General features: G+C 44.2%; 1 protein-coding gene across 2 annotated transcripts; it reads right to left on the bottom strand.

The window, feature by feature from the left end:
• Positions 1-24,457: 24,457 nt before the first annotated feature.
• Positions 24,458-62,144, bottom strand: KATNAL1 (katanin catalytic subunit A1 like 1). 2 transcript variants are annotated; one of them, XM_084226902.1, is made up of 11 exons: positions 62,095-62,144; positions 53,202-53,377; positions 45,677-45,837; positions 43,574-43,742; positions 36,838-36,962; positions 36,229-36,334; positions 31,548-31,706; positions 30,559-30,685; positions 29,458-29,592; positions 26,997-27,123; positions 24,458-25,509 (listed from the first exon to the last, which is right to left on the bottom strand). In XM_084226902.1, exons 2-11 carry the CDS (start codon positions 53,361-53,363, stop codon positions 25,311-25,313), a joined length of 1,470 nt encoding a protein of 489 aa, XP_084083028.1. In that variant the 5' UTR covers positions 53,364-53,377; positions 62,095-62,144; the 3' UTR covers positions 24,458-25,310. The 2 variants fall into 2 exon arrangements, with proteins under 2 accessions (XP_084083028.1, XP_084083029.1); XM_084226903.1 differs by lacking the exons at positions 53,202-53,377; positions 62,095-62,144 and adding an exon at positions 49,039-49,128.
• Positions 62,145-72,089: the final 9,945 nt, after the last annotated feature.

The raw sequence follows: 72,089 nt of genomic DNA, 5'->3' as shown, positions 1-72,089 counted from the left end.
GATCTTCTAACGTACAACAAGGGAAAACTGCCTTGGCCATGGAAATCCTGGTTCTGCAGCATCTCTCTAAATTCCCAGACTGGAACATCCTGGTCTCAAAGCCCAGGAACTGGAGCGGGGACATCATTCTCTTCCAAGCTCCATGCTCATTGCTGTCTTGTCTTGGGAAAAACAATAATCCATCCCATGACTTTTTGCCACTTCAGACCCAGAACAGCAACTTAAATTCTTCAGAAAAAAAGAGATCATCCTTTCACAGTGTCCTGCTTTACAAAAGGGTGAGAACCTCATTTTTAGCTCCTGTTTGAATTGCTAAAATAATTACTTCTAAGCACTTTTAATTAAAACTCTGCAGTATTGCTAGTTATATTTCAGTTAATATTGAATCACTCCATCTACAATTTCCTGAAAGCAGCAACCACTGCTGCATTTATTATTCCAGACCCAAGCCATCCTGTAAGAGTTATTTTTATTTGTACACTTCAGTGACCACTGGTAATTCTGCAGCTCAAATCAACATAATGCTTTTTCCATTCCCCAAAATGACACCAAAGCATTTGTGAGAATTGTAGTTGTCCAACCAAATTATCATCAATCACATTAAATTAGAAAGTATGAGAGGGACTGTTCCACTCTAAATCATCTTTTTTGTTCCAAGTAGAGCAAGAGAAATACAGTTCCTATTCTTCCCTGCTAACTTTCCCTGACCTCACTTCCCATTCTCTCTATTCCTGCTGCTGATGCTCTGCAGGCACCACCAGGTGTGGGGGCTTTCCTTCGAGGATGACAAGAATTTGGAGATGTCATGGCATTGCCCAGCCAGCACCCAGTGGAGCAGGCTGGGACGCCCAGGACTGCAATGGAGAGAAAACAGAAGGAAAACAATGTTCAGTAGAAGAAAGTTGCCTGCACAGAGGTGCTGCCACACGCTGCAGTGGACCTGAGATCTCCATGGGATGCTGTGGTCAAACATTTCACCCAGGCATCCTGGCCCAGCAGTGCTTCTCCCCCTCTGCCTTTCCACAGCCCACAGGCACTGTGGCACGGGCTGCCTTTTTCTGTGCCTGCCTTCCTGGTTCAACTCATATTTATCATAAGTGAAAACTGCATTTCCAGAGCTCTCCCTGTATAGCCATTGCCTGGAATTGTGCACAGCTGGAGATCATACCCGTCTGGGCACTAAAAAGCCTGTTATTTCTCACATGGTATCTCATTCCAGCCTCTCTTTGACATTTGCATGGAAAGAGGCTTTACAGAAAATCTGGGGTAACACTGCATCCTTGTGCCAGGTGAAGCTAAACAGCAATGCAACTTCAAAACTCAGTTTTAGTCACAGCCATCCCCTCCTCACACCTTGGGATGGATGGATGGATGGATGGATGGATGGATGGATGGATGGATGGATGGATGGATGGATGGATGGATGGATGGATGGATGGGTGGATGGGTGGGTGGATGGGTGGATGGATGGATGGATGGATGGATGGATGGATGGATGGATGGATGGATGGATGGATGGATGGATGGATGGATACAGCATCACTCACAGCATCCTTGAGAAAATCCCTTGGGAAGACCTAACAGGAAAAAAAATAGAGCTGGGACTTAATCCTTCTGCTTCTTGGCCAGAGGGAGTAAACAAACCCAGATTCTGGAGCACCCAGGTAGCCCAGGTGAGAGCTATCAGGACCAGCTCTGCCAACTCAGCCAGCTGCCTTCAGTGTTGACCACAGGAGACAGCAGCATTGTCACCTGCATGGTCACACCCAGGCTGGGTGCTCTGCTTCCTGCCTGCAGCTGATGTAGCTCTGCAGCACTGAGCCTCCAGACCCCAAAATGCCACCAGTGACGTGGGGTAAGTGTGAAGGAATTCATCACCTCTGCTTTCTCTGGTGCTCACCAGCAATGAAACACTGACTGCTGAATGCACCAGCATGACAGCCCCAGTTCTCCTCTGGACAAAGGATGAGATTTGCTTTCAAAACTAGGATTTAAATAAGCTTTTAAAATTCTATTTCAGGGACTTGCGACTTAGATCCGACTAAGCCATATCTCCTGTGCCGGGAGCAGAAATGGCTGGGGATGACACAGACGTACCAGAAAACCCAGAAGTGTAAGCACCATCCAGGGACACTGAAGCATCTGACAACCAGCACCAAGCACCTCCGTTCTCCCGCCCTCTCCATGCACTGCGGGCGCTCCAGCACCGATGGCCACAGTTTAAATTTGAGTTTTGCGCTCATCGCACAAAGGACGACCGAGCCTGGGGAAAGCCAGGCAGAGATCCCAGCCCCGCACACTTCCCGCACGGGAGGGAGCCCGGCCGGTTCCCAAGGAGTCCGCCGGGCGCGGAGCAGGGCCCGCACGCTGTTTTCCGAGGGATGCCGGCAGAGGGCAGCTGAGCCCTGCCGAACGCCGGGAATGCCGCGCCGGGAGCGGCGGCCGCGCTCTCGCCGCCGCGCCGGGGCACGGGGGTCGCTCCGGCAGCGGCAAAGGCACACGGAGGATGCGGCTCCCACTGCTGCCCCCGATCCCCACCCTCTGCGCCTCCGGGCAGCGCGGAGCCAGCCCGCCCTCTGTGCCGGGAATCTCGGGATATGAGCGGCAAAAACGCTGCAGCCCATCGCGTCTTTCGGGGCTGCTGGAGCTCCGGCGTGGTCCGGCTGCCCGGCGAGGGCTCGCTTTGGTCCTTGAGACGCTCCCGCTGAAGCCGCTGCCTTTGTGCAGGGAAGGATGGGTTGGGCAGATGTCAGAGCCTGTGCCCGTGGGGGTCCCAGACCTAAGGGGGAGTGACGGGGCGACAGGCATGCCGTCCTCATCCTGGCCGACCTGGATGGTTTGAACGTTTCCTGGAAAAAGCCCCTGCAGCCCAGTGTAGAAATGGGGCGAATGCCTTTCACCCTCCGGGCAGGGGAGGCTGCCCCACTGCTCCCTTTCCAAGCACTCACTGCCACGTGTGAGTGCGGGACTCAGCTGGGACAGGAACATGCCAGGCATCACAGAGCCGTAAGGAAGGGCACAACCTTGCTAGAGATGCATTTTCTGCAAATCATTCCTCAGTAAATAGATCAGAGGAGCCCCAGCTCTTACATAAACATCATCGAAGAGGGTGAGTGAAAGAAATTTTGTCCCAGAAATAATTTATAGCCATTCTTTCCCAATAGCTATGGCCCAGGCAATTGGGTGATCCACATCCATGTGTGGCAAACAAACTTGGACTGGAAATGCTTGCTGGCTTTATCAGTAATTTTGTTATCTTCCCAAAGGCTAAGGTGTACTGCCAGGCCCATCTTCTGTCATAAGCATTTTCTTCCTCCTCTTTCCTAAAGTCCACTCTGGTATTTCTGTCCTGGCTTTTGCCACGCTTTATCTGTGTGTGGGATAAAAACAATCAAACAGCAAACAGCAGCCACAACCATAATGTTTCCATCTGCAGCACACAGTGCTGGTGAAGGCTGGTGGAGACAGCCCTTGCCTCCAAACCAAAAAGTCAGCAGGGAAGAGGTCCCTGGGAAAAATAATTAACTATAATAATTAATTAGGAAATCACTGTGGCAATTTTACACCTCCAGCATAGAAAAACACACCTGCAGCTCATTTATTTGATAGTTCACCATGTTCCTATGAAAATATGTGGGGAGGACACACCACTCATCCCAAAGGTGCTGTGCCCACCAGTGGGACCACATTCCTGGCCTGAGCTGTGCCTGAGCAGCACAGCCACAAGCAATTCCAGGTGCATCACAGCACGAGGAGCCTGGTGCACTCCCCTCTTCACCCAGAGAGCCAGAGACTCCCTAATCTGTACAAGGACAGCAACACTGAGTTAAGCAATCAAAAATGACACCAGGTCTTGGCACCAACCTAGCGGTGTGGTGGCTCTGCCAGAGCAGGCAGTTGTCTGATGCTGTCCCACACCATGGAATGAGTGTCTCCTGTGTGCCAGGGAGATGTGGGTCCCACAGCCTGGGCTGGCCAGCTGAGCCAAGGGGGCTGCTTCCTTTGGTTGCTGATATTATCTTGCGTTTTGAAACCACAAGCCCAGACAGGGATGTGCCCAGGCCATGGCACATTCCCGTGCTCGGCTGCACAGACAGATATTCACTGCCTTCTGCATGGACATGGACATGGACAGGAAGTTAAGGCTGACAAGAATCTGGCAGAGCCCTGGGCAGGGTGGTTTTTTGCTCTCCTGCCTTTGACAGCCACGGGCACAGACAGGGACAGGACCAGACCATGACATACTCCCATCGCCTCCCTCCACGGCCACTCAGCCAGAGATTTCTGCAGCTTTTGACAAAGCCTAAGGGCAAAAAGGTACACAGAGCCCCCGTCTGCATGGCACCATGCTCCCACAGGCAGCTGGAGGCTCCCCACAGCCACAGACAAGGGGGAACCAGCCTTTGCAGTGTTCAAAAATCGTGTGTTTGTGGCACTTGGGGAAATGGCTTTGTGGTGAAGGCAGCAGTGCTGGGTTAATGGCTGGACTCCATGGTCTCAGGCGTCTTTCCCAACCTTAACAGTGCTATGATACCATGATTCTACAGCACAACATGTTCAGTCTTCATTTACCTGACACTGCTCATTGACTGTGACACAAATGCATATTCACCTTGGGTTCTCGGAATGATTTTCAACAAATAAACTATTCATGAATAAAATGTAACCTATCATATGTACAATGAATTTTCCTTGCTTTCTGGTTTAAAAACCCTAACCCTAGGCAGAACCCTAACCCTGGGCAGTAAAAGCTGCCTTGGGCTGAGGTTTGCAGTTCTGTCTTAAGCGTGCATTTCCTCAAATGAAAACTTGGAATTATGTATAAAAGAATCCAAAATCTTACACTGCAAATCACTACTGTAGCTGTAATTATTTTTCACCATCACAGTAATGTTGTTAAATATGAAGCTTTCAGAATAAAGTGATGCTCAAGTTAGACTATATTACAAGATGATCTGGGCATTTTTAGCAAAGAAAGTAGGACAAGTCACATTCTGATTTCTTTTTTCACTTCAGCTTGTTCTCATTTTCTATGTTGTATTTAAAACTGTTTAACTTTTTGTGGTTTAAAATTAAATGGGTCTATTGTAATGTATTATTTTGTTACCTTGCATATTTTGGACTAACTTGAGAAATCATGGCTCTTCTCCTGTGTAGAGGATTGTAGCTAAATCAACCATTTACAAACTAATTCTTATCAGAAATACAGATTCTACAACTCTCAGGACAACCAATGCCAGTGCTTTGTCACCTCCATAGTGCAAAAGTGTTTCCTGATGTTCAGACAGAGCCTCCTGCTTCTGTTTATGCCCGTTGCCTCAAGTTCTGGGCAGGGATTTCATGTTTTGGCTGCTGCTGAGCAGGGCTGCTGGGATGTCTCACACACGGTATGACACACACGCTGCTTACTCAGAAAGGAAATCAGGAAGGGAAGCAGGAGCCCTCCCTGGCAGAGCAAGCCCCGGAGGGTGAAATGTTATAACCCCATCCCTGAGGCAAGGGGAGCTCTGCATCCTCTTGAGGACTTGTTACACACCCTTGAAGCAAAACCGAGGCAGGCGGGGATGCTCCTTTGGGCAGGGCACTGGGAGCGCCTTGCCTGAGCACCTGCCCGCTGTTGCCATCCAGCACACACCTCTGCCTCACTCTCCTTGAGCTCTTCTGCTCGTGCACTTGCCTCAGGGCCCCCAATCAAAAACCTCTGTGGTTTTGGAGGGATTCTACTCCACAGGAACCAAGCTGCTTCTGCATGGACATCACAGCCCACAGACTGAGCAAAGAGCGAATGTCCGTGAGTCATGGAGCTCTTCTCCCACGGAGAAGCAGCTTGCTCTGGGTTACATGCCAGAGGTGCCTGCGTCTCCAACAGGAGGTGGGAAAAGGAAGTTTTTAGCCCTCGAGTGTAAAACAAATGTTCAATAAACAGAATCGCTTTTCAGCCATGAAAGAGCAGTGTTCAAGTCACTGGTGCCCCGGAGCTATTTACTTGGCTACAAAACTGGTGGGTGTAGAACAAAGCAGCTCCTGAGTTTTGTCATGCACACTGCAGGATTTTGCTTGAGTACTTTGGGTGTCTGTCTGGATCACTTTAAAATAAGTGTGAGGTGCAGGTGGTGCTGTGGGGACACCATGAACAGGGCAGCTCAAACTCAGCCCTTCCCTTCTTTTTCAGAGAAAAAGATCTGCTTGTGAGGTAGGGCAGACAAATGGGTAAAGTTTGTTGGTTCTGTCACTTGGCTGGTGCTACCTCCCCCATTTCCCTAAATAATTTGCCACAAATTAATTAACACACTTGAAGCCTCAGCCCCCTCCAGTGCCCATCCCCTGCCACCCTCTGGACCAGTGTGCTGCTGAGAAGGCAGCAGTCAGTAGTGCTTTCTGAGATAAAAATTGCATGTCAAATCATAAGATTGTCTCTAGGGCTTATCATGGCTTTCACAGGGACAAGTCAAAATGCACCTACACTGGACAGAAATTTGGAATATTCTTTCACATATGCTGTCAGCTACATGCCTGTTAGCACTGTGAGCATGGTAGGCAGCATTCCATGGACCCAGACCTCAGTGTCCCACCATGCGTCATCCATGCTGAGCATGACTGATCCAAATCCTTCCAGGGGATGCCCCAGCACTTCCTCTGGATAGGCTGATGCCAGATCCTTGCCCAGAGATGCAGAGATGTGTGTTTGGGTAGCATTCACCCACAGGTCACCTCCCTTCCCTTCCCTTCCCTTCCCTTCCCTTCCCTTCCCTTCCCTTCCCTTCCCTTCCCTTCCCTTCCCTTCCCTTCCCTTCCCTTCCCTTCCCTTCCCAGGGAATTCCCCACTTGCCTTTGAGTCCCTGTAGGGTCTCTGCCCTAAGGCAGCAGAGCAACCACAACCCTTCCCACATCATCATCCCAGAGCAGGGGTTTGGGAGAAAATGACATGGCTGGGCCCTGGCAGGGACAGCTTGGCCTTATTCTGGATATAGCTCTGGTGCATTTGAGGGGCTGTTGGGTCTGCATCCCTCTCCACAGCTGAGCACAGCATACACCTTCTTCCTCCACTCCACTTCACGCTGTCAGGGCCTGTCTGGCCTGAAACCTCATTAGCTCAGTTAAAGAGGTTATTTGGTGAGAGTGACCCATGCCAAAACTAACACAGGAAAACCACCATCATCTGTTTCCTACTGCTATGCCAAAACCATGCCCCAAACCCCTAATGTTTGATCCAAGACACTGTCCAACAACAATAAAACCACTTATGGCTGCACTCCTACCCTAGTCCAGCCAGGAGGCAGGGAGCACCTAGTGCTTAAGAGGCATTTGATTGGAAGACACTACTTTGGGATGCCCCACATCTTGAATAAACCCAAATGTTCCAGAGGAGACCATTTTGTAGTGCCAGCATCATTATTCAGCAGATTGCACATGCATCCAGTATCTTCACAGAAAACCAGGCTGAAAAAACCACCTCTGAAGAAACCAGTACTGAGCAGTTGGCTGATTAAGTAAAGCAAAAATGGTTTTAGTCCTGAACTTATTTATTCAGAATTAAATTCTTTTGTTTCAGAATAGAGTCCATGTGGGAGCTGCTTGGGTATATGTACACCCAGCCCCCAGTGGGAGGGTGCCAAAAATTTCAGCATGGAATTAAAACACAAAATAAACACTAAAAAAATTAGCACAAAATTTTAAAAATTGAAAAATAAAAAAAAAAAGAAAACCAGAGGGAAAAAATCCCAAACAATAAATCCTGGAGCAGGTCCAGGAGCTGTGATATTGAACCAGGGTATCACAGCTGAGTGCCCAGCACCTTGTGCAAGATGCTGCCCAGTTTGGGGTGAGAACCCAGGGAAGGGATGGGGCACAGATTAGGGCTACGTGGCCTGGGTGCTCCTGGGGTTTGCTGCTTCTGACCACGCTCTTGCAAACAGGCAGGGTGGTACCTGCAAGGGAGAAAGGTGACACCTGCAATAAATTGTGACTCTGTCAAAGGCAGCCAGTGTCTGTGCATAATGCTGACCTGCCTGGGCTGTCCCACCCAAACCAGCCCCGCTCCGGTTTGCGGTCTCTGGCAAGGAGCAGGGACTCGCAGGCTGTGCTCCCACTGCCTTGGCAGGAGGCACCCAGCTGAGCAGGTGGGGCAGCTCCTTCAGCCAAGCCAAGGATATTGCTCCATCAGGGAACAGCCCCTGGATCCAGTCCGTGCCTGCCCAGCAGGGGCAAACAGGACAGTCACACCGGCCAAAGGAGCACGCTGCCCGCAGCACGCTGAGCTGCAGCAGGACTCGGGGGTGCTGCCTGCCTGGCAGAGGGGCTATCCAGCCCAGCCCCCAAAGGGCCACACCTGGCTGAGCCCTGAGCACTGCCTGCTGCCAAGAGTCACAGTGGAGTGGGAAGAGACAAAAGGGAAGTGGGCTCTGGGGTCAGCAGGGCACGGTGAGAAGGTTTATCCCTGAAGGCTTTGCTGCAGGCATCAGAGAGTCTTCCCTGGTTATGAGAAAGATGTGCTGGAGCAAAGGGATCAACTCTGAGCAGCCTGTGCCACGGGGTTGCAAAAAGTATCACTGCAAGGATGTCAAGGCTCATGGCTAATATCTGGATTTTTGAAATTCACAAATAAAAACAGAGTTCCTCTAATTTACTACATCATTAAATATATAAACCAACAACTTAATGTTCTATAATCTCTCCCAGGGGAGGTTTGGCTGTTGCAGGGTCCTGTGAGAGCTGCAGTGAATGTTAGAGGTTAGTCCAGCAATCTCATTGTGAGAGCTCTTTGTGAGATGGGACTGCAACAATCACTGCTCCCCAGGAAATGCAGCATCACACTGCCATGGCTATCTGAAGAAGAAATGGGGTGCTGGATGTAAAATGCTGTCCAGGAGGAACACACCCATGAAGCCTGCAGCTGTGCTGGTCCTGCAGTTTGCTGGGTCCCAGCAGAGCTCAAAGCCACTCTTCTGGGTTTCTTCCATGCCCATAGTGAACTCCTCTTGGACCTTCTTGGCATCTTTGTTCCCATGATTTTCATTCCAGAGAAATGCCTCCATTTCTCAAAAACCCTCCCTTTGCCCAGCAGCTTTCAAAGGACCTTTGGGACATTTTTCTTCTCTTTTGTTTTTCTGTTCAATCCCATTTCTTCAGCAGTTGTGTGATACTTAATGCAAATATCTTCATAGGTCAAGTCACTTCAGGTGTTGAGCTGTTGGAGATGAGAGAAGTAACAAGTTGTTCAGTCTGTTCAGTTTCTATGGCAGCAAGAAGAGAGCTTTTTTATTAAGCTTTCCTTTCAAGACACCACTTCCAGAGCAGTTCCCAGGCTCTGGCAATCAGCAGTCCCTGTGGGACCTGTGGCTTCAGCACCTGCCAGACCCACAGACACCTGTCCTCCCTCAGTCAGTCTCATGGGCAGAGGGCACTGCTCCTTCCCTAGGATCTAAAAGGATCTAGGGCACTGCTCCTTCCCTAGGATCTAAAGCCAAAAGACTGACTTTTTACACAGACCTGAGGTACTGAACAAGAGGTGAAATACTCTAATTCTTCGTGACCTTACACAGGGCTGAAGGTGCATAATCATGTGTTTAAAATCCAGCAAAGAGCTTTGCAATGGTGGAACAATTTCTGTAAGTAACATTTTGTTTACTGTACCTGTGGAACAAGCTCAAATCTGCTTTTCCATCAGTGCTGTTTACAATGAATGAAAGTGTGCTGGGTGTCAGGGTCCAGCAATGCTGCTTTGCGAGGAGTCCTGAAGGACACAGAGCCTTCCCTGGCAACTGCCTGCTCCTGCACAGTGCTTTGTCTGGACACTCGTAGGTATCCTCCAAAATGTTCTTTTGGGATTTCCACGGACAGAAAACATATTTTTCACATTTGTGCTGACTGAGCACAACATTTTAAGATGTGATTCAGCATTCCTGGCTTTATTCTCCATCTTATGGCACTGATAGGCCAGATCAGGTTTTCTCCTGACCAAAACACAGGCTGTCTTTAAGATTCAAAGAGCAATGTGCTCTTCTCTCTTTGAAGAGCAGGGAAAGCTTTTCTGAAGTCTCGTGAGGCAGTCTCTGCAGTACTTAGTGTGGTAGCAGGGCCCGGAGCAGGAGGAGGCACTGCTAGCACAGGAGGAAGAGTCAGCAAACAAAATGATGGATTACATCTAGGAGAAATGTGAGGGGCTTTGGGGAGGAAGCAAGAGGACTGTGAAGTGGAATCAGAGAATGGAAGAAAGAGCAGGGAGAAAATGACTCACACGGATGCCTTTGGTAGCCTGGCCGGGGCAAATCAAGCTGATGTGTTGCTTTTCCACCAAAGGCAAACATGTTTTTTCCCTATAGGAAGCATAACTCTTCAGCTCCCCAGCTGACTCTGAAAGAACAGAAGTTCAGGATAGTGGCACATGGCATCAGGAACTGGACCTCCCTCTCTAGCTTTAACCATATAAAACTCTGATTCCTGATCCCATGAAGGCAGTATATTGCCTCAGTGCTGAGCCTGGTGCTCACAGGGACTTGGTCCCTTCCCAGATATGTTGAGCCATGTGGAGTCATAAGGTACACCAGTAACCAAACCCCAAAATGGGTTGTTTTCACTGGCCAAGTCTAAGATGGCCATCCCTCTAATCTCCAGATTAGACTCCCACTCTGTAGCCAATGAAGAAAAAATAAACTCCAAATACCATCATCAACCCTATCAACTCACCAGCCTTAGACAGACACCTCAGGATGAGCTGAATCCTCCAAGGGGAGCACACCACCCTCCACAGATGAGAGCCCAGTGAGCCAGCTGAGCTCCAGCCCTGTCTCCCAGACCTGAAGTGAGGTGACACCACTGCCACCTCACACAACCTCTCACATCTCCCCCACCTGGCCAAACGATGCTCATTAGTCTTCTCCTTATCACTGTCTACAGCCTGAGCACTAATGAGGATCACAGGCCAGAGGTCACAACTGTCACCAGGTCTGTCTCCAGGGCCCTGGTGCAGCTGCTGCCTCTGTGATAGCTCCCAGCAGTGCTTGTAGGGCACCTGGAGCATCCCTGGTCAAAGAGCACAGCTCTCCCCCAGCCCCTTTGTGCACTGCCCCTGCCCAAGGTGAAATGCTGCTCCACGGACTAGGATTACACTGCTTTCTTTAATAAAAGTGGTGCTGCATGAAGATTAACTTTTATCCTATTCCTATGCCAATAAGCCATCTGCACAGCCTTCATTCCAAGGCATTGTGGCCGTGGTCTCCTTGCTGTCATTGCCCTGCAGGCTACCCCAAGTGTGTCAGAGAATGACAGAGTAACCCAGGTCAGAAGGGACCTCTGGAAGCCATCAGGTACCAGCCCAGCTCCAAGTAGGTCCAGTCACAGCAAGCTGATCAGGACCATGATGAATTTTAACACCTCCAAGGATGGAGACACTACCACCTCTCTGGGCAGCCTGTGCCAGTGTGTGACCACGCTCAGAGTGCCCTTCTGATGCCTTATATCTGCATAGGATTTCCTGTGCTGTCTCTCGTCCTTTCACCATGGATGTCCTGTAAAGGTCTGGATTCATACTATGCATTGCCTCCCACAGGGGAGCTGCAGGCAAAAACTGGATCTTTCCTTTGCCTTCTCCTCATACACCTGACTAAGCTCAGCTCTCTCACCATCTCCTGGTACCTCAATGTGCACCAGCCATCTTGTGACCTCCACCAGGCTCTCTCCAGTCCATCAATCCCCCAACAAGTGTCTCTGAACATCAGTGCTCCTGTCCCTGGCTTTGCTTTGCCCCCTGAGGTAAGGGCACCTCCCACACGTGTCCAACAAGAAGCACAGGACTGACAGTGCCCTCAGTGTCCAGGTTCCTGGAACACCCAAGCACCAGGGGTCAAAACCCCAAACCAGCAGGTCAACAAGGGAGGAGGATACGCCCTGTCACTCTCTTTCTGAGGACAGAAGCCGTGCAACAGGGTTTGCAGCAGCACAAACAAAAAAAAATCTTAGGATGGGATCTGAGCATCTTATCAAACCCCAATCTATATCTGTTAAATCTATTTTTCAGATATAGAAATGAGGAAATCTCACAGAAAGCCTTCAAAGACCGGGAGACCTGACCACTGGCACAGGGCACGTTACCCTTGAGATGCTGCAGGGAATCCCTCAAATATTTTAATTGGGGTCAGGTCACTGTCTCTAATGCAGGGAGATGAGGTTTATGCTGAGGATGTGTACTGAAAATGCATTTGCAAATGACACAGTGACTCTGCATTCAGCAAGTGTCACCAGGCATGGGAACTAAGGAAAAACCCTCCCGCCTGTGAGATATTTTCCATGCAGAAGACAGAGAGGACAAAGGGCTGTGGGTGCCTTCCTGTGTGAGGAGCCCTAAAAGTATCTCCCAGTTTGCAGGGCAGCTCTCTCCACAGCCAGCTGTGGGCTGAGCCTGGAAAAGATCAGAGCTTGCCTGGCATCTCAAAGAGCCTGGGGGCACAATTTAGCAAGGTCTCCCAGCACAGCCCTGCCATCCCGGAGTCACTCACCCTGCCCGGGGCTGCCTGGCACTTCGTGGCACCCGGAGCACAGCCTGCCCACCACACAGGAGCCTTCACAGCAGCACAGCCTTGCAATCGGCTCTGAAGTGGAAGAAACTGTTTTCTCAGCATTTTTTTCCAACTAATGTGTCCAGGCTAGTATCACAGTGTGCTATTAATCCTGCCCTGGTTTGTAATTCTGCTTTTATGTTGGCTCCATTTATCTCTTTTTAATACCACTATCTGGCCTTCTGGTTCTCAAATGTGGGGTCTATTTTTTTTTTTTTTTTGTCTGCTGCAGCAGAATGAGCTAATTTGGTCCTTCAGTGCATAAGCAACAGGACTGTGAAGTGGAATAGAAGGCGATTTTATCTCTATGTATGTCCTTGGTCAGGTTGACACTAGAACACTACATCCTGCTGAGGTGCCATATTTAAAAGAGCACATCAAAAAATTGGAGCGGGTAAAGAAAAGAGACATAAAAAATGGTTTGAGAGCTGAAGAAAATCACTTCCAGGGAGAGACTTCTAGAGGTCAGCCTCTATAACTTGTCAGAAAGAAAACTGATCTGATGATGTGTATAAGTACATGTGTGGAGAGAAAACATGGGATGCTAATAGGGCACTAAGAATCTAGTCTGAGAAAGGCCCACAGATAGACAGCCATGGGCACTGGAGAACATGCCGAGCTGAATTAGGAATCAGGCACTCTTTTTAACCACAAGGACATTAACCTCCTGGAGAAAATTGCACAGCCAGTGACAGATACTGCACTTCTTGAGGTGTTTGAAACAAGATTGGATGCTAATTCCACATGTCAGGATAGAGGCAGGGTTACCTAGCAGATGGAAATTGAGATGAGTTTGCCCGAACACCACCTGGGAGGCAGTAGAATCTCCTTTCACAAAAAACAGAATTCCACATTTTGTTTTATATGCCTTTTCTTCCTGTTGCCCATCAGGTTCTTGGACAAAATCCTTGTGGTGGGGGGGCAGCTCAGTCCCTTAAGTATTAATAAACCATAAACAGGCCAAGTGGTCACTTTTAAGGCTGGGGGGGGATATAGGGAGGGAGAGCTGGGGTGTGAGGATGAGTGCTGTGAGGCTGCTGCCATGTGAACACCTTTAGGACAGTGGAGCAGGGGGGTAAATGCCAGCAAAATGCCAGAACCCCAGCTGGCCCCAGTACTTCCACACTGGCCAGCGTGGAATGCCCATCCAGCTTGGTGAGAAAAAGTGTCATCAAATTCCTGAAACTGAATTTCTCCCTCTGCCTCTGCTGGTAGGCGCCAGCAGGAACTCCATGAAGCAGCACTTATAAACCCATGTCTTTGGTGTACAGGAGAAGGGGGGATGTCGCAGACATGTTCTATGAAAAATCCTTTCCTTAGGATTTTTCCTCCTGAGAAGCTGAGAGGCCTCAGGAATAAAAAGTAAGCAATGATTATCTGCTGCTGTGGAATGCAGCAGGTGGGTCTGTGATTGGTCTCATGTGGTTGTTTCTCATTAAGGGCCAGTCACAGTCCAGCTGCCCAGACTGTCTGGTCAGAGACAAACCTTTGTTATTCATTCCTTTTCTATTCTTAGCCAGCCTTCTGATGAAATCCTTTCTTCTATTCTTTTAGTGTAGTTTTAACATAATATATATCATAAAATAATAAACCAAGCTTTCTGAAACATGGAGTCAGATGCATCATTCTCTCTCCCCTTCATCGGAGTCGTCTTTGATTTACAATAGGGGGAAAGGCTGCAAGGCCCAAATTGTGGCAGAATTCACCAGAACTATGTCCAGAGGATCATTTAGTCCACTTTCCTGCTCATAGGCAGGAGGGCTGCTCCAGTGCTGTTTGTGGAGAACAGTTTTTAGTCCAGACACATTTTGCTGGAATGGTGTCTCCACAACTCTTCCAATTTTTGCTGTAGGGATGTTTTCATTTTTTCCCTTGATGTTCAACGCAAGTATCCCATATGTTAACTTGAGCCTGTTTCACTCTGCTTTCCTCACAGTGGACACCAAGAATGGTATACCCTCTCCCTCTTAAAAAAATTTTAGATTTTTAAAGATTTTTTGAAGCTAGATTTAAAAATAGACCTTTTAGAAAAACGTCAAGTTAACCTCTCTTAAAGTTTTCTTTTTAAAAATGTAGTGATCCTCATTCTGAGCACCTTCCTCCACAAACTATATTCCTTCTCACCTCTTCTATTCTTTACTGCCTTTCTGTGGACACACTCAGATCCCCCATGTTTTAATAACCACAGTGCCAGCACTGGGAACAGATACCCAGGGGATAAGGACTGGAAAGGCTTTCTTCCACCCAGAGAACAGGATGCTGGTCCCTCATACCCAGCTGGTGATGCCCCGAGACACCAAGACCCTTCCCTGCACTGCTGTGGCTGCTCAGGTCATTTCCCTATCCTGCACATACACAGTTCATAAATAAATCCCCAATTATGCAACTCCTCTTTAGTAAACATGGGCCTTTTAAAAGACTCCTACACGTCTGCATCAGAAAAATAACACGTCAGAAAGCCGCAAAGAGAAACTTCCAATTAAGCACACTTTGTAAATCATCTGCGGTTTCCAAACAAGCCTGGTGCATCACATTCCTCTTGGTTTTCCTCGTGATGGATGTTTGCAGTCAGCACTTTGTACACAAACCTTTGCAGTGGCTTTAAAGCTGAAGCTGCTCTGAGCAAGAGGCGCGTGCCTGAGCCCAGCCCCGAGGCCGGGAGCTGCATCCAGCCCCCAGCCACGGCTGCTAGATGCACAAACAGAAGGCTGCTGGGCATGTAAAGCAACTGCTGAGCTGTTCCAGCTCTTAAAACCTCCTCAAGGGGCTTATGAATCTTGAAAGCAGTTTGAACCCTTTCTTTCTTTGACAATTTCTTACTTTGTTAAAGGACACATTTCTGCAGATGTCTGCATTTGGGAGGTTTCTGTTGGATCAAGGAGTCAAGTGGTCTTCAAGAATTCAGAGCTCAGCAGGACTCTGAGTCCCTTCCAGCTGAGCTCTTATGCTGTGCAGCCTCTGTGCTTCTTAAGAAATTTCAGTATTTATCAATCCAGTGTGGGCACCACATCCCAAGAACCCTAAATCAAAGGGGTTACAAATTCCATGTACACGGCATATAAAACACTGAGGGATTTGTGCTGGATGAGCAAGTGGGTTCTGCACACTCAGGACCTGCACGTTCCTTTCTGTACAGGAGAATTACATGGAGAACACCAAGGCTTAAATGAAAAACAAGGCTTAAGTGTAAATTTGCAATGAGTCCCGAGAGACTGGAGGAGATACTGGAACATTTGTTACACGGCATGCTAAATCAATTCTTAAGGAAAAAATGAGTTTGTCTCAAGGTTAAAACCGAAGCTGAAGCTGAAGCTGAGGCTGAAGAGCAGAGCTTACTGGAGACACAAATGGTCCAGCTCTGTGCACTACAGCAACAGCAGCTGGAAAATCCTGGTGGGACTAGAAAGCCTTCAGGAAGCTGAGCCAGGAGATGTTGCACCATCTCTCTTTGGGAACAGATGGAAATGGTCCCAACCCCGACTCCACAAAGAGCAGGCTGCCTGTGCTCCCAGCTGCCCATGCCCTACAGTGCCCCAGCTGAGTCTGGGAGCTGCCCAGCCAAACTGCAAACCACCCCAAGGCTGTGGTCTGGAGAGCTTCCTCCTGCAAAGGCTGTGTTTGACCTCAGCCCTTGGAAGACACCATCTCCAGGGCTGCCAGCAAGCAGCAGGGACAGCAACAAGCTCAGCGCACCTGGCTGCACCCATGATGATGGATCTCCTACTGCTGCTCTTGCCTCTTCCTTTGCCCATCCTGGCTTGTCCCACTGGTGTCCCCAGTTTCCTGTTCAGGCTGGGGATGTCATTCCTGCCTGCCTGTCCAGCACCTTGCACAGCACAGGTCTCTGAAAAGATGCAGTGCCCACAGAAAAGTCAATGGCCTTGGCAATACCTCTGTCATGGTCCCTCTGTCCCCTGCCCTTCAGAAGAGTGTTAGCAAAGCTCACAGCTATGAGAAATCACAACTTAACCACCAAAGCCATGTAAACTATGAGTCTGTTCCAAACTCATACCCCTAAGGCATCCATGGATCTTCACTTGGGCAGCTGAATTGCCCCAGGACAAGCTTCAGCAGCAGGAATTCCTCCCCCCAACTCTTCCTCATCCTGTCCCATGGTCCCTCCCTGATCATGTTCAACAGCATCCCAAGTAAGTGTGACTCCCATTTGGGGAACTGTGTGGTGAGCTCTGTCAGGGCTCAGACACAACCTTGTTCCTGTGTTCCTGTCCTTTACCAAACCTGGCCAGGCAGTTTTTTTTAAGTGTGACAGGTTTTTTTTGTCTTCTTAAAACTACCCTGCACCATTAGAGGAAAAGACTGGCCAGGCGGCCTGCAGGTAACTTCTGTCAAAAGGACTGAGAGTTGAAACATGGTGCAAAATACCTCTGGCTGGAAGAAGTCTTTGAGATGTAGAGCTGCTGGGTCTCCAATGGGAGACAAAGCCTTTGCACTCCCAGGGTCACCAAGCAGCAAAGCTGTGGTTGTCTACACACAGCCACTGCAGGCTGCTGGCACACCCACAGAGTCCCAGCAGAGCAACACAACAGAAAAACCACAAACCAGCCCTGTCACTGAGGAGCAGAAGAGCAATGGTTTTATTCCCACCTTGGCTGTAAGAGCCACCAGCAGATAGGAAGGGAACCTCTTGAACAGACTCAGTCTAAGTGGGTTCACTTCTTGCATAGTAGGGTTTCTGGTGCCAAATGCTTAACAGCTCCCTTTGGGAGGCTGTAGTTTGGTTTTGCATCCGGACAGCTGAAGAACAAGGAGCATGCACTGGAGAATCCTGTACCAGCAGGGTCCTGCACAGAGTGACTGGGGACTCATGGCAGTGGGGACCTGAGTGTGAGTGCTGGGCTCCAAGAGCAAGGCAGAGCCAGCGAGACTGGCAGAAGGCAGTTGTTATCCGTCCTGTCCCTCCCCACTCACATTCATCCCTGGTTTCTGGTGGCTATGGACCCCTAGACTGTGTTAGCTGATCCCAAATATTTTGTTCCCCTTTGCCGGGGCAGCATCCAAACATCCACAAAAATGTGGTGGTCTCCAACCACACGGGTGCATGCAGCTGCATCCCCTGCAAACAGAATATCCACATCTTTTCTACTGCTGCTCTCTGGAGAGCTCCTACATCTTCAACCACTTCCCTGTGTATCCCATTGCCTATGAATGCCTCAGTTATCTAATGAGGCCTGTTTGCTGTGCAATGATAATATACCCAAGCCTCCTGCCCTCCTGCATGTCATAAAACCAAATACTTGGTTTATTTACATGATTACAGGAATGCACCATGACAGCATTTTCTGTTTTTTCTTTGCCTCACTCGGTAACTTGCTGTGTGTGGCTTATGGAGCCACCATGTATGCTCCTGATGATCTGTGTTAAAGAAAGAACAGGCTCAGACAGAAAGGAAGGGTGCTGAGGAGGATCCAGTTTATACAAGAGCCTGAAGGAGTTTGTGCAGTACAACAAAGCACAAGGTGCTGCTTTATATGGTGAGTCTGTGAAAGCATTCAGGGATGTACGGCAAATATCAGGGAGTGAGAAATATTTGTTAGACAGCGCTATCAGCACAAGATCAAATGGATACAAATCAAGTGAGAACTTAGATTGGAAGCAAGTTCCAAATCATCTGTGAGAAAACAAAACATCTGGATATGCCAAAGAGATGTAAAAGGTCTCCTGGGTTACAGGCTCCACTCCATCTTAAAACTGATTAGTTGGTCATTTGTTCCTTTGTTTAAAATAAGTTTCCTATTCTTCTCCCATCCACATCTATATTGCGTGCCCAAGGGAATGCTGTTCCCTCTCCTCACCACTGATTTCCCCTGCCTGGACTGGGCGGGCACACAGGGCTGCAGCCCAGCATCCCATCCTACCCCAACACTACCTGAGCTCCTCCCCAGCCCTCTGCACACAGTTTGCTCCCAGAGGCTTCACTCGGGGCTGTGTTTTGCAAAAGCACAGCTGCCTTGGCGGGTGAAGGAGGGGAGCTTGGACGGGCTGCCAAGAATTTGCTTAAGCTGGGCAATTCCCAGTTTAAATAAATCTGAATTTCCAGGGTCTAGGGAGGGAGGCTGACCTGGCAGTGCCACCAGCGTGTGGCTGGCAGCCCCAAAGGGAAGGGGACGATTTCCTGCCTCGTTCCCCTGAGCTGAGGCACACACATCCCTCAGGCAGGGGAAGAGCAGGCTCTTGGCTCCTCGGCAAGGGAGGAGACTGGTCCCCCCAGCAGCATGGCAGAAATGTCTAATTAGATACAACAGAGGGACAGATATGCACACCCAGGGACCTTTCTACACAAGCATAATTTAAGGAAAGCCAAATATTTATTTTAAATGGCTGTGCCATATGCTGATGAAATGCTAATCTGCACAGAAGAAAACACACCGTAAATAAACTCCCCAGAAGCACCTCGCATTCGCTGAGCTTCATCTTTCTGAGCAAACTAACAAGTAGAAAATAAAATCAACACCATCCATTATAGACTCTCTCCCATAAGAAATTCAGGCAAGATTAGGATGTCATGGGCCAGTGCTTTTCAGACCATCATCTGTGGCTCACAGGAGCACCAATTAAGGGTCTGCAAAAGGTATTTAAGAAAAACAAACCTGTTCTATTAAAGAAAAAAAAACCCAAAACTTGATCTGTTTAATTCACAATACAGAGATCTTCAGCCTCAGTGCAAAAAATGCTAGGGGGCTGCAAATCAAAAGCAACTGAGAAATACTACTGTCTGCCTTAGGGTTGGGAACTGGGAGTCAGAGGGACAGTTTTGTCTCCTCCACTGATCCCAGGACTTTCTACCTCCCTCCCCATCCTTCTACCATCTCAGCTCCCCATCAGCAGCTGGAATATCTGTTCTTGCACACCCAAATTGTACCCAGCACAACAAAGCCCCAGGACCCTACAGAAATACACCACTATTAACATTGCCTTATTCTTCTAGCCCTCCAAGCACAGCTCCAGTCCCACCACATGCCAAAGTCTGAAGACATTTCAAGACAGGCAGCAAGCTTTTGGAAAGTCCAATTTGATTATCTAAAAGGCAGCTTTTGTAGCAGCAGTGACAAATTGGCCCCTGGACACTGTCATGCTTTAAAGCAGCAAGGCTGGGCAATGAAAGCTGCTGGCAGTGCCTGGAATTGGTTTCCTTTGAGCCACTTCCACCCTCTTACGTAGGTTCTGCTTACTGGTGAAGACACAAAGACCCACTTTTATCAATATGCATATTGTGGTGTTGTCAGCATCTCCTTGAGGGTATTCCCCTTTTCTTCTTGCTTGTATTTATAAACCCTGTGCAGAGTTGCTATGGTTTCTGGTCCTGCCAGCCCAATTGGTATTCTGTGCTGTTCTTCTCACCTTCACCATTTGGGTGACCTTTCCTTCACAAGGAAGATGTCATGCCATCAGCCTGTTCAGTCAGATGTCACACAGCATGCTGTGCCAGAACATCAACAGCCAAGCAAAAGAGGGCTCTGTAGAACCAAATCATCTGCAAAGGCTGTCTGAGAGACGGATAAACAATGGTAATTATTTCTAAACAAATTGGAAACAGAAAGCATAGCCCAGCAGTGCAACAAAAAGGAAAGCCACAAAAAGAAGAAATTGCAAATCTCTATGTCTTGAGTGCTCTCGTATCCTCCTCTAGGCAAACATTTTTCTACCTTTCTTGCTCTCCAAAGTCAAGTTCAAAAAAAATCTTAATTCCAAGACATTTTCTTTTACCTCAGTTAAACAACGTATGCAAGGGGCTGCTTACAAATGAGAGCAATACAATTGCAAAGTGGCAGTAAAAATTTCTCTTTGTCAAACAAATATTCCAAATATTATACTTATGTGAGTTTGCACAAAGCTACAGTGCTTACTGTACAGCCAGACAGGCAGGATGCATGATGAGTTTCTCCAAAAGTAAGCATCCTGGGAATGGGTTCAGTTGTTTCATGTACCAACCAGATCATGGGATCTCCAAAGTCCTAATCCAGACACTGAACAAATACCCCATGGCTTCCCCCTCACTCTGAGAAAAATGTTCCTACTGCAACAAAGAAATCACAAATACACGAAAGCCAGGAAACAGAGCTTGGACATGATGCAACCCTAACTCTGCCTGTACAGTAGGAGTGGGGATAACCCCACATTTTGCCACTTCATAATAAAGCCAGAACTTTCCTTGTGGCACCTCCTTGGCTGCTGAGGTAAGTTTTCTTGCATTGGGCAACCAGGCTAGCCCAGATATTTCATCCCATCTGCTTTTAATGCTATCTGGGGCCTTCTAAAGAAGAGGAACATTGCCTGAATGTTTCCCAGACACCTTCATGCAGACGTGTAGAAGCATGGCACTTTAGCTGATCAGAAGACAGCTCTGTCCTGCACACAAACTCCTCTGTCATAGGTACTGAAGCACCATGTATGCACTGAGTGGGTCACAAGAACGGGTCACAAGCAGCACACAAACCAGGGAGGCCTGGAAGGCGGAGAGGGTCACATGTTCCTGTGCTGTGGGACACAGGAGCACACCTTGCTGCTGCAGCTCTGTCAGCTGTGCTCTGTGTGGCATCTGGGCTCTGAGCACGAGTGACTGAGGCATCCACAGTGATGGCCAAGCTTTCACACAGCTCCACTGAAACCCGTACCATGCACAGGGAAATGGCCGTGGGAGACATTCTCTGAACTGCACCAGCAGCCTGCTTTATTGCAGAGCACACTGAGCCTGCTCTTGTCCATCTCTGCACGGCAGTGCTGCCTGGTGGACAGCTCACCCTCACTGGGGGCTCACTGCTGCCGTGGTGCTGACACCCACTTTACACCAGCGCACAGCTCTAGGCTCCCTGCCTGCTCCCCCACAGCACAGTGTCACCTGAGTGTTCATCATGTATTTTTTGTCACTACGGCTCTGAAAAAACATCTCAATTCACAATCTGATTGAGGGTGGCTTATTCCAGTAACAGATAAAAAAAAAAAATCACTATTTCTTCATCTGCTTCCACGTCCTCATGCCTGGATTGTACCATGAAGTCTTTGCTCATTTGATGGAGGACTCCTTTACAGCACACAAGCTCTTTCATCTTTCCCATGATCAGAACAAGTCAGTGCACCTTTGCTATTTCAGTCCCTTTTAAACTGGGGTGAGCTGAACTTCCTATGCAAAGATTTGACCTCTCCTGAAATCCCCTGATCAGCATTTCCCTTGCTCGCTCTTTCATGTCTGAAGCATTATGAAACACTGGAAACTCCATTCTTTCATAAGGAAGTTAGTGAGAAAATTCAAATAATCAACTCAGTCCCAGGAGACACAGGGTCTCTTTCCAAGTTTGAAAGCTCCTTCCTAATAGAAGTTTTTCTCTTGAAAGTCTCCTGGTTAGCAGGCAGCTGATGATACAGCTTCTTTGGAGCCTGATTATACTTCCAGCCCAGGGGCAAGTAATAAAAAAGGCTGCCTGGTTCTGTGAGGTCTGAATCAGGTGCTAATAGTGAACATCTGCTGGGACCTCTGCTCTCCCCTACCCTCCCTTCCATGTGCTGGGCATTGGAGTATTCTCCATTTTATAGCTAGTGGCAACAAAAGGCCAATTTAGAGAGAAAGCATTGCTGACAGCTTTATCCAAAACCCCCAGATTTTAACTGCTCTCCACCCAGGACTTTGGTGAAAGGGCACCACGACATACTGAAGAGATCCACACTGTATGGCAGCCTTTGGAAGCAGTCAGCAGCAAAGCACTCCCAGCCCCGCTCGAGCAAGACGGACAGACTCTAGTGCACATTTATTACTTCATATAACCAGATCACATACTGTACAAAAACTAACAGTGCCACCCAAGAGGCCCTTCACAGATGTTGAGAAAACACATAAACACAGCTCTAAGGCATGTTTTTCATGTAATCTAGGCACAACTACTGAAGCACCACCTATTGTGTGTGTGCGTACCCCCACATGTGCGGATCATCTCCACACACAAACAGGCACAGGCTGAACAGTGTCGCAGCAGGCTGTGACAAGCTGGTACATCGCTCTCCAAGGAATCCAGTGTCCTTACACAAGGCTTTCCAGCACTGGGACATGAACTGCTCTCACTTTGAGCTGTAAGCTCATCCTTTGGGCCTTGAGCTGCTGCCGCTGTTGGCTGTCCCTCCTTCCTGGGCTGCTCCTTGCTGGGTGCACTGCTGGCTCCCCTGGCGTGAATAACCCAGGCTCCAAGCCCACTTAGTTAATAACCCAGTTCCCAAGCCAGCATGACTTGGTAAAGATGAGAGGGTCAGCACGCAAGGACAGCTCCATTCCCTCAAAGGTCTCAGCAAGGAAGGGATGGTTCCAGCCTTCTGGGATGCCTGATCTACCAGGGCCCAAGTCATGTCAGTAATTGTGGGGCACAACCATCATAAATATCTACTTCCTGACAACTTTCACTTTTCTGTTCTGCAGCTGTAAAGGATGAATGGACCTGTAAAGTAAAAACATGTCTGGGGTAGAAACCATGACCTTTAGAGAAAAAGACTGCAGCACCTGAATAATACCTACTAAAGGGAATGCCCAGTACAGTGAATTTTGCTTAACAGCCAAGAGGGAAGTTTAATGCCTTAAGGTAGAAGGTTCATCAAAGAGCTAAGGACTGACATTTTCACCAAGTGCTGCGCTTTCATCAGTAGGAAGGTCACTGCTGCTTGCAATGTGAAACTGAGCAAACTGGAAGTTAGACCCTACTAAGCAGCAACTGCTGAACCCCAGCACTGCTCTTGGGCAGCTGAGTAGGGTTGTTACTGGTATTCACATCAACTCCTTTCTACATCTTGGCTGTGTAAATTAAGCTCCTTGGGCATCAATGGCCTCTTTAGTGAGAGACCCCATAGTGCTAATCTGGTTGCCCATACAAGATTTGTGTAGCTTTACTAATGTCTTCTACAGTCAAACAAACAAACAAAGAACAACTGTGGCCACCTACAGATTCACAAGGAAAAAATGACAGTCCATAGCAATACTTTCAGAGCTTTCTCTCTATAAAGGTCCAGTTATTCCCTGGGAGGAATTATAGAATCATTAAGGTTGAAAAAGACCTCTCAGATCATCAAATCTGACCATTAACCCAGCACTGACATGTCAATATGTTCACATGTCCCTAAGTGCCACAGCTACACTTTTTTAAACACTTTCAGGGAGGGTGATTTTACCACTTCCCTAAGCAAACAAAGTATGTGATTTAAGGTTTTTTGTCTTAGTGTTAACATGTCATGGCCCAAGAGACCATTGTGCTGAATTACTGACATTATTGGGAACTTCTGAGCACTAACAAAAAGGAGCAAATAATGATATATTCCCATTCAATAAGGGGTGCTGTGTGCTTCTTGCTCCATCAGATCTGTCTGTGCCACTAGGAGTCTCCACAAAGAGGTGAAGGGTTGAGTATGTACCAAGCTGCAGGGCAATTCACATCCACCAAAATACTTAAGGCCTAGCTCACAGCATCACCAAAAACCTGAGAGCTTGCATGTTTCTCTGTAAATCTGTTTTTTGACCACTCCTTCACATTCCTACTACAGGAAAACTTCATGTGCCAGACTTGCAGCAGGCTAAGTCAGTGAAAAGCTCATACAGTCAGTGTGACAGGCATACTCTAGAGAGGATTTCTCATGTTAGACTTTAGAACCCTTCTCATCGCTGCATTTGTATGAGGGAAGGGAAGAAACAGTTAAGAACATAAATGAGATCATACAGATTGTTTTCTAAATATTACTAAATCAGTAATATTTATACATTTTTAAGAAACCTTCGCAAAAAAATTAAGCATGAACAGTTCTACAACATAAAAAGGTTGAAGTCCCATTGCCCAGTAATGCTAGGAAAAAGTTCATATCTAATCAGAAGTGGAGGTTCACAGCCATTTGTTCAAAAGACAGCATTGTGTTTTAAATACAGCCTTGAAATTAGTGTCTTTATTAAACTCTTAGTACTAAAATAATAATAATAGTAATAACAATCACATTTAGATAGCACAGACAAAGCACAAGATGATACATAAGCATAAAAGTGCAAGTTATAACCTAAGTCAAAGTGCCTACTGGTCAAACAGGTTCAAACTATGTTCAGAGAACAAGCATAAACCGGACTAAGAACAATCCATGCCTTTTTCTTTCCCTCTCGTTCCCATCAGAAGTCATTGCAGGTAACACTGATAACAGTCTGAAGCGACATCAATTCCAAATGGGAGTACATGAGAGGAGAGTCAGGCCCATGTCTTTATGGAAAACTGATCCTCATTTCCTCTGTGTAATGCCAATTAATCCACAGGCTTTGCTCTGAATACCCGAGCACAGAGAGAAAGAATAATAACTTGGATGCCACATTCAAGGGAGACAGAAGCAGCACTTAAGAGCGGGGGGGTACAGCAAGCCCTTGTCTGTTCCTCTGGAGTCACATCCCCCAGCTGATTTATTGACTCCAGCCATAAAAAATTACTAGGAGGAAGTTAAGTAACACTGCTCTTCATTTGAAAAATAAAAAGACTACCCTCAGAAGTATGATTTTTCCCTTCCTGTTTGTCTTATTTTTCTACTTCAGAGATAAAATATCTTTTACAGTATCAGCTCATTATTGTGTTCATTCCCTTTAAAGGCAAACAGCTTAAAAGATCCTGTCAGCAGAAAGGGGTGGGATGAGGGCAGAGGCAGACCTTTTATTAAACCTTTAAAAAGATTTCTAACTCATTTTGAAAGTGAGAACAACAAAAACCATAAAACTCCAGTGAAGGAAAGCTGTCACTGAGATTAGGCAGATCCAAACTCTGCCATCCATTTTTCATACTTCTCCAGGTCTGCAGCAGAAACAGATTTGGAGATTTTCTTCAGAGCCAGCTCAAAGTCCCCCTTGGTAACCGGCATCTGAAGCTCTTCTTTAGAAAGTGCACGAATCTCTTCTGGAGTTAAGCCATTAATACGTCTTCTCATTGCCATTAAAGATGCATCCCTGGAAATACAGGACAATGCATGGCAGCTAATTGCTAGCAGAATGTGCTGTAAGCCTATGAATTTTGATTGTACACTCTTGCTAGAAACCACTGGCAGGAACACTTAAGACAGCATTTATTTACCATGGAAGATGCAGTTCACATCTTTCGTAGCTTCCATGTTCCCAGATCACTACATTAATTCAACATAAAGAATGCGCTGGCACCAAAACCCATTTAAGCATATGGTAAATGTGCAGAGATAATTAAAACTATAAAACTGAAAACCTTTCACAATGATTCATGGAGATGAAATTTTACAACTTTAGAGCAGAAAAGGGCAGGGTCGGAGACAAACTCAAAGACTTTTTTTTTTTAAGTAATCTGGATTTTTACACTGCATTCCTTTTAGACTTCAACTTACTCCCTGCAGTGTAGCCCCAAAAGACAGTCAGCAAGGGTTAAGAGTACAGCCCAGCCTGGCTGCCTGCTTGTCCACAGCACCTGGGTGTGTGAAGGGCAGAGCAGGAGGCATCAGACACAGCATCACATGGCCCTGCAGCGCTGAGGCCACGGGTGCCTGTGGCTCCCCATGCTCTGCCGGATCTGTGACTCCTCCCCAGCTCAGATCCTGCCAGCCTGGCCCATCAGCTTGAAGAACACTGCTCATTTTCTCACACTGAGGCCCACAGGCAGTCTGAAATTACATTTTCTTTTTCCCCAGGTTTTTCCCAGCAAGGGATAACACAAGCCTTAGGGAGAAAGGTAATTTCACTACTACGTGACACACACTGAGTTTTCAAATCCATGGAGTGATTTCACATTTTCAGAAAGGCGGCAGGAGAAGAAGAAAAAAGATTCCCAAGCCATACTCTTACAGGATCAGTTTCTCTTGACAGGATGCTTAAGGGACATAGACTTCCTTCAGATAAGTTTCTTCAAATACCTATCCTTCACCAGAAAAGACTGATTTGTCAAAAATGAAACAAATTGTGGGGAAAGGCCAGAAATAAATTAAATACTAATATTATAATCTATATACCCCTTGGACCTAGAAGATTCAGGTAGACACCAAGATTCAGCTGCACTAGGGGCTGTCCAAACATGCAGCATATAGAAGTCCCAATGAAGTGTTCTGTGAAAGGAATTTTTTGGATTACAGAATTCTAGCTCTTAAACTAATGGGATTTTAAAAAAAACCCAACAATCTGCTTTGCACTACATTAACAAATGCAGATAACTACAATAAATGCAGCCAATTGTAACATGAGATTTGCTCAGATAATTTATTTCACTTCAGATCCAAGAAAAACATGTCACAGAAAGACTCCATGGTATTTGGACCACTCCATGTGACAGTAATACATGAACACAGTAAATAGATGTGGGCCTAATACACAGACACTGTGAGCATGGCTTCAGCTGTAGTGGGTATTGCCTTTTATCATATAATGCAAATGATGACTTCCCATGCAGTTCTATTTGCAAATTAAAGGCAATGAGATACCTGCAAACATTAGTGATGTCAGCACCAGAATAGCCTTCAATCTTCTCAGCAATTTCTTCAAGGCTGATATCAGGATCTAGTTCTACTTCCCGGAGATTAATCTTCAGTAGTTCTGCTCTGCCTTTTGCTAGAACGTAAAAATATTTGTTTGAAGACTGGCAAGAGTTACACTAAAGAAAGATATAAACATGACCTAGATTTTTCAGTGAAAAGTATGAACAAAAGAGTTCAATATTAAAAAAGAGAGAGAACGAGTCATAGTGAAGTGTGCAATCAAATACAGTAAAGTATTTGGTTAAATGCAGTATATCAAAACAGCATGGTAGAGAGATATTTGTCAAAGTGATCTGTCACTAAAAATGTCTGTTATGTCTCAGGTGATAAAGCATTTGGTCACATATTACCCAAGGGCACAAAAGCACAATCCTACAAATTTCTGTTTCTTCTCACATCCCTTTGGATCCACTCCCTATTCGAGGGCTTGACTGCATATTATTCATAGAGTTTCATTAGAACTACAATAAGGATTCTATTAAAAAAGCTTCAGACAGCACAAACCCCTTAACAACAGGCTGAACTTTAAGCATATGTTTAAGCAGTTTATCCAGTTTATTCAGTTGGGACCCAAGAAATCAGCTGAAACCTGATAGAAAATAAGACACATTAATACAATAAACCTATATTAATATATTTTTGATAGCAATGTCCTGGTATCCCACTCTCCTACCCAAATGCAGTGTGCACACAGTGATAACCAGCTGTGTAAATGAGCACTTATGCAGTCAATTAACCATTTCTCTTGCAGAGGGCACATGCATATGTGCATTTGGGTACACATGTTAAGCAGCCTAAGCTTGTAAGAGGGAATTCACATTTGACAGCTTAGGCCTCCCTGTTACTGTGCACAAGGGTGGGAAAGAAGAGGATGACTGGTTTCCTGACTTTCACTGTACAAGACAAATGCGCCAGCTCAGCATCTTTATTCCCCAAGTGATCAATTTTTATGACCTACAAAAAAGGACAACTGCAACAGCAGAAGTAGCAGTAGGAAAGGTTAAAAGTCTTAAAGAAATGTCCAATAAAACACGTTATGTTTTATTCATTGGTGTCCCTAATTCTTATTTTTTTAACTTTTGGGGAAGGAGAAATAAAAAAGAAAAAAGAAAGCTTCTCTAGAGCTGCTGGTTTTGTGTGCTTTGCAGAACTGTCAAGAACACAGAGTTATCTATCCCACACAACTGGCACTAGCTATAAAATGGGGATTTATTATTTAGAGGGCACAATGCACACACAGCATACCTGCAGAGAGTATCCTGCATCAGAGAACATTCTTCTAATTGTTGCTGTGGGGCTAAGCAAGTCTGTGCAGCATTTTGAAAATTAAACACTACAGAATATATGCTTGCATCAAATTCCACAATACACAGGTGCATATATGCTACCATATCACTTTTACAGTTAAAATGCCTGACTACATCAACTCACACAGCACAGTTATAAATGCATCACTCAGACTTGCCTGGACATTCTTACTTGCAGAATAGATACAACAGAAACTAAGACTAGAAATAAAACCAGATCACATCTCCTATGTTGTCCAGGGTGTAATACACTGTGTTAAAAAACAATCTGGTTTAATTAGGAACAAGAGGAAGAGCAGATAGGATTTTAAACTAATTGGTCATAAAGTCAGGCATCCTGTTAGGGGCTGTTACTGCCTGTAAGCTGCACAGACAAGCTGCAGAACGATTAAGTGTCCTTAGACCTGCTAAACTCAATCACAACCACTGTCACCATGGACATGCATCTTGTTATCTTGAGTGCTCATGCAGGGAGATGAGGCCTCCACTGTACCAAGAAGAAAGGGAGCTATGCAAACTTCAAGTGATAGGAATCTCAAAATTAATAGGACAGGTGAATGACAGTTAGGAAAGACAATACAAGCTGAGATGTCTTAGGGCAGGAAAGCAATCAGCCTGCTGCATTCTGAGTGACTGGAAGCACAGTAATAAAGGCAAGCAAGCAGTGATTTGCAATGAACTAAGCCAGTAAGTGAAAATTCATGGATCTACTTCTTTCCATTTGTCTGCAAGGGCATGGAGTGCATTTGCAATATTTGTGAACATGTCCAAAGGCTGCCTTTGATGATCACTCAAGGGCTGACTGTTAAACATTTAAAATAATTCCAGGCTCATTAAAACTAACTCTCTTTCAAAATATAAGAACCCATCAATGGCTTGCAATGAAATGCCACAGCTCTTTGTTTTTCAGCCCCCAAGCAAGCAGCATTTCTCTTTTTTTCACTCTCCTTAAAAATAAAGCGATCCAGACAAATGATTAACCCCTGCATTACACTGCTCATCACAAAGCCATCGGGATTTCTTACAAGCGCAACAGTCCTGCAGTTATCTTAAATTCATCTCGTAAAGAGGGGAAAGGAAAATGGTCTTATCAAACACACCTGTGGGCAAAGGTATATAAATCCTCTTCTCCAGTCTCCGTCGGAGAGCTTCGTCAATGTCCCAGGGAAAATTTGTAGCAGATAGTACCATAACCATCTTGGAAGGGTCATCGTTTTCCAGAGCACCACCTACCCCTGCAAGCACATCAGTTCAGAGCAATTTTACTCCAGAGCTCTTATTGATGGAGATACTTGCTGAGAAACACTGCACAGACAAACACAGCCTGGACAAAGCTCAGCAACAGCTCTCTATAGTCCTGTGTCCCTTTCCAAACTTCCCATAGCTAGGCATCACAAGACCATCATTATCACTGAGAGAGGGACAGCTCATTATGTTGCTGAGTAAGGGGAGGGCTTTCTTGGACAGTGCTAATACCACAGCAATATGTGAGTGTAGCCCTACTAGTCCCATTGACAGCGCTATCTCTGTCGAGTCTGGTCATAGAAGAAACAGGAGTCACTCAGCTTACCAAGTGAGGACTGCAAAGAGATCAAAAGCTTTCCTATCCTGAGCTTACCACAATGAACCTGCAAATTTGAGAACATTTAAAATAGTAGTTTATATACAATAGTTTATACAGCAGTTTCTGATAGCTGCAATATAAAGGTGGCTATCAAACCTCTACACCATACAATATTCCTTAGATGGTCATGCTTGTTGTGTGCAGCTGCACAAAACAGGTACTACATCTGACTTAAAGGGTAATACTAGCTTCCATCATAGAATACAGCAAAAGCAGACCTCACAATGGGGTTCCACAGTTGGAGAGTCTAGCAAGGGACAGAATTTTGTTTAAACTGAATACAAATTAAATACCTGCATTAAACTGCACAAATCTCCATTATCTGCTTCTTGTGGAGTCTGTGTCTCTTTAATATGAGCTTTCAAGTCACCCTAAAAATAACCATTTTAGAAAAAATAAAGCAGAACACCCTTTTCAGTTATCTGTTGTTGAACACTCCAAAAATACACTCATCTCAAGTTGTGCTTCATTTTTTTCTCATGCATAAAGCCAGGTTTTCCAGATGGCTTGAGTTCTTACATTCCACCTGTAAAGAAAGAGCATCCCAGCCCCAAAGCCAGATCTAAGCCCTTGTTACCATCCATTTGCACAAGCAGCTCTGACTTGACTCTGCGACTGGCCTCGTGTTCATCAGACGTGCCTCTGCGGCTGCAGATGGAATCTATCTCGTCAATGAAGATTGTTGTTGGCGCATAAAACCGTGCCTTTATTCAAATGAAAACATCACTATTAAGGCTGCTCAGCAAGCACAGGCCCTCATCAGACCACAACCCAGCCCTGCTGGACATACTGCATACATATCTTCCCTGACTGTCACAAGGGAGGAATTCAAGACCTTTTATAAACTGTCACATGCTGAGGTTTATACACTTTAAATTGTACTCCCTGGGTCAGTGTTGGTTGGCTTGCACCAGCAAATGACATTGAAAAGGAGAAAAGAAACACTACCACAATAGGAGAGCCTTCTTGACACAATACAGGCAGTTTTCATGCCCAGGTTTTGGGGTGGTGAAGGTTAGGCATAAGGGACAGAAGGAGCTCAGCAATCTCAAGAGACTCAGGTTTTAGCTGTGAATATTACAGGAGTGCAGGGAGGGTCCCAGAGGCGCAGCCTACATGGACACGTCCTTCACACACCCTGTATTATGGACTGCACCCACAGCTTCACTGAGAGGCTTGTGACCATCATTCAGAATAAAAACAGAACTAAAACTACAGCCACATGCATGGCTTCTAGAATACCTGTTCCAAACCCCTTCCAATTTCAAATCTACTTCACATGGGACTGTTACCCCATAACCAAACAAGTACTGAATTTCTGTTAAGGTCACAACTCTTGATTTAGTCTGGGAAATGCTATCCTAAACATGGGTGATGAAGCATTTCCTTCTTAATCCTCAATAACATACCATATGTGGAAACCCAGAAATTATGTTTTCTAATTGGTTGAGGGGGTGTCAGTTCAGTGAACTCCATGTTTCCAGCATGCTACTGGAAAGGCAGGAAACCAAGAGTGCTGTCCTTTCTCACCTCAACGAGCCCCAGACCACATCATCGAGGACATACCATTTCAAACAAGAGGCGGACCAGCTTCTCAGACTCGCCTCTGTATTTAGACGTCAGTGTAGAGGAAGACACGTTGAAGAATGTTGTCCCACATTCTGTAGCAACAGCTTTTGCTAGCATTGTTTTGCCAGTGCCAGGAGGACCAACCATCAGCACCCCCTGAAAGGTGAGAACAAAGGTAATGAACAACAAATGAAGAAAACTTTGTCATTGGTACTTTACACAACATCTCTATATGAGCCAAGATCTGGATTTAAATTAATTACATAATCCTCATCAGTGGGAAACAGAAGACAGTGTGGAAGTGTTCTGCCATTTCTTCTTACTACTCCACTGGAGTCAAAACTACAAAAGCCAGTCCCTGTTGCTTGTCCTAACACTTAGAAAATGGACAAGAGATTTACAGCCTTGCTCAGAATCAAACAGAGTTTAGACTTGAACTTAGGCCTTTCTAAACTCACAAGGAGCTGCATAGGCAGATGAAGATGGTAAACTCTTTCTTTGGAACAAAGGCCCCTTCACGAGAAACTTTCACAGAAACCAAAATACTTTCATAGTAAGTTGTGTTTCCTCAGTAGAGAAATTTTCTACAGAAAAACAATTTCCCAAAATATCCTGACAATATGTATGAATCTGGTTGATGTTTACATTTGCATGAGAGCATTCACTGAATACATCAGTTTGTTTTTTGCTTAATCTCCCGAACTCAATGTTCCTATGACCACACTACTGCATCATAGCAATTTCTGGATGAAACACCATCCTCATCATGCTGGATGACTGGACTGCACTGCTATTCCTATTTTACAGATAAGCAACTGTGGCTCATGTGGACTACTGCTTAGTCCCACAAAAGCCTAATCTGAATTTCAGTGATTATTCAGAAAACTTTAAACTAGAAACAATTCTTATATCCACATCATCAGACTATCTTTCCATCTGTGGTCTGTGAAAGAAAGAAGCACACGTCTGCAGATCAGCACATTTACCCATCATTACACAAACAGTTTTTTGCCTTTCCACACAGTGCTCTCAGAACCCATGTTAAGACTGTATCACTGAAACAGGTTAATCACTCCTGATACTACTACTAAATACAGCCATCTTTAAGGGTAGTCTTTCCAACCCTTTCAGCAGCAGCACTGGAGAAGGACAAAACACTGCTCCATGTTCTGCACAGTGCTAGTATAGGGGCCTGTGATTTTAAGTAAATCAGTGAAAATGTAGTGCTCAAGCAGCTTGTTTTTTTTTTTCCTCCTCCCAATTGCAAGATCTTATTACATGCTAACAAGAGTTTCCTAAAATTGTACTGTATTGCAAGGGTAATCAAATTAGCTAGTGTTAGAATTGCACATCATAATGTGCTTTGCAATTAATAACTTACATAAAATGCCACAGCAATAAAATATCTGTTAAATGCAAGCCATATAGCAAATTAGATTTCATCTGTTCCTCACAAAAATTTACTTCAAAAAGCACAAAGAATGACATGGAAGAGATCTATAAAAACAAATCAACCGGGAATGCAATTATTCAAAAATGTCCCATTCAAAAGCAATAGCCTCTCTGTATTCCATTTTCCATTAACTCTTAATACCTTTATTGCCATTTAATACTTAGCTAATGCAAGCTCAACATACATTCATCGGTAAATTAAATCAGAAATGTTCACACGCCATCTCTACAGCTAACAGTCCAAAGTCACTCCTCAGGCTGTCCAAGGTTTCCTAAGCTCCAGAGCAGGAAGCATAAAAAGCAAATGGACTCTCTTTACTCCCCGTGAACACTCAGACATTCTGATTTGAGATGCAGCACAGTTATACTGATATTACAACAATATTGCAAATACAGCCCTGGAGTGACTGGGTGAAAATTACTTAGCCTGTAATATGCAGGTCAGAGATGACTTACTGCTCTCTCTGAGCTTCAAATGTGCTCATTTAATATTTTTTTTAAAACTTCACCTCAATTCAAATCACATTCAAAGCATGTGTTTGATAAACTCTGTTTAGTGCAGGACCTGGTGATACAGGGAAGTAATGACATTTTTGGGATATTGGTTCAATTCTCCATTATTCTGGAAGGTCAAATCCTGGCTTCAGGTACACACCCAAAACCTGAAGCCCATCCGTTGCTTTGCACCTCCTGCTAAGTATTACAGGAAGCGTTACCTTGCACGTGATGCTGGTGGCATCATACATGTGCATAACACAGGTGCAAAGCAGCCACACCAGGTGTAAAGCCAGGGGGAAAGTAACGTCTCAGGGGATAGAGACAATAGAAATGTCAGTTAAAAAAAAAAAGAACAACAACAGAAAAAAAGAACCCAAGTTCTCAGCAAAACAAGACGCGCATGGCTGCAAACAGAAACACATAGGATCAAGTTGCTCTTTCTGCAAACTAAGAGGCTGCCACTTACTATTTAAAATCCTTGACAAACACAAAGACTTCTTTATTCTTCCTCTAAGGCTCTGTTAATCCAAAGTATTCCAATAAGAAGCTGAAATGCACCGCAGGGAGTAAGTGTTTTGATGAAATCACTGCAGGGTTACTTCTTGTTGTTGTAACAATCACTAGCAGAGCAGTGGGAAGCACAGTGAGCAACCAGGCTTTCTTGGCACAAAACATTTCAGAGAAACAGAAAGAGCAAACCCATGGACACTCAGAAACCCGTGGCTGCAACTACACAGCACCTGTGTTGAATCAGGGAAGACAGCTGGCTCCTTCAGACAAGGCACAGTTCTCTGAATACAAGCACAAACTGTGAGGGCTGTCTTGGGAATTGTTCTCAGGAGAGTCTGAGCATCCAAAACCAGCTTCGGCTGCCTTTTTCCCTGAATTATTGTCCTGAATTCCTAGGCTCAACAAATGCCTGCTGCTACACTGATTACTGCAAGAAACAGCCTTCCCTTCAATACTTTTCATCCTTATAGCACAGTCAGAGGTCAACAGTAGGGAAAATACATGCTGTTCTGTGTGAAAAATAAATTCATGAGAGTTACAGCTTCACAAGTCACCAGGGAAAAGGCTAACAATGAAGACTCTTCATAGCCTTGTCAGAAATCAATTTGCATTTCAGACTGAAGAGAGGAAATAATCTTAGAATCTTTTCCATGTTGACAACCACCTGGTTTTCAGAGGTGACACTGCTCAGTAGGAAAAGATAGTCTCGTGCAAAGACATGGAGATTGTAACTCTTTAAAGGACCAAGCTCTTGCTCCTTTATCCACTGCCACAGCACTTGGAGACAAGGTCAGTGGCATCTTTCACATTTCCTGCAGTCTGCTGAAGTACCTGCCTTAAAGACAGATGGCCACTGCCTCCTCTGTGCATGCTAACAGGCACAAAGAAAGCAGAGCAGATCTTTATTCCGTTAGAAGATTTTGAACACTAGACAGATAGGGCCCCCATAGCCTATAACAAGAGTATGGATCGACTTCCTCTCAGCCAAGAAGAGAAGAAAGAGATTCAGCTGTTCAAAATACACTAAAATCTCACCCTGCATATGTAACCCACAACCTCTAGGCTCTATCCTAGATGATAGCTCAGCTAACCCTAAGGTTAACCACAAGGCCACTGGTACTGACCACAAGCACTCTAACTCCAAAGGCTGGGGCTAGGTTTGCACTATGTATATAGGGTCCCTCCCTGCAACTCACTAAAACCTCTGTGAGCAGCTCTCAAGCAGCAGTCTCCCAGCTCCTGCTGAGTCTGACCTAGGCATAAGCCAGGGAAGCACAAGGACCAATCAGGAAAAGACAGAACAAGTGTTAGTGGAGCAAGATCCAACACACGCTGCTGACCCAGCATACTAAACAGGAAACTACTCACATACACAGCATTCCCTACACACGCCACTTCCTTCCACACTCAGAGCAACAGACAATTTTCAACAATCTCTTTCCTCCAGTAATGCTTCTCAGTGACCAAAAAGGCCTTGTGTTGTGACTTGGTATTCTCCAAACAAGGATCAATCCATTCCCCATTAGAAGCAAAATAATGCTGTACGCTGTTTACAGAAATGCTGGCCAAACTCCTCCCTCCTCCCCCTTCTTAGCTCTAAGCAAGGCCCAGATTGGGCTCACTTCTGGTCAATCAGCCTAGTTCCATCCTATATCCTTCCTGCTGCCCTGTTTGCAACTCCTTCTCCTATTCTGAATTTCTCACTCCAGCTGCAACTATGCCCAGCTGCAAATATAAGTGCAAAGCTAAGTCACCAGACTGGCCCCTCTTTCCTTGCTTCCTTGTACCATGCAGGCTGCAGTTTGCAGTCGGAGGGAGAGATAGTTGAAACATTTGGAGAAAAACAGTCCAAGGATTGCTTTCTTCTGGGAAGTGATAACAACTGGACACCATAAGCCCATGTAGATCTCTCTTTAAAGCATTCTGCTTCAGTCAATATAATCTGTTTGCTCACATCTACAGGTTGGCATATAAAAAGTATTATAATATCAACAAGCTATAAGTGAGTAAATAAACAGAAAATACTGTTTACTCTAAGGGACAGATACATTTCCAGCTGTTTCTTTCAGTGCCTTTTACATGAGTAATTATGAGAGGATTTAATAAACAAATTCATTATTTTTTCTTTTTAGCCTGTGCTACAGACATCCACATTTTACAGCAGGAATCTCACATAACTACAGCTTGCCATTTACTAAAACACCACATAAATTCTCACCTTCCAAGGTCTTCTGATCCCTTTGAAAAAATCAGGCATCCACATTGGAAGAACAACAGCTTCTCTTAATAATTTCTTGGCTTCTTCCAAATCCGCTATGTCATCCCTGTGCAAGATGAAGAAACTTGTATAAGATTCTCATACAAGTATATTTCTTCTATTTTTATACAAGAGAAATAGAAAAGCTTTTCACTTAGTACCATTTCTTTTAGTATGCAAGCATATGCCTCATGAGAGCACTCCTATCATACTGTGACCTAAAATTGAATCCACTTTTGGAAGACAGGGAAAAAATTATTTTCAACTCAAGTTCTCCAGAGCTGCTAATTAAAAATTGTTTTGGACAATGTGAACACCAAAGCAGTATCTTTAAAGATCTCTGGAGCCTATGTTCATTTCAGCAGTACCTGTAATGAATGTACTGCACTTAATATCAATTAGCAACAAAAGCTCAACTTTAATCAAATTAATAAACTGTTAGAGAAAAGATCTCATTTTTGCCTGTCTGTAGAAGATTATCTTGTCTCCCTGTTTTAGGAGTTTGAAGATGGGTAATTTCTCTCCTTTCTCACACTAGCAAAAACACTTGAATTGAGAAAATCCTCATACCAATGAATGCTTGGATTCCTTGACACAATGTCTCTTTCAAGAGCTTCGATCAGGTCTTTGTCGTAACCTGCTCCATCAAATTTTGGTATTTCCCCATCACCAAATTCCTGGGGTGTTTTCTTTCCCTAGAAGTGAAAATCATACAGACCCATAAGAACATTACACAACTAACACACTTTCTGGCCAACCAAAGGCATGAATGCAGGAACAGCCTCACATAGGTGGCTGGGTCACAACTAGCTGAACACCAGAGCATCCAAAGTACATACTGAAGATGCTGCACTAGCCACCTGTCAGAAGTAAACATCTGACACTATCATCATAGAAAAGGAACAGGGAAGTTGTCACACGCATTGTCTTTGATGAAGAAAACCAAGACTCTCTCCCCTTGTTTCATTAAAGCCTTCCTGCCCTGCAATACCTGCTTTCCTCAACTACAAACTATCCATGTCTCGCCTCTCATTCACACGCCAGCTTCATAAACAATGAAAATGCTTTTCAAATGCACCAAAAGCCCTAAAGAAGCTCCAAAGACACCCAGGTTTCAATAATTTTTGCAGCACACCAATGCTACATCAGTGATCAAGCCACACTCTGCCCCAAATGGACCAGAGCTTCTGGTTAATACTTCCACAGTGCCGTTCGGCTGATGGAGGTGAAGTAACATTTTCCCTTTGAAGCATCAGGGCTCACGCTCCTCCTCTCTCAGTTCTGAAGGAAATCGCTTCCCCTCCCACTATTCAGGGTGCCTGAAAAGCAGCTGCGCTGGTTTAACGGAGGGGGCTGAGCAGGGAGCTACTTTAGGACTCTTAACTCAGCTTCTAAACACTATCAGCAGCGAGTTAAAGAATCCCAGCTGGCGGGACAAAAGCATCCTAGACGAAGGCGGGTTGAGAGGCAGCTGGAGACACACAAATAACCTCGCAGTGGAAAAACAAAAAGGCAGCGATTACACCCCTCCCAGTTGCCGTTTGCCCACGACGACTTGTGAGGGAATAGTTTATCTTCCCACTACTTTTATCTCTTGCTTCCAAGCGAACTCTTGCGTTGTTTAGTACTCCTAACTCAGCTTTTTGCAATGGAAACGAAGCTCAGAGTTGTGTTAAAGCAGAAAGCGGGCGAAAAAAATGTAGTAAAAAATGGTGTAAAAAGGAAACGGTGAAAAGACACCCCGTGGAGTTTTCAAGATTTCAGGAGATATAAAATGGAATCCAAATGTAACCGTTAAAAAAATAGTAAGAGAAACAGGACAATGAAATGAAAGGTATTTGCTGTCTGCTACATACTCCTCTTGTTCTGCAATGGACTGGCATTCCTAGTAGAACAATTTTTCTGCACATGACAGAACAATTGGTTTATCTTGTTGCGGTTGGGTTTTGTTTTTTCCTGAGTGAAACCGAGTTAGGGCAGGAGTTGAAGAGCCGGAGCAGGGAGGGCGGCTGGCTGCAGCACGCCGGGGCACGGCCGGCCCCGAGAGGCCCCGAGCGCGGCGGGCAGAGGCGCGGCTCAGCCCAGCGGGGCGGAACACAAATCCGAAAAGGGGGAAGGAAGGAAGGCCCGGGGCCGGGAGGGCGCCGGCAGCCCCGGAGCGGCCGCGGGGCGGCAGCACGGCCCCGATGGCGGCCCCGATCCCGCGGGCCGTGCTGTGCCGGGGGCCGCTGCTTCTGCCCCTGCGGAACGTCTCGCCAGCGCAGCGATGGAGAAGGGCGGCCAGCGGGCAGACGCGCTCTCAGCATCACCTCGGCTGTCATTGTAGTGACACTGAATTATTCTCTTTTTTTTTCTTTTTCTTTTTTTTTTTTTTAACTCCCAGTTCCGTAATTAAACCAAGATTTAAACTAGTTGAAGTTTTTACAAGTAATAAGATTGTTAATGCTGGTCCCAAATTGGTCCAACCTGCAATTCTCAGTCAGCAGATAAGTGAGCATAGGCTAGAAATAATGATTTTTAAAAAATGTCACCTGAAACTAGGCAGCAGGAGTAAGCATAATTTTTCCAGTCATCTCTTTGGGTATTACTTTCACAAAATAGCTTTAAAAAAGTTGCTGTGATGGCTTCTCTCTAAGAAGGTAAGCCAACAGATAGGCATACAGGGCTGCAAAAATCTATTCCCATCCTTGGCAATCCTATCTGATAATTTCAGGCAACCAATATCTGTCTTAAACATTTAGAAATCAGCTGTCCTTTCCATCAGGGAGAGCTATTAGACCTGCACTAACACACTGGAACAAAAACGTTGTCTCCAAAATTGATGTTATTTCTACGCTTGTACTAAATTTCTGCAATAGTTTCAGCAGTTCGCTCCTCGGTGTGTCCACCACACTGACATACTTGCATCAGACTTGTGCTCTCCCTTCATTTACCAAACTAAGTCTCCTTCTGGAATGTAAGCTGAACATAATTACCCATTCATTTTGGCAATGCTTTTTTTTTCCTCTCCCTCCTAATGTTAACATATCTTTCTTGAGTGTGGTTGTACACAAAATACTCCAGCTGTTTTCTCAGCAGATCCCCTATAATGGCACAGGTATCTCTTCTCTCTGCTGGTAGCACCTTAACAATCTGGGATTTTGTTTACTGGGATTTTGTTTACATTTGCATTATCATACTGCCCCCATTTAAGGCAATCTCAGCAGATTAATCACAGAATAACCCTGAGGGCTGGAATGGCCAAAACTGGACTCTGAAGACACCTTGCCTTCCTGCAGGTTCTTCCCACTGCATACAAATGCCAAATAACCACTGTCACATGCAATCTCCACCCCTCACTGCCAAAGGCAAAGGTGGCACCTGACTGCAGCCAGCCCTTCCCACCACCACCAGGAAAAGGTAATGTGCCAATGGGAGTTCAGCCTGATCCAGTTTCTACTGATACATCCAAATCCATCTTCTCCTCTGCTGAGCTCCCAGCTTCTAGCAGAAATTCTTGTTACAGTTTCCAAGAACGCAGCCTGCTGCTCTGCACCTCTGAACGCTATCCCATTTCCATGCTCCAACACAGAGTCATCCAATTCTTCCTGTGCAACAGCCTCATTTGCCTTTTGTGGTGATGGTGCTTCCCAACTTGGTGTCATGAGCAAGTTCAGTCACTGCATGCCTCTTTTTTGTGGCAAGTTAAATTGGCACAAAAATATTAATTTAAATACAAAACAAGAGTCAGAAATTATTTGCCAGTTGACTGCCACTTCTCCTTTCAGTACTGCTTGCTTACTTTCCCCTTGCTGCCTAATCCCACTTAAAAATTCCTCTACACCACACACTAGATTAACAAATTGCTTCCCATGTGGTATCTGGGTAGATTGATTTCTTTCTATAAGAGATTAACTAGATCTCTAAAGAAATCCTGGCAGAGGCAACACCTTTGCTTAAGAAACCATATTCCACTCTATTCCACTTTTCAATTAGTTCCAAGTCTTCAGCTTTTCGCTTTTCATCCACTCTAAATTTGTTGTAAAACGTATAACAATTAACAACTCCGGTTGCCTGGATCGCTTTTCCTTTCCCCTTCTCAATAGAGGCACTGTCAACACAACTCACCATTCACATGAGACATTCACATCAGACTAAGTAAATTTTACTGTAAAAACATGCTCCCAGCCCTGTAATTTCACCAAACAGTTCTTTCAGTGTTTTCAGATGGAGATTATGCAGCCTCCCAGTGCATGGAGGTCTGTGCTTTCACCTAAATACAACTATCTCATCTCATGTCACAGTTGGTGATGCACAGGAGGATAATCAATCAAAAATAATTTCATTTTTTAAGTCATACCCTCATTGTTTTTAATATTCCTTTTACTGATATGGCTATGCAGCCCTTGGCTGTTTCATATCCTTCATAATATTTACTGTCTTCATCCACTGACAGTCTAAAATAAACTAAAGAGTACTCCTAGAAAAGTATTCCACTACTTAGATATGGTATTATGCAATTTCTAAAAGACATACTGGTAGCATTCATGCTGACTCTTTAAACTGAACTATTAAACAGAAGCTAAAACTCTTGGTAATGCTTCAGCAGAAGGTACTCTGAAAACAAGCCTAATAATTTCTAGTGGAACTAAGAAGGAAAAAAAACTTGAAAGCAGTATTTTAGGGAAAAAAAAAAGACACATAAGGATTTAGTGGATAGACACAATCTGGTGGGTTTAGTTCAAAATTATTTTATATAGCACTAAAAATGTAATTTTATTGGCATAGTTAGGTCAAAATTACCTATCCCAAGATGGTTACTGTCAGAATGAAAAGATGTTATGGTTTAGAGAGGAGAAACATTGAAAGATGGCATTTGTTTCAAGTGAGGCAGAACATTTCTAAAATATATGTACTATACTTACATTTACCTTGAAAAAAATATGCATTACATTGTGGTATTATAGCCAGGACAGCATGCAACCTATTACACTGCAGTCTTAAGAATGGAAACATCTTAGGAAACATCTTAGGAAATGGATAGTTCATTACATGTTCTAAGTAGTCCTATTCTAGCACCCAGACCCAAAAACTACAGAGCTGAAACATTTAGTAGGAGAAAAGATACCTGGTTACTTAATTTAAAGCTTCAGGTTTGCCCTGTTATTTTAAATTGAACATGATGAGTTACCAAATCTCTTTGATTTGACATAGCAGTCTACAGAGCAAAGCTGCTTGATGGTTCAAACTCAGAAACTGAAGAACAAACATGTGTAAACTAAGAAAGGATAAAATTGAAATATAAAACTATTTTCATGCCTATGTGCAAAATATAGGAAGTTGCATTAACTTCTTCCACTTCCCACACCTGACTATTTTTTCTTTCATTCAAAATCTTTCTCAAAGGCAAATCATGGATCCCTTACAAGAACCATTATATAGCACATGAGGATTTGTAACCTGGGGTGATTTTCAGTCACATATCCCAGACAAAGGACCTAGAACAAGCACCCAGGAGCTAGACAAAGGGGAATACAAGAGCACATGTATTGGAATTTTTTGAGGAGTAGACATATTTTCCTTCTGCCACCTAGTGACCAATTGATTTGGGTAAGAGCACTGTTTAAAATGTACCATATTAAATGGAACACCTTCATGACTTTTCCTGCACCTCACAGCAGTAGCACTGCTAATCACATTATTCCCAGAGACAAGTATTATACAAGTCATGTTGTTGTAGGCTCCTTATAGTAAAGCCCTATAATGCTCATCACCGGAAAGCTTGGAGAGCAGAGTTCACCCTCATTAGAGCTAAGACTTTGAAGGCTGCCTTACACAAGCACATCTGGTGAACCTGTCACACACCATGACTCCAATTCCCCATATAGCAGGCAAATCTTTCAATAATTTCACAGATCTTCACAAGATTTTTATAGCTTGCAGGAGGCACACTTGTTATTTTAAATCTTACTGATCCAGAGTAGAGAGATTTCTAAAATTCTTCATCTGTACAGTCCCTCAGTGGCACTGCTGAAAATGTGCCTGGCCCTTCTGATGGTCATAAGGGCTAGGATTACTTAATAGTTTTCCTGTGTATCAGAAAACAATCTATGATGGAAAAAGCATATCTTTGAGCTGTTCCTAAGCTGTCAGGAAGTGCAATAGAAAGGTCACAAAGGAACTAACCAAATTTTGGAAGAAAACTGGCCTAAATATTTTCTTATTCATCTCTCAAGATCTGTACGACACTGTGTGCCCCCATAGGAAGGCATGTCTTGTATCTTTGTCTGTCAGGAAAGTAATGCCACTTCAGTACAGTCTCAGCTTGTATAATTAACACCACAGAGTCCTTGGGTCCCTGGCACTAACTCCACAGTTAAATTTTAAAAAGCAAGTGTCTCAGAAACAGCCATTTGCACATTGACATTTTTCCAGCCACAAAACAGTCCTGGTTTTGACATCACCACTTTATACTGAATCACTGTTTCTCCTTTTCTTTCCCTTCAGCACTGCTTCCTTTTCATGGATCTTCAGAAGAAAGTATCTCCAGATTAGTCTAGTTTAATTCATTGCTTTTCCTTTTAAAACAAAACAGTTCCAAGAAGCTTCTTTCTAAACACTATGATAAATACAAAACCCCTTTCATAAACCAGAGAAAATGAATGTTGCTTAGAGTTTGGTTTTAATACTTCTCCCTCATATTATTTTCAAATATGTAACTTCAAATAATTTGGCACAGATTTACCTACCATCAATGCATTTATGGAACTGTTCTGAACTCCTAGGCATGCCTAAATTATACTATGGTATGGCAGAGGCAATGGTACTGTGGAATTCCATTCATAATGCTTCGAGTCTAGGTAAGGGCACTAATCTCATTTTTGCACTTTTTACATTAATATCTTAACAAAAGTCCTGTATTGGATTCCTTTAAGGAAAAAAAAAACCAACCAAACAAACCACCAAACATAGGGGGAAAGGAGGAGAAGGGACTTTATGCCTGAATGACATGTAGAGATTAGAGACAAGCCCATGGTCTTCACTCAAAGAATAAGAAACTCTCAGCAACAGGACACTACGCTTCCCTTCCTGAAAAAAATGTTACACCAAGACAGAGCAAACATGACAGAACTTTTCTTAATTCGGTGTAATTATTAATAAATATCACCACTATACATGCTTTGATCATGGGGAAAAAGAAAGCACTACGTTTTCCCACAAGTAATTGTTGTGAATTTTATTATCCGTGTTAAATGACTAAGAGTGCTTCCCTTTGCCACTTGCTGCACCACAACACCTCCCTGCCAAGTTCTTTCCCACTTCTTACCTTGTCATCCCTTCCCCTGGCTCTGGATTCCCTTTCACGGCTGCCGGAAGATTTCTCCCCCTTGGACACCAGGTGTGCTCTGCCCGCGGGCCCGCGCGGCTGCAGTCCTGGGGAGTCTTTCTTCAAAGATTTTCCATCTCGGTTGGGACGTTTTATCTGAGGTGGAGCCCTAACAACAGCAACCACAACAAAAACATGCTAAAAACAGCGAAAAAAAGAGCAACATTAAGAAGGAAGGATTCTAATTTGCCTTAGTACATTATTACTAAAGCTGCCATGACCCTAAGCCTTATTTCCCTACACCTACAAATAAAAAACCATATTCCTGGTTCTGTCTGATACCCAAAGTAAGAAGAAAAAACACAAAAGAAAAAATTAACAACATTATTAGATCTGTACTCCCAATCAGTCTTACAACAAACCAACATCCATGTAACAAAAGAGGAAACAATTTAGTATAAGTCTTCAAATCAAATACTCCTCTGACTCCAAACCAGGAGATTATATCAGGCTATATTCACATGCACAAATTCTACACAAACAGATGACATTCCTGGTAAAATAAAGATTTTAAAAAATAGAGGCATAAAAAAAAGGTGGCTAAAATCTTTGACAGGCCCCAAAACAAAACAGGGAGGATTTTAAACAATCCGCCTACCTCTGACTTCATTCCTCAGTGTGAAAATGTCAAAACATAAAAATTGCCTTGAAAGCAAAAGCAAACAGAGCTGAACTGCAATCACCTATATTTGTGTGCATCCCCCACAATGTCAAAGAGTACTCAGCAGTAGAATGAGGAGAAAGAATTTGGTTTTAAGACAAGAAGTCATTGTCATTTTTCTCTAGGGATTGAATTTGAAATACAGAACTAAAACAAACAGAATGTCACCCAAATTTAATAAGTATCCACTATTGAATCTTGTACTCATTCTTGTTTTGAGTAACTCAAAATTTGTTAACCCCAAAAATATTTTCCTGGAATATGTTTTAAATTAAGCACATTCTTAAACACATGGCTGGATACAATGGCAACATTTTGCTTTTCATGCATTTTCTTTAAACTGAACAGCAGAGAACAGTGCCTAAGTTTCCTTATTTGCACAAGATTTAAACTTCAGCTTAAAAGAAGCAGATGAACTGTTGGGGCTTTACCACTAAGGAAAACACAAGAATAAATACATCTTGAACTTTACATAACATTACCACAGAAAATCTGAGTTATTTCTACCACTCACAAAAGTAATCAGCATTAATATAATTTTACACTTATATTCTTAGGTGTTTGGTTTGTTGTTTTTTTTTTTTTTAAAGAAAAGATCTTTTTGATAATCATAAAGCACAGAAAATTATAAATAAACTTGACATTTCTTTCTGTTAATCGAGATCTCTCATTTTACTTTGCTCCTTAGCTTATGTGAGTATACACATGTTAAAATTCTGTGCTCTTATGTTAAAAAACTATTGGCATGCTATTTTTGTCTGTAAACTGAATCTGTTTCCAACCAGCTCTGTTAGGTTGAAAATAGGGATTTCAGAAAATGCACAAGCATCTATTTTAAGAAATCTATTAGCTAACTGAAGTTACCTTAAATATGGTTACAGTATAGATATACCATATGTAACAGAACATGTTTAGCAATTAACCTAACCAATGGATTAAACACAGTTTGAATTACCTGTAGCTAGGGAGTGATTTCTAACCACCATGTCCTACAAGACCCTTCAGTTCCAGCTCCTTACAGCTCAGTCATCAATTAATTCTTTTACTCAAATAAACTGAAATGGAAAAGTTTTCTCCTGGCACATGAGAACATGTCACCAAAAGCCTACTTACCTCTGCAGCAGACTCTAGTTCCAGGCACTTAGTTACTCCTACCAGAATAAAGGAGTGACTCTCTTTAGAAAGTCAGAAATAAATCTGACTGTAGTTTAAATATTTTTTTCTCAATGAATTATATTTACTCTTTATTACAAGTGACTAAACTAAATGTAATAAATGTGTAAATTAATTGTGATTTTCATGTTGCAGAAGCCTTCAAAAACAAATATAAAATTATGGTGACCCACCTTTATTCCACCCACTCTGCTTGAGCCTCTCCTTACCTGTGTTCAGCTGGAACAGGAGGAGGCCAAACAGCTGGATCTCTGAAAGGCTCATCTTGACAGGATACAGAGATATCTGGAGGTCTGTCCATTTTAAAACTCTCTAAAGTGTTGACAATGCTCTTAACTTGTTCATATTCTTCAACTAATTCTTGTCGGACCTTGAGAAGTACGTATGTCATTTAAAAATTGTTACAATTCAAACTTTAAAAAGAACCAAACAAACATAGAAAGTACCTCAAGAACATATGCTAACCTCAAAGGCAGGGACTCCTGAGTCTTCCTATTCACAAACTCCACACCTATCAGGGTGGTAACAGACCTTTAACAGCAGCATAAACAATTGAATCTCTGTTAGTTCATTTTCCTGCTGGTTGATGTCCCAAGCAGACTGGATTGCTACGCAGTGATCGCTCATCCGTAACGTGTGCTGATGCTTGGATTCATGTCTGCACGTTGACATGTATGCACACATACTCTCACACTAGTAAGGGTGCTGTTGGTAGATCTGCAGTAGTGTGCTACTATTTTGGCACAAAAGATCCCTGATTACAGTCTCTGATGTCCTAGTTGTAAAACTGGCCAAATCATTAAAATATAATATTACCAAATGAATTCTGTGAGGAGCACAACATTAGAGTGTGTCCAAAGGAGAGCAACTAAGATGGTGAAATGGCAAGGGCAAGATTTATGAGGAGCAGCTGAGGTCACTTGGCTTGTTCAGCTTGGAGAAGAGAAGGCTGAGGAGTAACCTCAGAGTGCTCTACAACTTCCTCAAGGCAGGCAGCAGAGAGGGAGCTGCTGATCTCCTCTCCATGGGGACCAGAGATAGAATAAATCTGCGTCAGGGCAAGTTCAGACTGGACATTAAGTTCTTCACTGAGAAGGTGGTCAGTCACTGGAACAAGCTCCCAGTAAAGCAGTCATGGAACCAAGTCTGCCAGAGTTCAAGGAGTGTGTAGACAATGCTCTTAGTCATGTGGTTTAGTTTTTGGTAGGAGCAGGGAGTTGGACTCAATGATCCTTATGACTTCCTTCCGGCTTGAGAGTTTCCACCATGATTTTATTAATGTATGTGACTGTCACCAGCAAGATACTGGCATGGACAGAGGGAAAGAGAAGGGTAAACCCCCAAGGCCCTGAACAGATCTCAAAACACTGCATTTACTTTACCAGAAGGTTTATGAACACCTGTACAAAAGAGCCTTAAGTACAGGAAGATCTTGATCATTTCACAGGGCAAAGCAGCCTTCTTGCTCATTCCAGATGGGGTAAATGTATCTCTCCAAAGACACAAGACATCCAGCTCAGGCAGGATTATTCCTGCCCTGCTTTGCTGTCTTTGCTTTCTCATCACACAATCAGTGGACACATTCCCCAATGTGAGAGTTTCCAGCTGAGTTACAAATGTGATTGATTACTAACTTGGTTCCTTCAAACTGTCTTCACACACATCCCTCCTGTCCAAAAATAAATCCAGCCAAACAGCTGCTGTGAGGTACAAAAGAATGATACGGCATAAATCCTCCAGGGCACCACTCCACAAGAGACAGCCACTTCCTACTCCAGTGCTCCAAGAGTACTGACAGGATTCATTCTATCAGCCTTCCAACACATGCAGAGAAATTGGTGGAAAACAACTTTCTAGCACTAACAGCCAGTGTGCTGTTGTTCACCTCACTGGACCAGCAAGAGGATGGTATCTGAAAACTGAGGGGAAGTGACCATTTGATGCTTTGGAAGATGAAAACAGACTAACGTCTGCCAGCCATTTCTTAGCCTGACCTGAGCAGACCAAACTCTGAAATACACACCCTATTTCTTCATCAATACCTGGCAAATCAACCAACAAGGAATCCTCAGCATGTGGACCACAAAGGAAAACCAGCCATAAACTCATAGAGGCCTTAAAGAAACTGACTCAGATGAAACACATGCAGAAAGACTTCCTTGCAGTTGAGAAACAACCCAGACATGGGCCAAAAAAGTCTGTGCCACAATTATGAAGTTGACTGAGCTGTGTCTTTCAGTGATCACTGCCACTCTGAAGCAACCTAGGAAGGATGCAAATGGAAAAAACCACTGGTTTAGACTCAGCCAGTCTCCTTGTCCCCCACCATACACACCATTATGTGCCAGAACCCTTAGGAACCTCCAGCTCAGGTTTTAGAAAGCCCGAAGAAAGCTTTTAAGTTATTTATGTTTAAGCAGTTTCAAGAGATAGTGCGGCAAGTTAGCAGATCACCACTGCCAAACAGAAAAAAACTCCCTTTACTTCTTGTCCCCAACCACACTCTGCCCCTGCTCTTCTGGATTCAATTCTGGCATCTCAATACAGTAAGACAGGTTGGTAAAATGGCAAAAAATTTGGCCTAGGAGTGTAAAAAAAAAAATAAAGGACACTTCTGCTGGGTTAGCAAGCTGCACATGCACACCATCCTGTGATCAGGTAAATCCCAGGGAAAAAAAAAGGAAAGGGGGCAGAGGAGGGAGAGAAGCTGGCACAGATGGAAGGGAAAAAAAAGGTAGGGAAGAGCTTGGTCTCTCTAGGCATGGCAGGATGTTAGCTGGATTCAGCTACCAGGTGAAGCTGCCTGGTCCCCAGATCCAGGTTCTGGTACAGCCCCTACAGTTGCCCCTACCAGCCACATCACCTCCTCTGGGCACTGGGTGATGTTGAAAGGCCCAATAAAAAGCCTTTCAGCGCATAGGATGGCTCCACAGCCGTTTTGTTTTGACATGCCAACCCCAAGAATTTCCAGTAACCAAGCAGAAAACACATCCTATCATATGACTATAAAACACAGTGAACAAGAATTGAGTTCACTTGTTCTTAGTGGTAGTTACAAAACCCATTTCAGGGAGTACCTCTGTATTTCATAATCTGGCAACTGCTATACCTTTTCCATCACCAGCTTTTATTTGCTATGCTAGAGCTTGTACTCCGATACCCATTGCAATAAGCGTGGGTATTTGTACCTTGGTAAATACAAATGATGTGTGGAATTTTTCTTTTGCTGAAGAAAAACTGATCAAGTTTATCTCTTAAGTGTTTTCCAAACCTGAAATTACTACCTGCAATTAGTGTTAGCTATTCAACAAGCTCGATCTTTTAAAAAGTAAAAATAAAAGATCCCTAAACCATATCCAAAACAGATATCCTGCAACTCTGTCTGATCCCACAGAGTGAAGGTATAGCTCCTACAATGACACCTATTCATGAGTTACCCACAGAGTGTTTCTTAATTAATCACGAGGTAACCTACTAAATGTTAATGAAACAGGCATGAAGCAAAAAACAACAAAAGCACAGATTGACAAGGCAACAAAATGCATTTGAAATAATAGTAAGAAGAATTTACCCTTTGTTCTTTAAGCAGGAATAGAGTGCACCTAATCAGAGCACCTGCACCAGTGACCATATTCAGTCAGGGTGCCTTGCTGGCTGCTCCAAGCACTCAGGGAATCACTGAACTCCTGCCTGAGCTCCAGTGGAGGCCCCTGTGCTCTCAGCTCTTGTGCAACACAGAGCACATGGCTCTAACACGCAGCAGGTTTTGCTTGACAGCCGCTGGCCTTGTCGTAAGCCAGCACTATCTCCCAGGGGCACACTCTGCTGTCATTCTGCAGCTGCTGAACTGTCACTGAAGCCGCTCGTTCCTACAAGCCAGCTGTCTAGTAAAAACACTGCAGCAGCCAAGAAACTCTCTCAGAATAAACAGGGAGAACGTCAACACAAGTGAAGTTCAGAGTAGTGGACATGAGACTAAACCTACCTTTTAGTTTTGGTAAGGATGAGTTGCTTCTGATTTTGTATCTTTCCAGTCCCAGCCTGCATTTTCGTGAATTAATATGCCTACCTGTCAGCCTAACCTCAAAGCACAACAAAGTAACTTTTTCTTGTTTAAATGAGCTCAAGAGGCCTAGGAGTGAAGATGCAAATGGAGGTACACTTGGCCAACCCAAGTGCAAGCTGGGAACTCCCTGGATGCAAAACAAGGATGGTCGCAAGACCATCCCTGATATCCCCAAGATAAACCAGTCAAGAGATGATGATCAATGGCGGTGAATTTTCCATGAAATCAGAGGAATTCTTATGCTGTAATGTCTCTGCTTTAGTGGATCCTCAGCATGCATCTTTTGCCCTCTTTAAAATCAGCAGGGTGTGCCAGACAGTAACAAAATCCCTCTTCCCTGGTGAGCACTGATTTGGAATTCCCAGAAGCAGTATTGCATCAATTGTAACTGAACAAATCAGCTGTTCTCGGAGGAGAAGATGTTAATATGCTCATATTCCTCCTCATCCTAACCATCAGCTCCAAGCATGAGGAATCCTCATAATCGAGATGTCCAGTTGCAAAGCTGAAGCTGTCTCTCAGTGTGACATGAAATACAGCCCAACAAATACTTGCACAGAACATCATTCTGTCCAGACCAACCTGTAGCAATTTTAAAACAATGACACCTATGCAAAGAGAGGTAGATGAAGAGCATTTGGGAATCTGACCCAAAATCCCAGCTACTTCTGGTTCACCTGGGCTTTGACATTGCTCCATAAACTACTGAGAAAATCCTCTGTCGTACACAAGGCAACAAAGCGGATCCAGCGGGCATGAGGTACCTGTCCAGGATGGAGCACCCACTGTCGAGAAGAGACCAAACAGGAAGAACAGTGGTGCGTGTAAGAGATGTAAGTTGGTGAGCTGCACAGCCACAGCTGGAACCATTCTTTGAGATGTTCCTCAAATGAACATTTTTGTTTTACAATGGAATGTGTCCACAAACACACGAAAGTTAGTTCACTGCCTCAGAAGTAGCAGTAGGACAAAAACCCTGTTAGTGAGCTGCACACAAACCATACAAAAAGGAAGGGGATGCTTCATACTGATACTCAGCATCCCAGGAATCCTTCAGAAGGCTCAAGACTGTGAATATGTATGCAGACAGTACATCCCAGAGAATAACTAGTTTAAGTAACAGTCTTCTCATTTGAGCGCTTACTTACATGGACATTCAAGAGTAAAAGTTCTACCCACACAGTGTTAGTGATTGCTAAACTCCACCTCTAAAAGGCACCAATGGTATTATCCTCTCCAGATTCCTCAGATGATGGAGAAGCTGAAGTACCTGAAGAACAGGCTAGTTCCATATGCTTGAGGAGACAGAATTTCAGGTAAAAATCAACTGCTTTAATCCTCTTAACCATGACCTAAGGGCTGCTTTGCTTCTCAAGCCACTTGCAAGAACCACACTGCTATGGGAATCTTTTGCTTCTGCACATTACTGGTACCAAGTGGGTTGAACTTGAAATTTGCTAAACTTACATAATGTGTATGGCATAACTGTTTAATGAGAAAGATCTAAAATTAATATCTAGATATTGCTTTAGTACTGTGAATGAATGTTACTTGTGATCCAACTTCTCAGTTACATTTTTTTCAGAACAGGTTGTCATTCAAGACAGCTCCTTGACTATGACACTTTGAATGTAGCTGCTGTTGGAGCTGGAAAATAGTGCTAACATCCACATCATCAGACTCCCTCTTAGTCTGTCTCAAGGAGTGAGAAAGCACAACAATTATTTATAAAGAGTGGGTAAAGAAAGCAGGTCTATCTCTATAGGTCTCACCAAAACATGCAAGTTCTGGTATGGAAAAGCTAGTAGTTCCAGGGCTGCATTGTTTGCTCTTGGGCTGTATCATTTTGTTCCCATAAACGAATGAGAATGCAAATAACCTAGGGATGAAGCCCTTCAATTTTTTTTTCAGTCACACTTCTTACTTTTTGCTGTTTGTCTCTGAGCCTGGCATCAGCAACAGCAAAGCAATATTCTGACAAAGCTCATCTGCCACTACTGTGTTGGGAAATTCAGAATTAAAATGAGTGCACAGCATGAGAGGCGCTACCCCACCTGCTGTGGATCTTATTTGGGACACATCTCTAAAGCATTTATGTGACATGGTCAGGAGCAATTCTTCTTTTCCCTAAAGGGGATAATTTCTGAGAAGGTGCCAACTTCAGATCCTCTGCTGGAGAGACAGCTGCCTTCCTCAGGGAATAAATCCTGGAAACTGTGTTAATGGTCCTTTTGTACTTGGGATTTGTCTCCAATATGCAGCACACATTCCATGGTGCACAGGCTTCTCTGAAGCAGTTCAAACAACACACAATAACACAAGACTTGAGTGACCTTCACAACACAAGAGCTGTTGAAAGTTTATTGGAAGAATCAGTGTCATCAGAGGAAACACTAAATACTAGATGTGAAGACAATGCAGTAGTTCAGCTGCAGAATGAGGAAATCCTCATACTCTACCTTCACATCAGCTACAAGTTTGGCAGGAACTAAGGACATGTACTGGGCATGAACACCTTGTATCAGCATGTCCTGGGGTGGGAAAAAGCTTGAATACAAGTACTTGAATGTGAATATCTCCTATACAACATCCAGCTTACTACATTACCAGGAAAACTATCTCTGCTGGACGTACAGGCACATGCTTTGCAGACAAGCACTTCATAAACAGACTTCTACAGTTCTATGATAAACACCTATGAATAGTACTGTTACTACAAAGTGATTGTTAACAGTGTTGTACTTATCAGTACACAAAATACTCTATGTTAGTGTCAGAAGTTTCAAACACAAACCCATAAACAAATCATCTGCTGCAATAAAAAGGAAAATTTGCTTCTGTTTTCAGGTGATATCATTTAAACATATATTTAGAAAAACACTTACTGAAATCATCTCTTTAGCTACCTACTGCAAAATTGTATCTTTGATAGGAGATCCGTTATTCTTTCAAAACATAGTCTTTATGCAACATGAATTCTTTATTCTAGGAAACATCTTTATATGGTTTCCCTCCTTTTTATGTTTATAGAACACAGTTTGTACCATGAAAAATGGGCCCAAAAAATGTGAGGAAGACTTAAGTACTGAAAGTAATAAATAGGTGGGGTTCTTATATTTCACCTGCAGATTACTTCCATGGCTTCAACAGTACTCTGTCTAGCAGGGAGATGGATGTGTGCAAGATTCAGGCTAAGAGTATGACTTGCAGTTTCACAAACCTGATCCAAATTTGTACACTATAGTCATTTAGTGTACATTTAGGGCACATTTAGTGTCATTACAGTCAAACAACAATTCTAGCGATGCTAACCCACCCACTCACATTTTAGTTTACTGGACATTAAATGGCCAAAAGATACAAGGGGAAAAGAAAGTCCTTAATTTTTTCAAAAGTATGCAGTCACAGAGAGTATGCAGAGAGAAAGAGACCAGGAATTAGACAGACATCCTAAGTGACAACAACGAAAGAATTGATTCAGTTAGAACAATAGAATTCCTTTTGAACACACCATGGAAATTATTTTCCCATGAATATCAACAAAATATTGTACAACTGTTGCCAACATGACTGAAATATAAGACCTCTGCATCTTATAAGGTTTAGGAGGTAGAGCGTGGTTTTCAAGTATCAAGTAATAGAATATGGTCAATGTTATTTCACCCTACCTGTTGCCATTTGCCCTTAATTGCTGGATCTCTGATCGACTGGCAATGTCTCTGGATTTGCTGGATGACACCTTGGTAATATACCATAGAAGAGTCATAATTCCCAAGGAGTGCATATTCTCTTCCTTTTTTGGCATTATCACAAATCTCTGCTAAATTCATCTTCAGTCAGAAATCTAAAAGAGAACATAATTACCAGAAAAAATGAATTTTACATGCTGTAGAATAATTCAGACAGCGATGCTTTAGTTTTGTTATTTCTCTCATAGCTGAATTGTGTCTTTCCAACAGTGTTCCCATCCCTGCTCTTCTACAACCATTTATGTCTGGAGTATCTCTTTACTAGCCTAAGGTTTCAGATCATGAATCGTAACTCTTTTATAGTGATTAAAAACACAACTTCTTTGCTGCCTTTGGCCTCAATCCTGTTAAATTAATGCAACAAAATTAAATGCCCTTCCCACACTGAAACTAACAAACTCAACTTTAATTTGTAGATCACCACAATGTATTAGCAGCCATCAGCTGTGAATCACAAATCACACGAGGCATTAAATTGCTTTTTATTCTGTTATATTACATACGTGCCTAAATGTGCCAACCAGCATCAGGGATGTCTGCACTTCACACTTTCAAGGGCCCTCACCCTAATGAGATTATGATATGGTTGAATGACTGCTCTACTATAGATGAAGTTGAGAGCCTCATTCTGTTTAAATATTCTTTCAAAGTACTCCAACATCCACATGCTGACTTGAATTTTTTCATTAAATTTAACATGTCACTTCGGGATTTATGGCAGTTAGCAATCCAAATTTAACATTCCTTAGAACAGTGATTCCCAAAGTACAACCTTCCCCTAGTCCTCAAATTGCGGCACGACTTTAAGGCAAACCCATAGCCCAGCTTTTCCCAGTAACCTATCAAGAAAGCAATAACCCAGACATTCAGAATTAAGCTGCATTGTACAGCTAGGTTTGTATTTAAGGTTCAGGATTGAAGCAGTGCCTGCCCTTTTATCTGAATCTCATGTGACCCAAAGTTTAGGTCCCCACCACAGAAAAAGAGGATCAGTTCCTTTCCCTTGTACTCTCAGTATGTGTGGGGTCCCTGACATTCACCAAGATATAAACCTCTGGAAATTAAAAATAAAAAATTGCAATTCATAGCTATGCAATGCAGAGCTGCACTGAGCAAGAGGGAGGAGGTCAGCTCTGGAACATAGTCCACTAGTTTTATCATCAAGGGTTTGGCAAGACCATGGAGATGAAGAAGAAACTGGGAAGGAGGGATACAAACACAGTTGAGGCTACACAGCTGAAAACAGCCCATGTTACAGGAGTGCACACAGAAAGAACAGGTGGTAGCAGACAGAAGCCAGAACAGGGAGAAGCAACCTTTTACATCCTAGTGGGTTATAAAAATGTTAGTAGGCTTTATAAACAGACAAGACAAGAGCAAGATGGCATTAAGGAGGATGTGTCTTAGGCTTTTGTATTCCCTTGTGCTTAGCAAAATTCAAACTCCTGACAAGTTAAACAGACATCCACATGAAGTTCATTCTGCCCTGAGCAAACACACACTGCACCTCCCAAGGGTGCCACACTGATGGTCCTAACTGCTGCCTACAGCTGCACACCAGGTCTGCTCCACCACCTCATCTCTCCTGCTCTCTGCAACAAAGCCATGGAAACCTGCCACCCCCACTCAAACGCACAGGTCACACAGCTTGCTGATGTGGCTGATGACTCTGAGAGTGAGAACATGCTGCTACCCTGCAGCTGACACTCCACCAAGCACGGCAGGACTTACTGGGACTTTACTTGTCCTCATGCTGTGCTGCACATTTCAGCTTGCACAACGTTCCTGCTGGCTGTTGTAAACTACTGGGCAGGAGAAAATCTAAGGTGGAAGGGGTGACAACCCTAATTCTGTTTCGTGACATTGGCAGGATACATCATTACCAAGATCTGGATTAGCAGCAACTAAGATCATTTAATTTTTAAATACAGAAGATTGTTACTAATAGGAAAAAAAATGATGTCACCCACATTGCATAGGAAATGCATAAAATGAGAGGAACTGAAGATAGTTTATAACCCATCCAGATCTCATGAGTCAGCTAATAAATGAACAGAACACCATGTGGGGCAGCAGCCATTGACCTGTCTTCAAACACATCCCGGTTAGGATCTGCTTCACAACCAGCCTGTCACCATTAAGAAAAACTTTCCTCAAATCTCTGGAGGTTTTCTGCATTTGTAGTGGAAGAGAGCAAGTAAATAAAACATTTTTAAGGAACTGCTGAATTCAATTCCTAGAAATCCATTAAACAGAACACATACTTGCTTTACAAACTCTCCTTGCTCCTTATTACAGCTAGTTCCCACCCTCTGGGCATATTTAACTCTCTTTTGCCTTAAGAGGACTGATACTCATAACTAACTCCCCTTAATTCCAGAAGAGTTTCCTGCTCACCAGAGGAGACAACCTCCTCATTTCTGTCTGTGGTGGGAGCTGGGTCAATCCACAGGCAGGAGGCAAGCCATAGGAGCCATGCAAACATGTGCCCACTTCAGGACAAGGGAGATGAGAGACAGGAAGCAGAAAAATGTACACGGTTTTAAAATCACGGGAGCAAACCAAACAAGACCCTCCCATTTCCTCCAGCTTCCAAGAGTTTGGGGGGCTTCTGGTCTCATGCTTGTGTTGTCAAAGCTTATGCATGAGCTTGATGCCTGGTGCATCACACTGAAGAGCTTATAAAACACTGACAGGCACTGAAACTTGGAGCATGGAGGGAGGCTGGTGGATGTACACCTGTGTACTTCCTGAGTGGTCAAGGTCTCCAGAGCTAGGCTGACAAAAGCCCCTGGATCTTTCTTGTGGATTCAGGTTTGTTTTTATTACCTACCCTAGACACCAAAGGTGTCATACAGCTTGAAAAGGGGAATATAATGCCACCCATTTACCTGAGCTTTATTTGAAACAGCAGCTGTAGGCCTCAGTCCTAAACCAGTGCTTTCCTGGAATCCCAGGCAGTTCTCTGAGATTCTACTGCTATTTAAAACTAATGCCAAAAACGGTTTAAACAAACTACAAGCCTCCTATGCACATCAGTGAAGGTAATGTTACTTCAGAATATCCAAAGCAAATCAAAACAAATAAGTCCAAAATCAAGGAAAAATTATTTTTTGGAAGGAATTATTTCCTGTGTTGTTTTCTGGTTATCCCATTCTTCAATGTCAGGGATGGGGAGGGAGAAGTAACTACAACTAGGTGAGGACCTTTTCATGCTATGTACTCACTCTTTATTATCTGTTCTACATTGTATTATAGAGTTCATACAACATCAGAGACATCCAAGGAACAAGAAATACAGAAATCATAAATTAAGCATTTTGTTGTTTGTTATCTGGAGCTTTGTTAGATATTCAATTTTCCTACCATACCACAGCCACATCTTTTAAGTGAATATACAGCCAGGGACAACTGTTGTCAAGTACATTTAGAGCAACTTACACACTACTTGTGACACCAGCTTTTCATTCTACCATTGTGTGGTTCTCTCCTGCACTAGACCGTAACAGCTCCACTGCACTTCAAGATATCCTTGGAGATTCCTCAGTTCACGGATCATTGACAAGAAGAGATATTACAGACATTCATGTCAGCATAGCTGCCACACATGGGGTCTTAAACCCACTTGTTAAAAACCCTGCAGCAGCCAGGCTAAAAGGTCACAGGGGATATTAATCTCCATTCTTTGGAGCATAAGCTGAGCTGATCCCTATCTGGGGTCAGAAAAGAATTTTTCTCCCAGAACTAAAGCAATGCACGATTGAGCAAGATCCAAAAGACAGTCTCTACAAACATAGCCATGGTCAGGTACAGTGGCTGTGCGAACGACAGGCGAAGTGGGACAGCTTAGCACACTATTCCAAACTCGTGTGCAACACCAGCGGGAATGGATTCAGGACTGGCCCCCTTCAAACCATCTCTCTCAGCGCTATCTCACCACAGCTACCAGAGGCAGAAAATGGTCTCCCTTGTAGAGGGGGTCTGCAGCAGGGCTTTTCCTCTTGCTTGATCCTGAACATCCACTCTGCAAGTGCCAAAATGGAAGGCATCTGCTACCTTTACGTGTCTCTTTTTTGCATGTTTTGACACAACCAGTGACACCACTGCATCCAATTTTCTCCACAAGCCCTTGACTCTTGCACAGGATGGAGGACTCTCGTTAAATGAGCTGTTAGACACTTTTGTTTTATTCTCATTGTTTCAATACTCACATCAAGTCTTATTTAATACCTACTAATCAGACTTTTCTCCAAATCAGATGTTAATTCCCCACTGAGAGGGCTATACCATACGTGGATTTTCCTGGACACGTGTCTTTCTCTGATCAAAATTTTAGCCAGGCAAAACAGAAACATTCCACAGCTTCCTGAGATTGCTGGACATGTGCTCTCACATCATGGCAGCCCTGCAGTACTGCTGACTGGACAGCTGAACACCTGGAAAGGCCTGGACATACGCTGATGAAGACTGGCTACTAAGCCTCCTTCTCATTTTCTGTAAATCAGCCGTGCGTGATGTTGGGCATCCCGAAATGCAATGTAAGAGTTACAACTAATGTCACAAGACAGAAAGTCACACTGTTAGGCACCATCTTCTGAATACAGTGCTTATGACTGAGGTATGACTGTACATTTTCCACTTCTACAAGGCAGAGCCAGGATGACTCTCTGCCACCGCACAATCCCAGAACAGATCAATTGCCACAGAGAGAAAAGCAAGGAAGAGAAGTCCAGTGTTAAGAGGTTTTGATTTTTGGATTTATATACTTTTCATGTGCAACCAGTTCCATTATCAGAGTCTAAGTCATAAACTGAAGTTGTTTTTCCTTCAAATTCCTCTTACTGCCTGGAAGTTTTTCATTACAGTTAATTGAAAGCTGCCCTTCTTAAGTTAAAGCCATATTGGTTTTGTAAGCCGACTTAGACCAGTTTCAAACAGCTCTCTCTCCCTCAATTATGTCTTCACTTAAAATAGCACAACGATCTGCTTTTCAGTCTTCTCTTCAAACTTAAAAATTGCTAAAACAAAGAGACATGTAACAATACAACAATGCTTTACCTGAGAAAGCATAAACATGGAACATTGTGAGAGAAACAAAAAAAGTAGTTTTCCCTGCATGACATATGACTCCTACTACAAGCCTACAGAATTCTATTTCTGACAGAAATACAGACTATATTTTTAATGTGTTTGATACATTTCATTTGATTTTTAAGAATAAGATATTAAAATACAATAATTAAAATAAATTAAATAAGCCTTTCCCGCTTTATTATAAAGATTATCTCTTTTGTTTTGGTGTTGTGTGCAGAACAACTGATCTTCATTGCCAATAACTGTCTATCCCTGTTCAGAAGCAATTGCTGCAGACATTACGTTTGCATGACAAAAACAACATTTTAACTGATTATTGTCAGATAAAAAACAAACAAACAAAAGGCTTGCCAAGTTCCACAGCTAAATCCATCTTTCCCTGTTAACATGGCTTTGTTTGAACATGCAGCTGTAGTCCCACAGACTGGTGTGAAAACTAACAATCATGACTTCACAGGATCACAACTCCTGTTAAAAACATATCTATAAGTAAAGACATGGCTCCATTCCAGCAGATTTGAATTTAAACTACATGTAAATGAACCAAAGATGAGAAATGGGTTATGCCAGTGCTGTTTTTTCTTTTTACTGTGTGCATTAGCAGTGACAAAGCTGGCTACCATGTCAGCAGCAGACTCCAGATAAAACACACACACACACACACACACATACACCATGGTCCAGGAAACCCAACACCAAGGGATCTTTTAATTCAGTCAACTGCTTTGTGCTAACTGGTTTTTGGCCTCTTTGCATTGAAACTCTGTTTTGCAATAGCAGACGTGGAGTTAATGGGGAAATGTGTATGGAAGTGGGAAGGAGAAGAAGCATGCATGCAGGCCCCAAACTATTTTTGTGTGCATTCTTAACTTGAAACAGAGAGTTACTTTGAGTGCAAGTGAAAAAAAAATCTTCAAATGAAGTAAAGACATTCACCACAAGTTAAAAGTAATCACATAAGAAAACACTAAATAGGTGGCCAGTCTTTTAATTAAAGATTTATTTAGAGATTTAAATTAGAGATTTCATTAGTTTGGTGAACCAAACAAAAAGCATCCTGGAGAATGAAATAGCCATAATGCAGAGCCTTTGAAGTACAGCTCTCTGAAGAAGCAGAAAGGAGAATCAGAGACGGCTGTGCTATTCCTAAAACTGAGTGTGAACCGTATCCTTCTCCAAGCACCTCATACACCAGTTTCAGACACATTCATATGGCCCCATCACCATTCCTTGGGGTAATGAGGTGTTCATTAGCAAGGCTGGGTAGAGAAAAGAGCTAAAACAAATGCTGTGGGGCACTCTGGGGAGTGTAACTCCACACACACACGGGTCAGGCAGTGACAGGCTCACCACTTCTGCTCCATCTTAGCCTTGCTGGACCCAGGCTGGCTGCACACCTCTCTCTCTCTCCAGCACAGCCTGCAGGGCTTCTGGCATTAGTAACAAATCAAACCCAGGCCCATGATCAGTCAATCCCTCCTCTGACAGGATGCAGGGCCCAGAGACCTGAAGGATTCTGTAGGGCCTGTCTGGAGCTCAGCAAAGCGGAACCCGGCCCAAGTCAATAACCCTTCTGGTCCTTTGTGGAGCCACTTGCTTCTCCGCATATCGTGTGTGTAAGCACTTCTGGTAGAGCAAACATGCCACTAAAGGCCCCAAGATGGGTCTGCACAGAGCCAGCTCGGGTTCAGAGCATTTCTTAGGTCGGGCTCTGTGCCAAGAAAGGCAGTGAAACTGCTCCTGCACCTGGCCCTGGATACAGCACTTCCATGTTCCCCCCATACCAGACCACAGACAGCTCCACCAAGAGTGCAGTGCTGTGCTGCTGCTGCTCCATTCCAGCTCAGCCAAGCCGCATCCCAGATAAGCTTTCCATGAATAATTGCAGGTTTAATACACTCACACAGGTGTTTATAACCCTGACTCATAAGGTCAGAATTTTGGGCTGAATACTTTTCCATCTCTTGAACTCCACTCTGAATTTCAAAGAATTGGCTCTTTGGGACTAAGGATATGTATTACTTAAATAGAATAGCATACATTTTTTAAAAAATATACATTTATATGCATATTGCTGTTCATGCTACAGACACCAAATCTTCCAATTTCTCAGTTCATCCCCAGAAGAATCAACTTTTTTTTTTTTAATTAATTACACAGAAAACCAGATAAAGGCCTATCATTTTTTTTCCTTGTATTCCATTTATTTCACATGGGGATTAGGTCAGGGCAGGAACTATTTCTCCCCATTACCTGTTTAAAAGCCCAAATCTCCAAGAGCCAGGCACCCTGGAAGCACCTTGCAGCTGCAATGCTCCCTTCTGCAGCGTGGCAAGTACCAGGAGCTGCAAGAAGCTGAAGCCTGTCTAGGATATAGCTGACATAGGGGTGGGGGGAAAAGGAAGAAAAAGGAAACTGCTCAACAATCTGCAACTGCAATCAAGCATTCACTGGAAAGAAACCCATCTCTGTGAAATGTGAAACTGTAGTAGGAATAGACATTCAATATTCATATACAAGGGAGTACTAATGCACTGATGCTTTTAAGATACAGATTTTCAGGAAGAAAGAAATGACACCCCCTTATATACCAATCATAAACACGTGTATTTTAAGTGTGATATATAGAAAAACTGTAATTTTATTCCCCCTCATGATGGTTAGAGAACACAAGATAAAGAATAACACTAGAACTGTCAGAAGAGGAAATGGAGAGAGAAAAGAGACAAATGCTGACATCACGACAGATTTTCTTGGGAAAAAAATAGAAATGCAGCAGAATAATTTTTTAAAAGTAACACTGTGTCCAGACCACACAGCGCAACAAGCTCAACAGAGCCCAAGCATGGTATGAGATGTGAAATTGGAAACCTTAACCACAAACTGGTTGGGGAAACTTTCCAGAGCTCCCTCTGACCACTGCCTCCTTCATACCCATTCCCAGCCTCCAGACTGCTCTGCCTTCTGCACAGCTCTTCGTCCATCTGCTTCACCACTCCTCCTCCAGCAATCTCTCTCCATCCATCCATCCATCCATCCATCCATCCATCCATCCATCCATCCATCCATCCATCCATCCATCCATCCATCCATCCATCCATCCATCCATCCATCCATCCATCCATCCATCGATGCTCCCATGTGCCCCTTTCCTTGTATTCTTTCTCTCCCCCACTGGCATACAGACGCCCCCAGCCCATCCTCCCCTCCTCGCAGGCACCCACCCCCCATTCACTGCCCTGCCCCGCGCCTCCCCTCTGCAGCCGCACCGCCCCTGCGCCCACCCTCCCCGCCGGCCCTGCCGCACCGCCCCTCCCTCCCGCCCCGGCAGCGGCACAGGGGCTTCTCTCGCTCGCTGTTCCGCGGGCAGAGCCGCCTCAGCGCCCTCGTTCAGAGGGAGCCTCCCGTCCCCACAGGGCTCCCCTCCGCAGCACCCATCTCCCCCCCTCCCCCCCATCCGCCGAGAGCGCTGGGGGCTGTAGTTCCCTCCCGCCGCCTCTCCCAGCAGCCCCCAGCGCCCGGTGGGGGGGCGCGGACTACATTTCCCGGCACGCTCCGCGGGAAATGGGGGGAGCGCCCCCGCCCTCCTCCAGCCTCTACCGCTGGTTTCCCCCCCATCCCCGCCGCCTCTCTCGGCGTGGCGGGGTCCGAGCCGCCGCCGCCCGCCGCGGGCAGCAGCGCCGTGAGGGGCTGCCCCGTTCCCGGGCCCTGCCGTTACCTGGGAGAGCCGGGGGTGCGTGTCCGCGGGCGGGAGCGGCGCGGGGAGGGGGCGCAGCTCTGCGGCTCTGTCAGAGCGGGGCCGGGGGGGGAGAGGCGCGGGGGGGCGGGCGGGGAAGGGGGTGCGCGCGCGCGGCGACGGGCGGTTGCCATGGCGGCGGCGGCGGGCGCGGGGAGGGGAGGGGACGGCACCGCCGCTCCGGCCTCCGGAGCGCCTCCGCCTTGTCCTGGCGGCGGGGGAAAGGGGATTTTCCTTAAGGAAAGGAAAACCCGCGGCACCGCCGGCGATGGCTGCGGGCGCCGCCGCCCAGCCCGCGTTTAGCAGCCCTGGGCAGGGCTCCGCGCTGAGCATCCCAGGCGGAGGCGGGCGGAGAGCGTCCCGCTGGCTGCGGGAGCTGGAGCGGCGCGGGGCCCGGCCGGGCAGGAGGGAGGGAGTGCCGGAGCCGAGCGCCCGGGCTGGCTGCTGAGCCCGCCGTGCTCTGCGCTGGGCTGCGCCAGGGCTCGGGCCGGGGAGGCTGCAAACACAGTCACAGGGTGAGTCAGGCTGGAAGGGACCGCCGTGGGGCATCTGGGCCAGACTCCCTGCTCCAGCAGGGCCATGCCACAGCACATGGCGCAGGATTGCGTCCAGACCCTTCTTGAATAGCTCCAGTGAGGGAGGCTCCACAAGCACTCTGAGCAATCTGTTCCATTGCACGGTCACTGCACACTAAAGAAGTCCTTCCTCATGTTCAGCGGGAACTTCCTGTGCATCAGTTTCTGCCCTTGCGTCGTGTCCTTGCAGCTGGAACCAGCGGGAAGAGCTCTGAATACACATCAGAGCTCGTTCACACGCTGAATGCAAACCTCATGTGCCTCCACCTCGTCTGTGGGAGTGTCTAGGAAATGCAGAGCATACGTTTGTCCTGCGTGGGCACGCAGAAGGGCACTGGACCATCTTTGCTATAGCAGCGTAATACCCTTTTATAGCACTGTAAAGGAACAGATTTAGGGATTTGCCCCGTTCCTGGACCAAAGTGGTGTTTAGTGATCAGAGGCAGTCTCACAAGGTGGCACACCCAGTTCGTGTCATGTCCTGAGGGTGAATGTTACCTAGCGTTTCTGAAACGTGCCGCTCACTGATAATACAAGCAGCCTGGTGCCCTGCGAGGGGAGCCATGCAGTTATAAACCTTTCTGAGGATGTAATTTCACAGTTAATGTAAGACAGCCTGTGTCCGTATTGCCACCGAAAGGGGCAGTCCTGCATTCCTCTCTGATCATGGATGTGCCTTCCTGTTTGTTATTTACACCGCAGTAACACTGATGATGCCATCTGGCAAGGCAAGCCTGGGATCTGATCTGGTGGAGAGCCAGTTTTGCTCCTCTGAAAAATTAACTGAGTTCAGCTGGAAGTGAAATTTCCCGAATTAGCTGAATCTCTGGAGCTGCTGCAGGCACAAGGAAGGTAGAGTATATGTGGAGGCAGAAGCAGGCCATTGAATCTGCAGCCCAGTGGATCTGAGCTGTGTTTCTGTGTGCAGCTGCACCACTGCAGTGAGCCCTTACTGCTGAAACTGCCTTGTGACAGCTCTGAGAGTGTCCCAGTGAAGAGGATCTTGTGATCACACCTGATAGTGGTACACGATTTCTCCAGAAAATTTCTGTTGTTGCTACTTTAAGGCAGCAGCATGAGGTTGTGTCTCACAATAAGGTTCTCAGAAATGCTAACTGACAGCAGTGAAAGAGCAGGGATTGAAACTAAAAGCTCAGTATGCCTCTTAAACAATACAGCATGCATGAATGTGTCACTCATATATCTACAGCTCTTGCTTCCCTCAAAATCATGTGGAGATTCTTATGTCTTTGTGAGAATTTTGGAACCGGGGCCAAAATCGTGATGAATTCATAACAGCTGCAACTCTGGCTTCCCCCTTTTCCAGATTTCTTCAAACTTGCCTGTCCATGACATCAATTCCTGCTGGTTTTTCACATACACAAAAGCATAGGTGCTGTGCAGACCTTACAGAGTTCAGCCTTTCTAGGGGAGAGCAGATGATAAGCAGCCTCATCCCAGCACTTCTGTCATATCCCTTCCCACAAAACTATGTGCCTCTTACCACATTAGGCAACACATGAAGTGCTTTGTCTGAGGATTTTGTCCCCCAACTAGGAAACTGTGACTCTGAGAGAAGGCTGGTCATTTGGGTGCAATCTCTTATTTATCTGGTTGGGGTTTTTTTTTGCCCATCCCTTTTTCTAGTAACCATTGAGCAGGGCTGCTTCCTAGTGGCAGAGGGTCCCCATGCTACAGCTGACCTCCCTTTTGAAAAGCACTTTTTCAACACCAGAACAATACCAGTGTCAACCTATTTTGACCACTCTGAGGGAAAGTTTGGTAAGCATGGATCTCCACAGTTTGCCAAGATATCCTGTGACTGTGTCAGCAGGAAGAACTGTGTCTTCAGGTTCCTGGCCACGCACACTAGGTATGTAGGGTAATTCATGTTGGAGGGGACCTCAGAAGGTCATCTAGTCCAGCCAGACAATCAGAAGTTCATAAACCTGTTAGTAAGCCATAAGAATGATAGCTTTTAAGTGTGAAATTTCTTAGTCTTTCCTAGTGCTGGGTCAAATTTGAGCAATTCTGGCTGGGCTTCTGCAAAAGATACTGCTTCCCTGACCTCCTTACTGAAGGTTCCTGCCTTCACAGCAGTCCCTGAATTGAAAAACACTAATGTTTCTAAGCCATTTTACTGCAAAATATGATGTTAAAGTCATCTTATGAGCAGTTCAGGCTAATTTGCAGGACCTTGTGTTGAAGCAGCTGGGACTAGTGCGTGTGTCTTGTTCCACTGACTCTGCTTTGAGGCAGTAATTTCAGGCAAAGAGGAGGTAGGAAATTGCTGGGAGGGGAGGTGACACCTTAAGCCACTGAAGCTTGTTCTACTCTGAGCATATTCTCATGGCTTACAACTTCTTTATTTTTTGATGGAGGCTATAAACCTAGCAGTTCTGGATAAGAGGCTATAAACCTAGCAGTTCTGGATAAGACATGATGATGGTGGGTGTCAGTGAGTGTGGTTAGGCAGGATCCAGCTGTGTTGGTGGAGGAGAGCATTACTCACAGCCAGACCCCAGAGACTTATCATGGCCCTTTCCAGCAATCTGCAAATCTGCCAGCAGAGCTGATTGTGTGCCCGCTCACTCTGATTTATTCTAGTCAGTTCAATCAGAAGCTGATAGAAATTAATGTAACTCTTTTGCCATGAACATTAGATTTGGTTCAGAAGTGTCTCTTCAGCTAGAGTAATTGCAGACACTGTCAGAGAAGTTTAAAGCTGTGCGCTCTTAGGGTCTCTGACAGATTAACAAAACTGGTTTCTGAATTGGTTATCATTAGATAAATTCCACTGACTAGAGGGCTGGCACAGGTTTTTAGCACAAAGTAGCAGAGAGCTTCAGAGACCCTCCCTCCCACAAAGTTCTGCAAGGAGAAGGTTGAAATCATGAGAGAAATCTATGAATTATGAACTGCCCTCTGCTTCTGTCTTCCCCTTGCAATTACATTTAACTAGACTACAGGATATATTGTGCCTTCATAATAAGCTTTAATGCTCAGATGCAAACATAAGTCTTTACCAAAGGTCTTACAGGCTGTATGGAGAAATGCTGTAATAATGAAAAGGGAAAAACAATAGGGAAGCAGTAGGGAGAAGAAGGTGCATGTTACATATTCATGGACATTACCCTTCCAAGGGAAGTTATGCACAAGTCAGTAAAGGCATCAGTAGACTGTTAATTTTCATACACACATAGTAATTGTTCTTCTGCAGAGATATTTTTATGGAATTATATTTACCATATGACACATCCACCAATTTTTCTCCTAGGAAAGAACTTCAGAGTCTGAACCCTGAGAAAGATTTAGTCAACATCCTTCCCACAAGGCATATCTCAAAGTGCTGTGAATTGTTAATAGAGAGCAGTGTAAGAGAAAACAGTTGATTTTCAAACAGGATTGATTGTAATTAAGCCAGAAGGTGAGAGATGGAATAGACAAGGATGTTTTTATTTTCTGGTCAATGTAGACATCTGTCATGTAGACTTTTGCCTCTGAGTTAAGACTTTGGGGATACAATTCCTGCTTCAACCAAGGTGGATTGTGCCCTGAATGTGCTTAAATTTTTTCCAGCGCTTATACTCATCTGATCAACATAAATGTGTTTGCACTGTAGATGTCTAAAGGTAGGTGACAAGGAGTCCCACTATATGTGTTGAGTTGTTAGAGCCCTAGAGAGGGAAAGCTGTCATGGCAGTTTTAAGTTGGTTGATCAAAATGATGAAAAACAGACCAGTGTTACTTTAATGGAAGTCATAGGTGGAAGAGAAGACAGATCTTTGAGATGAGTTGAAACAAGCCCACAATACACTGGGAAAAAACGCACCTGTTCTGCTTTGAGTCTGTGGACAGAAATTAGAAAAATAAACAGGAACTAGGATATTGTGTTTATTTTATGAGTATACTTAATATGTTGGAGTATTACTTTTTGGAGAGGAATAAGAAAGGAGTCTACAGCAGTCAAAACAGAGAGGAAACTTGTGCAGAAACCTCAGAGAAAGTAGAGTCATGTGCAAGGAGCTGGATGTCAGCAACTGTTAAGTGAAAATCAGGACTGGGAAAGAAAGTTTATTCACACCATCTCGACTTTGTGACAGACCAGTAGACAGTATCTAGTGCCAAAGATCCCTTAATCCATGTGCTGGGGTTGACAGCTGAGAGATCTCTTGTGATGTGCTTTTGTTTGTTGGTACTACTCTTTCATGGTAAAATGTGAACTTTAGGCTGTTTCTTGAAGATGTAACATTCTGGAGTTGCACTGTCTGTCCCACTGCAATAAGTTTGAGCCTCACTTCTCAGTTTCTGCCACATTTGCAGAAGGATGGAGGTCTAACCAAGCTCCTTTTAGTTTTGTAGTAAGTAGCACAGTAGAAAAGGTACACTCAGCTGGTGCTTCTGCTGAGCACAAGGCAGGCAGACTCGGCTCTTCTAGATTTTATTATCTGGCGGCAGGCTGCCCAGGGTGCCCATGTAAAATGACTGGCAGCTCCCCACTTAACAGTAACCACAGCACCTTCTTCTGTGCACAAGTTGCAATACCATGTGTGATTCTTTGGCAAGTTTATTGAAGGGATGAGGGCTTAGTGGAAATGGATGCAACACCATGGGATAGTAGGCTTTGATAGTTTGAACCAGTTGCATCAGTTGAGCCCATTAACACAGGCACAGCCCTTTTAAGTCATGCTGGTATTCTCATTCCCCCGTAGATGTTTTTCTGACTTAGCAGTGGCAGTTTTAAATCAGGGTCCTGTTGGGCAGCTTTTTGCACACACTGTGTAGATGCCCAAGCCACTAGAATAAACAAATCACGGTCTAATACATATTAATGGCTTGCCCAGCATGTTTGATTTCTTAGGCGTGTTAGTCTCAGTTCCACAGTGTGAGACTCTAGAAAATGAATTGATTTTAACAATCCACTCATGTAAACATATTCATCCAGGAGAGAAGATAGCTACATTTAAAGAGCATTCCTTCCACAACTGTCTCAAGTAGTCCTTTGAATAGTGCTGTGATCAATGGCAATGAGCATGTTTACACTGGAGAAAGACTCTGAAAATTGGTGTTCGGGTGTGTGCCTTAGTATCAAGATTTTGCAGGGCAGGAGGTAAGCCATGCATCTGCACTGAAAGAACAATTTCACAACTTCTGCCATTTATTGATAAATTCTAAAACCCACATCATGGAATATATAAAAAGTTCTGAGTAGATAAAAGCAATGTAGACAAGATGTAATTACAGATTAAAGCTCATAATTGAAATTTTTTTTTTTAATGTTTGAGGAGAGTAATAAAGTTAAATATACACTGGTGATCATTGTGAAGAATCTCTTTTCCCTTTCTGGTCCCCTAAAATGATTACTACTGGGAATTTGCAGTGGTTTCCATGTGAACAACTTAATCTGGTTCGTATTTTGAGAGTAAAATTGGGAACCTTTTTTTAACTTCGGAATTTAGACCATCACTGAACAATGTGCATTCTGTTAACGTTGTTCATTTATCTAATAAACGAGAAACATGGTTGTGTCAGTAGAGGATCGGTGGCACAAAGAACAGTATCTCATAAAAGAACAGACATTGGCATCACAGCTTCGGTGAAACATGTTTTAGACTATTATAACATCCCATTCACATTCTCGGGGGGAATATTCACTGCCTACGTTTAAACATCTAACTTACATGCCTAAATTAGGAGGCTTGTCTCCCTAGATGCCTTGCATAGTTGAAGGAGTGAGAGAGGCTCCTCCAGAGAACAGTTCAGACTGTTAGTTAGGCTTCTGCTCTGAATTATCTAGAGGAGCCTCTTCAACTTTAAATGCCTTTCTGTGCTGTTCTTTGCATCTTTTCCTTGGTAACTAAACTGACTTACCTGGTTTCCACCCCTTAGCACTTGTTCTTGCCCTCTACTTTACATACCAGTCTGTCTCTTAGGCTAGTACAGGGGTTGATGCGGTACTGCCAGCTAGGTTGGTGAAATCATCTGAATTGAACCCTGCCAAAGAAGGTGTAACTTTTAACCTAGGTCATGCCTCTGATGTTCTTAATTGCATGACTTGTAAACAGGTCTGAGGAAGGGATGATCTTCAGCAAGGGACAGAAATGCACTGTTGACCTCTTTGCCAAGTGTGTCACCAAGCAAAAGATATGTTTAACTTAAGATGTAAGTTAAGGAGACTGAGTCTTGTATCCAAGCATTGTTCTGTTCAGGAATGCTATTTTTATACCATTACAGTTTCAAATATGTCATGGAAGTTTATTATGGTTTGCATCGCTGTAAGAAAGACATAATCTAGCCATGTAGCTCTGGTATCCATGTAAAAAGTGGCCAGAATTATTTATAATATTTACAAATGTACCATGAAAAGGTGTGCCGAACTTTATAAATAAGCCTAGAAGCATGGTGTTGCCACTAGCACAGAGCAGCTGCACTCAAGTTGGAGTAGCTTAAGTTCCCCACCCATCAGCCAAGGGCTGCTAATGTTTCATCAGACATGCTGGATGCAGTGTACCTGCCTTTAATGGTTTACAGTGCAGGCATCTGCTTGTAAACTAGTCTAAAATTCTTTTCAAAATCAGTGGAAAGTCTGCCTTTTAGATGATGCTTTATGTGACCCATAAGAGATGCTGAGACATGCAATACCTACATTTGGGCAGCTGGATCCCACCTCCAGGCTGAGCAGCTGCTCCTTGTACATGGAGCACTGCTGACTACAAGTGAGGTTCAACTGCCCTGTGTACTGATCTCTAAAGCCACCCAGGCTCAGCTGCTAGTATGTCACTAAAGCTTCATTTTCTGATTGTTAAAACTCATTCCAGTTCAGACAGACTTGATGCTACTGGTGTCCACCACCAGGACACTTTTGCAGTCTCTGGCAGTTAAGGTGTTTCATGTTGTTACAGAGGTAACCATCCCATTATAAAACAGTATTCTTTTAAAACAAGCATATATTCGGAATGTGAACCACAAACCCAATGAGGTGAGAGAATTATTAGTAGTTTTTAATGGTTTTGCATTGCATCTTTTGCTGCTTTTTAAATTCCAGGTAGGCATCTTAATAACCTGTGAAGAGATTGTTTAATTATATTTATCTGTGACCTTCTATAGCCTCACATACTTACCTAATTGCTTCTTTTAGCTGAAGTACTCCTCTTTCTGGTCCTTTTCCATGCAAGTAAGAATGAAAACATTCCTAAAGATTTAAATAAGGAAGAAGCTAAAATCCACAAGGAAGCACAGCTGAAGCTAAACCTCAATATGCTAAGCTGGAGTTAAACCTATATATGCTGTTGTCTTCCTGTATGTGTTTCCTCATTCAAATAATTTTTCATGTCACCTTAAAAGAAAAAAAAAAGGAGGGGAAGTGTTGCATTTAATTCTCATGCTTGATGCATTTATAAATGCAATGAAGTTACAAAATGAGCCTGTTGTGGCTTAACCCCAGTAGGCAGCTCAGCCCCACACAGCTGCTTGCTCACTCCCTGGCCAGTGGGATGGGAGAATACGAAGTGTAAAAGTGAGAAAACCCATGAGCTGAGATAAAGACAGTTTAATAGGTAATGCACAAGCCCCACAGGCAAGCAAAGAAAATTAAGGAATTCATTCACAACTTCCCAGAGCCAGGCAGGTGTTCAGCCATCTCCCAGGAAAGCCAGGCTAAATCATGCTTAATGATTACTTGGGGAGATCAACATCATCACTCTGAACATCTCCCCTTCTTCCTTCTTCCTCCAGCTTTATATGCTGAGCATGACACCCCGTGGTCTGGGATATCCCGTTGGTCAGCTGGGGTCAGCTGTCCCTGCTGTGTCCCCTCCCAACTCCATGTGCACCCCCAGCCCAGTCACTGGTGGAGTGGGGTGAGAGGCAGAAAAGGCCCTGACCCTGTGTGAGCCCTGCTCAGCAGCAGTAACCAAAACATCCCCATGTTATTACAGCACAAATCCAAAGCACAGCCCCACACCAGCTACTGTGAAGAAAATTAACTTAATCCCAGCCAAAATCAATATATGAGCCTTAAGTCTTCACATCCTTTTACAATGTAGAAATACATGTATGATGAGGGTACTTGTGCATTAGAAGATAGAAGATAGAGGTTTCCATAATTCCAGGTTAAAAAAGAACAAAGATTATCAAAAGAAGTTGTTCCAAGTGCACAGGAGAATAATATTCTATGGATTTCTCAGGATGGGGAAGGTAAAAATTTTTATAATTTTTATTCTAGGTTCCTCTTTTGCTGAGTTACCAAAAAAAAAACCCCTCCTATTGAGACAGTCCTTGGGATCTTTCTATCTGATGAAAGCAGTCTCCAATGCCACTGTTGAGTACAGTGCTGGCTGATGTGGGCAGACAGCCAATGCCATTATTTGCAAGTGTCTGCAAAGTCTGTATCACACAAGAGAGAGAGCAGTTTTCCATCCCAAGGCTCAGTGGCACATGCTGATCCACACCAAGGATGCTTAGGGCTACTCCAGGCTCCTCTGTCTACGCCACACAGCCCTGTCCCCTGGATCTCATATAGATGTACCCTGTGGTGTCCATCTCTGCCCAGTGCAGAATCTGCAGGAATACTGTTGGAAGACAGCATGGGTCTGTGAGAGCCAAATACAATGTTCTTGGGCTTATTGCCATTTGGGGGGAATCTTGGGAGTGAATGCAGGGGATGTACCTGAAGAGGTCCCCAAGGAGAAAGCTGCAATTCAGCAGAGGGGACAGTTGGGTGCTCAGACTTCCTCCCTGTCAGTGTGGGACACAGTGGTGACATTGCCTAACTACCCAGTTTTAGTCCAATGGTGGGATGAGTTCTATATAAACACACACATTCCCATAGACCAGCTGAGCATCTGTGTTATTGTATGCAGATTTTGGAAACCCAAGGGGTCGATACCATATATCTGAGGCACCTTATTCTTTCATACATACTGCTGAAATAAAACCACTTACATTCCTAGTTAGTAGCTTACCTGCAACTCGGCAGAGCTTTGGCTGCGTCTTAGATGTAAACAGAACATTTTCTTTCCTGAGATAGCCTCCACTTCAGTGATATTTTTAGTAGAAATGCAGTGCAAAAGTGAAATAGATTATATTAATCGTTGTCTAGAAGCTTTCTATCCACTGCATAGGAAGTCCTTATTACATTTTTCATCAGGCCATATGGCATCTAAATATAATGTGCTAAATTACTAATGCAGGACAATAAATAACGTTATGATTATGTGTTATGGGTGCCACCTCATACGTGCACAACAAGTAATTATAGTTGGAATGAGTAATGGAGGTTTGAGTGTTATATTTAGGAATATATGAGAAAGGACACAATTTGTCATTAAGGATGGTAATTGTCTCATCTCACTTTGCAGATTCAATAAGTAGGTGTCCATACTAAGCCAGTCATCTGTGACT

This window comes from Fringilla coelebs, assembly GCF_963513975.1.
Source record: "Fringilla coelebs genome assembly, chromosome: 2".
In the NCBI taxonomy this organism is placed as follows: Eukaryota; Metazoa; Chordata; class Aves; order Passeriformes; family Fringillidae; genus Fringilla; species Fringilla coelebs.
This window is presented reverse-complemented; position numbering and strand designations above follow the sequence as displayed.

Excerpts from the sequence above, each read along its gene's own strand:
- KATNAL1 (XM_084226902.1), bottom strand. The coding sequence starts at position 53,363 with ATGAATTTAGCAGAGATTTGTGATAATGCCAAAAAAGGAAGAGAATAT. Across the intron at positions 30,686-31,547 it reads TCCGCCTCTTGTTTGAAATG|GCACGGTTTTATGCGCCAAC; the intron begins GTATGTCCTCGA and ends ATTTGAATAAAG. Across the intron at positions 27,124-29,457 it reads TTATATACCTTTGCCCACAG|CAAAAGGCAGAGCAGAACTA; the intron begins GTGTGTTTGATA and ends TTTACGTTCTAG.